General features: G+C 44.4%; 1 protein-coding gene across 1 annotated transcript; it reads left to right on the top strand.

Annotated features, from left to right (window-relative positions):
* The first annotated feature begins 267 nt into the window (after positions 1–267).
* On the top strand, positions 268–35,255 carry rasl11a (RAS-like, family 11, member A). The gene is made up of 4 exons (XM_070882720.1): positions 268–608; positions 2,800–2,856; positions 2,949–3,028; positions 29,816–35,255. Exons 1-4 carry the CDS (start codon positions 467–469, stop codon positions 30,281–30,283), a joined length of 747 nt encoding a protein of 248 aa, XP_070738821.1. The 5' UTR covers positions 268–466; the 3' UTR covers positions 30,284–35,255.
* Positions 35,256–60,948: the final 25,693 nt, after the last annotated feature.

Here is a 60,948-nt window from a genome sequence, read left to right as displayed (position 1 = left end):
CCCGCTGCCCTGACCTTTCCCCATAGCCTTGCACATGTTTTCCCTTCGAGTATTTATCAAATTCCTTTTTGAAAGTTACTATTGAATCTGCTTCCATCACCTTTCAGGCAGTGCATCCCAGCTCACAACAACTTGTGTCGGAGGAGTCCAAATGAATATGTGATTGGCAGTTGTGGAGTTTGTTTCAATTTCTCATTGGCCGCCGCAACCAGAATATTTGCTGCAAGTTTTGGGAGGGGGAGTTTCATTCTTGTTGGGAATTGGGAAAGTACCCCTTCGATCGTGGCTCTGGGCATGGGAGGAGCCCGTCAGGGTAACCAGGAGCGATCTGAGTCTGGATACAATCAGAAGGGGTCAAATCTACACAAAGCCGTAAAGCAAGGGCGTCGGGACAGCTCCCAAAGTTTCCGTTTTGCCAGCTTTCTTTTTTTCGCTCGCCTTTAAGGGATTGTGTGCAGTTTCATAAATGCGCCTCCTCCAGAACAGCATGTCAAACAATTCAAGTAACTTCCTACTGGTCCCCATCCCGGAGATCCCGGTGCTCGATTGCCTGCATAACAGAAACGTGAAGATCGTGGTGCTGGGGGCACGGAGCGTTGGAAAGACTGGTAAGAAAGAGAAGGGGGGAGATTGTTTTTTTTTAAACGGGATAGTTTATTTCAACGTCTGTTTGGCAGTGATGTGTTAACAGAACAAGCTACGGATCCTGAACCGCGACCAAGGAAGCATTTCTTGCAAACTTTCCTCAATCCCAGCACTGCTTGTAAAGCCGCTATCTCTTCTGTCCTGACACTAACAGTGAACCCGCCGGCAACTTTAGCCCCGAACCACAATGGTAAAATGATCGTCACCCCTCATCTTTGAACTGCCGATGTAGCGAACCCTAACAAATTAAGCTATTCCTCAAAGCCGAACCGCTGACTAAACTGGCGACTTCCCCAAAAGTAGAGGGGTGTTTCTCTAGACCTGCTGTTTCTCCAAATCGTAAAGTCAATCTGTGGGTTGCCTTCATCTCATTAAAACTTTGTTGGCACTAACTTTACGATGTAATTGATACCCACTTCGAGAATTGATACACAGGCCTGCATTTCAATTTTAAAATTGATTTTCTTAGCTGTAGCACAAATATGTTGTCCAGGGTGACAACAGAAGGAGCTCTGTGTGATCGCCATTGACTTTGTGACAGTGAAATTGATGGGGGCATAAACTTGAAGTTAGATGATTAGATAAGAACATACATTTCTGTTCAAATTCACTCTTTCCACCAGAAAGAGCAAAACAGTAACCTGGACATTATCACTATTTAGTTTGCCAAGGATATATATTTTTGATAAATATATACCGTGGTTTAGTAGTAGGGTTGTGATGTTTAGCTGCTAACCTGGCCCGTTCATTTAAGATCCCTTTTCAAGTACTCCCTGTGGGAATCCAGGTAATTGGAGCAGCTTGTAAATTCCAAAAGTAAATTGGTGGTCAGTAAATTGCTTGTGTATTTCAGACTTCAGACAGGAAGAACCCAGGGTGAAATGCCTGGCTTCATTTCTCATTTGTTGAAATGATTTTGCATCTGTAGCAGAGTATGACACCAGAAATGTGATAGTTACAGTGTGGCATATCCTTGCTAGGAGCAAGGCGTTTTGATCTTGTGGCAAGCTGAGTCAGAGGAGATGGTATTTTAGCCATCAAAGAGTTTGCACCATGATCAGCATTAGACCCCATTCCTATTATCCCCATCCCCACATTGATAGCTCCTTCCTCTATATGTGCTCGAAGCAAGACATATTGATCTCACAAGTCACCCACACGTTGTACTGTCCTCTCTGCTCCATCTCCTTTCTTATCACCTGTATTCATTTTTCTCTGCTTTCCATGCCTATTGTACTGTTTACTCTTACACCTATCCCTCCTGCATCATTGCAATCACACTCCTCACCTCACAGATTGTGCTGTGCCCTCTGCACACTTTCCCCACCTGAACATTGTAGCTTTTAAAAAATGGTATCTTCTTTCCCAGCACTGATTTGGATTACAGGTATTTAGTTTTTTTTAAAGAATTTAAAGAGTTAATACTGTTTTTAGTCACTTACCTTGCACACCCCATCAAAGCATATCATCCTTCTTAGCCCCGCCATCAGCAACGCAGAGTCTTTTTCTGGTACATGCTCATTTTCTATGAGCCATACAGTCTTATACTTTTTGTACACAGTTGCCTCCTCCCTCATGATCAAATACACAATCTCCCTGTGTCGGATATTGTTACACTTGCACCATCTGAAAGTTTCAGATTGAATTCACTAAAAGCCATTTCTCAGCACTGAGCTAGGAAACATGTTTTTCATTTGTAAAAGTACTTGCAGTTAATATTAGATATCTGTATGGTATATCTACTTTTAAATTTTTAATAATTGTTAGTTGTGGTTTCTCAGCTTCATGATCCGAGGTTCAAGTTTCAGGTCACAGCTCTGGGAGTGGATCCAGCCAAAGCTATATTGGAGAGAGAACATGGAGAGAGTGGCACTGTGGTGCATAGTTCTACTTCAGGGAGTACTGAAGCGTAAGTCTAACAAGATAACTGAGAGGTAAATAACTGATAATCCATGACATCCAAGCATGCCATCCAAAATCAGGAAATAACACATAAATAGGAAGAGCCAAGCCTTTTTATAGATATTATGTAGCTATAAATAGACATAGGGATAGATCTGAGGTATAAGCTTGTGAATGTTGAGCAGAAAAGACTACTCTTTTCATAAACTTGATTGAAAAGTTGCCTTTCACATTTTTCTAAATTTCTTGCAGCATTGATTGTACGGTTTCTCACAAAACGATTCATTGGGGATTATGAGCCAAACACAGGTATGTGTTACACCAGGTGCTTTCTAATTGTCGAATCAAAACGATGGTACCTGTTTTTTAGTACATACTTGAACATATTCTTTGAATTTCAGGAGCTCTATACTCAAGACAGATTAGCGTCGATGGAGATCAAATTTCACTGCAAGTGCAAGACACTCCCTATGCTCATCAGGTAAAATCCATAGCTCTATTTTCCCCTTCGTCGTCAATTTTGCACTTATCAAGGTACGGGTTATTCTTACTGGAAATGTAACACTTTCCATTTAGGCATACAGCTGCAGCATTACAGTCAAGTATAGCAAGATTAGGTGTAGAGTAAAACTCCCGCTACTTTGCCCCTACATTGTGCCTCAGGCCCAACCTCAAAAGAGGGCCCCCACAACACAGGCGTGATATTTTTTCATTTCACATATCAGCCAATCTGTGGCCTTCTCTAAGAAGAGCTCCATTTACTGATGAATTGAGGCAGTTTTATGGCCCATACCCACTGGGTTGAGATCACTCAAACAGTTTATATGGAACCCTCATAGCAAACATGGGAAACTTTTTTCCATCAACTAGATTTGAACCATTATCAGGAGAAAATTCATATCAGGCTTTATGTAAACAAAGGCACAAAGGATTAAGGTGTATTGAAATAATGATGAAAGAAAAGGCAGTGTGATATTCTTCCTGTGAGCTTTTGTGCTTTACATTCAGAAAACTGAATTATTTGATTTGTAATATATGTATTACACAGAAAACATAGAAAATAGGTGCAGGAGTAGGCCATTCGGCCCTTCTAGCCTGCACCGCCATTCAATGAGTTCATGGCTGAACATGCAACTTCAGTACCCCATTCCTGCTTTCTCACCACGAATGGCTTGTTTAACGATGGAGTGGGTTATTTTGGTGAAAGGGTGAAAATAGGCGCTAAATGGGTGCTGTGCTAATAAGACACACCTGTTTGAAAGTCTGGGGGGTAAAATTCATGTACGCCATGAGAATTGCTGGTGTCACCGACAACTCGAGTTAACGGCTGCTGAAAATGGCTATAATGCTACTGTTGAAAAATTCGAGCTGGAAGTTGGGGATATAGAAACATAGAAACATAGAAAATAGGTGCAGGAGCAGGCCATTCAGCCCTTCTAGCCTGCACCGCCATTCAATGAGTTCATGGCTGAACATGAAACTTCAGTACCCCCTTCCTGCTTTCTCGCCATAACCCTTGATCCCCCGAGTAGTAAGGACTTCATCTAACTCCCTTTTGAATATATTTAGTGAATTGGCCTCAACTACTTTCTGTGGTAGAGAATTCCACAGGTTCACCACTCTCTGGGTGAAGAAGTTTCTCCTCATCTCGGTCCTAAATGGCTTACCCCTTATCCTCAGACTGTGACCCCTGGTTCTGGACTTCCCCAACATTGGGAACATTCTTTCTGCATCTAACCTGTCTAAACCCGTCAGAATTTTAAACGTTTCTATGAGGTCCCCTCTCATTCTTCTGAACTCCAGTGAATACAAGCCCAATTGATCCAATCTTTCTTGATAGGTCAGTCCCGCCATCCCGGGAATCAGTCTGGTGAACCTTCGCTGCACTCCCTCAATAGCAAGAATGTCCTTCCTCAAGTTAGGAGACCAAAACTGTACACAATACTCCAGGTGTGGCCTCACCAAGGCCCTGTACAACTGTAGCAACACCTCCCTGTCCCTGTACTCAAATCCCCTCGCTATGAAGGCCAACATGCCATTTGCTTTCTTAACCGCCTGCTGTACCTGCATGCCAACCTTCAATGACTGATGTACCATGACACCCAGGTCTCGTTGCACCTTCCCTTTTCCTAATCTGTCACCATTCAGATAATAGTCTGTCTCTCTGTTTTTACCACCAAAGTGGATAACCTCACATTTATCCACATTATACTTATGGAATGCAACGCCCTCCTGGTGGAGTTAATGGAGGTTTCTGACCCAAAGTTCCATCCACAGTTGGGTTGCAGCTTCATACAGCCTGTGGGAGTGAGGCTGTGGAGTTTGCAAGGTGTTGTGAGCAATTAAAGGGGCTATGAATTAAAGGGGCCATGCATTCAAAACTAATAAAAATTAAACTCAAGTGAAAAAATGCATTTTTCAGCCCTTACTGTCTTTTAAACAAAATATTAACATTAAAAATAATTCCCAAATGGGCTTTTAAAGCTGAATTGTCTTCCACACCTAAAAAAATGGTAAAAGTATTTCAGCACTAACACAGATGACTCAGCAAGCCAGGGAAGGGGCGCCTAGGGTCTTACATGTAGCACTCCAGAATTGTGCAGGGGGTCAACACTGCGAGAGGTCCTCTACCCACAGTGGTCAGGAGGCCCTCTAGAAAGAACAATGTGTGACCAGATCACCGAGACCATCACTGCCAGCAGTGTCACCCCCACTACTTGGCTCCAGTGCCCAAAGAAGCTTCATGAACTCAGACCACTGGCCAAAGTCAGTGAATGCATCTTCAAAAGCCACTTCCTACCAACTACACCACTAGCCTCATACATTGCTCAATGCATGATCTCCCCCCACACCCCGCACCCACAATCACTCATCTACCAACAATCTGTACCAATCACGAGGCACATCTCTGATTCCTAGCCTGACCTCACGCCATTGGTTCAGGCCATTCTTGGCAGGGGCATTGACCAGCGGCGGGGCAGAACGGATACACGATGCTGGTATCCTCATACATTATCCTCCTTCTAGCATGCACCGTTTGCTTTCGCACCTTCCCCTCACCATAAGTCCACTCATTTGCCTTCTGCATTTCACTCACCCAAGAAATGCAGCCTGCCCAGCCAGTGGTTGGCCACAAAGAGGAAGAGGAGAATGAAGAGGAAGAAGATTGATTTGACACTCCCATCCACCAGCTTTCAAGGTTGACCAGCAAGGCCTTTTGCAGTGTCCTGCACTGAAAGTCAGTAGCCTTCCGCCAGCCATGCTGCAGTTACTGGTGCAGCACTACGTGACATAACTAGGAGAGGCAACGGCACACAAAAGACAGTCACTAATTGAATGCATAAGGGTGATAAGTTGATTTCTTAATGTCATATTGCATGGATAGATGCATAAAGTTAGATTGGAAAGTTTGCTTTGTGGTGGCTATTATTTCAGCACTGTGGTTCAGGTGGTCAGTAACAGAGGGAAGATAAAGTGTGGGACTAATGTTGAATGGGGAATTGGGGTTGTGGTCATTGGGATAGCAGGAAGATCATTCCATCCTGGATATCATGGCCAGAAAGGGACTGTTTGGGTTGCATCCTTCTTTCTGCTTCCTCCTCCTTGGCTTCGTCCTCTTCTGTGTCTTTCTCTTCCCTCTGCGAGCGGATGCTGTAAATCAGAAATGATAGCATAAAATGCTGGAAATACTCAGCAGGTCAGGCAGCATCTCAACCTGAAATGTGAACTCTGTTTCTCTCTCCACAGATGTTGCCTGGCCTGCTGATTATTTGCAGCATTGTCTGTCTTCTCAGAGGCCTTCCTTTACCATCCGAGGGCTTGCAAGCGTCCAGCAGCACTCCCTACACACTTAAAAAAGAATTAACATCTATTGCAGCAACCCATTACCTCAATAAAAAAATTTTTAAACCCAGTCCTTTTGCTTTTTTTAGTAAGTAAATATTTGTACTCAACTTGCTGAAGGATGTCATTATTTGGGGGGAAACTACTTTTCTTATTTCTGTAATCCATTATCAGTATTGAACATTCCAAAGTCAGAAATAGATGCCAAATTAAGTCCTCTTCAGTCTAGCAGGACAATATGCTTTACTCCAACCTCAAGCAAGCACCCTGCTAATAGATCAGTTGCCATAGGAGAGCAGCTGGCAGCTGTCTCCAGTTTTTCTTGTGGAGAAGTGCCTCATATTCCTTCATTTGTAGTATTATCTAAGTAGTACCATCAATCTGTGTGCAGTAGTAGTACTGGGTTGCTGCATGACCATTTTGGGGGCGGTGGGGAGGGGCAAAGGAGATCGATATATAGCAAATTAGGTGGAAGTTACAGTGCCTCCTTCCATTGCAATTCCCAATGATGGGGAGGAAATTGCGTCGTGCCCAGTTTGGGGGGGCGGTAACAGCCGCAAGGTGGGATTTCCTGCGCCAGGCGCGGAAATTCCGCCCCGCGAACTAAATTCGGATTTCAAAATATCGCGCTCCACTTGCTCTGTGGGGCGCGAGCGGGGTGGACGGGTACAGTGAGGGACACAGTGCTACGCGTTGGGACGTGTAGTGCTGCCGCGTAGAAAGGGCCCTCCCCTTCATTAAAGGGGAGGGCCAAGCTGCCGACTCTGCGGGGGAGAAACGGGTCCCAGCAAGCGGAGCGCCGGGCTGGAAGATCATGGGTGGAAGATCTTCGCGATTCAACATCCAGCAGGCTGCGACTGGTAAGTCAGACAATTTTTTTTTTCAAATCGCCATCTCCCCTTTAAATATCACCTGGTGCGTGCACCCTGAAGCTGTCGCTGGAATTGCGCCCCATACAGCTTGAAGATTATTCTGTAAATTCTGTTGCTTTTTCCTTGTAACATAAACCATTTCAATCTTGGTGGAGCTTTTTTTGATTATTAATCAGTTTTGTGCAAACATCGATGACATTACAGATGCTGACTGTGAGCATGTTCCCTGTTTTTCACATGTGATGATTGCCCAAGTATGCTGATGACTCATGATGATTTTACTGCAGGTTTTATTGAGTCTGTTTACCAGGAATTCCTGCTTTGAGGATTTGATAAATTTTGAGTGAACGTAAATTGTTAATGAGAATTAGCAAAACTGAGTCAAAACATGAAGGCAAAAATGCTGTAGAATAAACATAAATACTTAGCTGCAAATTCTTTTCACATTTCAATTAATATTCTCTTTCGAAAGAAAATAGATAGATAGGGAACAATAGGGTTGAGTTTAATCCTGTGGGAATAAAAATATAGTAAGAAAAAAGAGCTGGAGAGCAATGTCTTAGGAGGCTGAGACGAAACAAACAGATTGCGACCTAGCTATGCCATTTCCTCAATGGAAACCTGCAGCATGATCAAAGATCCGTAAGGCATTGCCTGTGGTGTCCATAAGAAGAATTATCCTCTGTGATTCTACCAGCAAATGATCAATTTCTAATATGTCTCTGAATATGTCCTTGTCCCCAAGAAAACCATGGCCGGAATTTCACCCTAAACAAATGGAAGGGTTTGGAGCATGGGGGCAGATAAGTTATTAAAATAGGGATTCCCGACCTATTCCCGCCTCCAACCCAAACACTTCTGCTTTTAACGAATTAACGGCGGGGACAGGATGGAGGGAAGGCGACCAACCTGCCCCCAGGGGGCGGAACGTCAATTTAGATATTATAATGAGGCTGGAAGCCTCTTTCTTTACCTCCATTTTGAATTTAACTGCATGTGGACGGGTTTCATAGAAACATAGAAAATAGGTGCGGGAGCAAGCCATTCAACCCTTCGAGCCTGCACCACCATTCAATATGACCATGGCTGATCATGCAACTTCAGTACCCCATTCCAGCTTTCTCTCCATACCCCTTGATCCCTTTGGCCGCAAGAGCCACATCTAACTCCCTTTTGAATATATCTAACGAACTGGCCTCAACAACTTTCTGTGATAGAGCATTGGTGATCATTTTCGAACAGTCTATCGACTCTGGATCAGTTCCTATGGACTGGAGGGTAGCTAATGTAACCCCACTTTTTAAAAAAGGAGGGAGAGAGAAAACAGGGAATTATAGACCGGTTAGCCTGACATCAGTAGTGGGGAAAATGTTGGAATCAATTATTAAAGATGAAATAGCAGCGCATTTGGAAAGCAGTGACAGGATCGGTCCAAGTCAGCATGGATTTATGAAAGGAAAATCATGCTTGACAAATCTTCTAGAATTTTTTGAGGTTGTAACAATGAGTGGAAAAAGGAGAACCAGTGGATGTGGTGTATTTGGACTTTCAAAAGGCTTTTGACAAGGTCCCACATAAGAGATTGGTGTGCAAAATGAAAGCACATGGTATTGGGGGTAATGTACTGACGTGGATAGAGAACTGGTTGGCAGACAGGAAGCAGAGAATCGGGATAAACGGGTCCTTTTTAGAATGGCAGGCAAAGACTAGTGGGGTGCCGCAGAGCTCAGTGCTGGGACCCCAGCTATTTACAATATACATTAATGATTTAGATGAAGGAATTGAGTGTAATATCTCCAGGTTTGCAGATGATACTAAGCTGGGTGGCAGTGTGAGCTGTGAGGAGGACGCTAAGAGGCTGCAGGGTGACTTGGACAGGTTAAGTGAGTGGGCAAATACATGACAGATGCAGTATAATGTGGATAAATGTGAGGTTATCCACTTTGGTGGCAAAAACACGAAGGCAGAATATTATCTGAATGGCGGCAGATTAGGAAAAGGGGAGGTGCAACGAAACCTGGGTGTCATGGTACATCAGTCATTGAAAGTTGGCATGCAGGTACAGCAGGCGGTGAAGAAGGCAAATGGTATGTTGGCCTTCATAGCTAGGGGATTTGAGTATAGGAGCAGGGAGATCTTATTACAGTTGTACAAGGCCTTGGTGAGGCCTCACCTGGAATATTGTGTTCAGTTTTGGTCTCCTAATCTGAGGAAGGACGTTTTTGCTATTAAAGGAGTGCAGCGAAGGTTCACCAGACTGATTCCCGTGATGGCAGGACTGACATATGAGGAGAGACTGAGCCTGTATTCACTGGAGTTTAGAAGGATGAGAGGGGATCTCATAGAAACATATAAAATTCTGATGGGACTGGATAGGTTAGATGCGGGAACAATGTTCCTGCTGTTGGGGAAGTCCAGAACCAGGGGACACAGTCTAAGGATAAAGAGTAAGCCATTTAGGACTGAGAAGAGGAGAAACTTCTTCACTCAGAGAGTTGTTAACCTGTGGAATTTCCTACCGCAGAGAGTTGTTGATGCCAGTTCATTGGATTTATTGAAGAGGGAGTTAGATATGGCCCTTCCGGCTAAAGGGATCAAGGGGTATGGAGAGAAAGCAGGAAAGGTGTACTGAGGTGAATGATCAGCCATGATCTTATTGAATGATGGTGCAGGCTCGAAGGGCCGAATGGCCTACTCCTGCACCTATTTTCTATGTTTCCATGTTCCTATGTTTTCCACAGTTTCACAATTCTCTGAGTGAAGAAGTTTCTCCTCGTCTCGGTCCTAAATGGCTTACCCCTTATCCTTAGACTGTGACCCCTGGTTCTGGACTTCCCCAACATCGAGAACATTCTTCCTGCATCTAACCTGTCCAATCCCGTTAGAATTTTATTTGTTTCTATGAGATTCCCCTCTCATTCTTCTAAATTCACAATTCGTGAAACTTGGCAGTTAAAGCGAGATGGAGACTGCTGCATCCAGGAGGTAAGTGGCTTTATATCTACCTCCCGGATCCAGGGTCCCTGCCTAACCCGCCCCCCATGATTGGAGACCCCCTCACGAGGCCTCCAATCGACTTGCCAGGCCTCCGCTCCCAACCATGAGGCCTCCTCCCGATCTCACCGATGATGCTGAGACCAGGCCAGCCAATAAACCTCTGGTAGCTGGCCCAATCTTCTCTCCACCCTTATCGATCCTCCGGCCAACCACAACCCCCCACCCCGCCACTCCCTGAGCCTTCAGCCAACCCCCACCCCCACACCACCTCCGCGCCCCCCCCCCTACTAATCCCTGACTCTCCAGTTGAACCCCCTTCTGCCAATCCCTGGCCTCCAACCCCCCTGATCCCCGACCCCCTTCCCCCCCCACCAATCCCCAATTACTGGCTGATTCCCCGATTGCTGGCCGACCCCAATCACCGACCGAATCCCCAGCGATCCAAGACTGAACCCCAGCACCCATCTTTCTCCCAGCTCAAACCCTCCCTCCATCTCTGCAGCTGCAGGCCTACCATCTGGCTGGCTGCGGGTGGGAAACCGAGGCTTCACACGCAAATTAGGCCCAGCCGTTAAAGTCGGCAGAGCTTGTGGGATACCCGGCCTCTAAACCCCTACCTCCAGAAAATTCTGACCCATTACTCACTCTCATCCTGGTTGATCCACCTGGTATAGCCCTCACCTATGCTCCCGTAAATCCAAGGGACGCAGACTTGAACGTTTATGAGGACAACTGGTTTAACCATTTATCACCAGATCTAAATAGACCACATAAAGCACTATCAGGTCCTGCTCTCTTCTGCCAAAATTACTCATTATTCCATTAATTCATTTTGGAATGCAAAGATATCACCCGGCTTCATTTTTCACAAGCCCCTCTCCTTGGCTTCCTCCACACTCCAATTTCACCTTCAACAACATGTGCGAGGAGCTCATGGACATCTTTGTCACCAAGATTGAGACCATCTGTTCAGCTGCTTCTGCCGCTTCCCTCCCTTCCCTTAGCCCACTGGACCAAACTTCCTCTAAGGTTGCCCCCTGCCCTAGCGTCTTTCTCTAATTTCTCTCCTATCACCCCTCATGCCTCTCCGAGCTCATCCTGTCCATGAGACCCACTTCCTGCTCCCACAACCCTATTCCCACCAAACTGCTGACCACCCAACATCCATTCCTGATTCCCATGTTATCTGATATTGGTAACCGTTCTCTGTCCTCGGGTATTATCCCACTCCCCTTCAAATTTGCCATCATTACCCCTCTCCTCAATAAAATCACCCTTGACTCCTCTCTCCTTGCAAACTACCATCCCATCTCCAATCTCCCTTTCCTCTCCAAAGTCCTTGAACGTGCTGTTGCCTCCCAAATCCAAGCCCATCTTTGTTTGAATCCCTTCAATCAGGTTTCTGCCCCTGCAACAGAACTGAAATGGCCCTCTTCAGAGGCACAAATGACATGCTCTGTGATTGTGACCATGGTAAACTATCCATCCTCATCCGTCTCGACTTGTCTGCAGCCTTTGACACAGTTGACCACCATCCTCCGCCACGCCTCTCTTCCGTCATCCAGCTAGGTGGGACTGAACTCGCCTGGTCCCATTCTTATCTATTCAGTTGTAAATTACCTGCAATGGCTTCTCTTCCCACTCCCACACCTCTGAAGCCCACCAAGTATCTGTCCTTGGCCCCCTTCTATCAACATGCTCCCCTCGGCTACATCATCCAAAAACACAGAGTCAGGTTCCACATGTATGCTGACGACACCCAACCCTCCCTTAGCACCACCTCTCTCGACCCCTCCACTGTCTCTAAATTGTTAGACTGTTTGTCCGACATCCAGTACTGGTTGATCAGAAATTTCCTCCAAATAATTATTGCAAAGACCGAAACCATTGTCCTCGGTCCCCACCACAAACTCCATTCCTTAGCTACTAACTCCATCCCTCTCCCCAGCAATTGAGACTGGACCAGACCATTCACAACCTTGGTGTCATATTTCATCCAGAGATAAACTTCCGACCACAAATCCATGCTATCACCAAGACTGCCTACTTCCATTTCCGTGACATCGCCCGCCTCTGCTCCTGCCTCAGCTCATCTGAGGCTGAAACACTCATCCTTGCTTTTGTTACCGCTGATCTTTCGCTGACTTATATTGGTTGCTGGTCCAGCAACACCGCAATTGTAAAATTTTCATCCTTGTTTTCTGTTAAGTCCTGACTCTAATGTACTGACTTACACGAGACACATGCTGAAGTCAAGGTCATTCAGGACCTGCACCTTTAATTCCAGCTCTCCAGTGCTGCACTTGCCTGAGACCTCCCTTTCTATACCTCAGTGGGACAGGTATGGAGTGTCTCCTGCAAGTGCACCCCTGGTGGTAAGGTATGCTTATTGTTACAGGTCATATCCAGTTACAGTCATGTATAGCATGGTAAGATACAGTTATGTACAATAATGTGAGATACATGACATCACCCTCCCCCAAGGTCTTATTACCTTTATAGATTCAGTCTCTCAGGTGGTCTGCGCTCTCGCGTGGAGTGTCTTAGTTGTTTGCCTTGGTGCCTGTTTTTCGTTCGGTGTGATTGCTGGTATCTCACCTGGGCTGTCTGTTTCATTCAGTGTGATTGCTGGTATCTCATCTGGGCTGTCTGTTGAGACTGCCGTTTCCTCAGGTTGTTCCACCTGTCTGTCCACCAAGTGTGGTGTGAGTTCCACATTGTAGTCTGCCTCTGGTTCTTCAGTGTTATCAGTGAATCTACTTTTTACTTGGTCTACATGCCTCCGCCAGGTTTGGCCATTGTCCATTTGTACAACCAGTAGCCTGTTTCCCTCTTTGTCTGTTACTGTCCCTGCAAGCCATTTGGGACCCCGGCCATAGTTTAGCACAAACACTTTGTCCCCTATCTCATTCCACCACCCCCTCGAATTTTGGTCATGGTACTCAGTTAGCTTTTGACGCTTAGCCTCAACAATTTCATGCATGTCTGGGAGGATTAACGAGAGCCTAGTCTTTAAGGTTCGTTTCATCAATAGTTGCGCGGGGGGAACCCCAGTCAACGAATGCAGATAAGATCTGTATGCCAGCAGCAGTTGCGACAGGCTGCTCTGCAGCGTGGGACCTTGGATTCTGAGGATGCCTTGTTTAAAGATCTGCACTGTTCGCTCCACCTGGCCATTGGAGGCTGGCTTGAAAGGTGCCGTCTTAACGTGATTTATACCGTGGTCAACTATGAAATCGTGAAATTCTGCGCTGGTGAAGCACGGACCATTATCATTGACCAATATGTCAGGAATGCCATGCATTGCAAATATGGTTCTAAGACTCTCCACAATGGTGGAGGTGGTGCTCGAGTTTTTTGAAAATGCATCAACGACTGCGAGGAACATTTTGCCCATGAATGGGCCCACATAGTCTACATGCACCTGCGACCACGGTTTGGTGGGCCAGGGGTTTAGGAGGGCCTCCCTTGGGGGCATTACTGAGTTGGGCACAAATGGTGCACCGACGGACGCAGAGCTCCAAGTCTGCGTCAATGTCAGGCCACCAGACATGAGATCTGCCTATGGCCTTCATAAGGACGACCCCCGGGTGCTCGCGATGGAGCTCCCGGACAAACGCCTCCCTGCCTCATAAGGGCATAACTACTCGGCTGCCCCACATCAGGCAGTCTGCCTGTAGTGATAGTTCATGCATGCGCCGATGGAAGGGTTTGACCTCCTCGGGTCAGGCATCGCGAGCCTCTGCCCAGTCACCGGTTAAAACACATCTTTTAACTAGAGATAATGTGGGGTCGCTGGTCGTCCAGGCTCTGATTTGGCGAGCCGTCATGGGCGAACCTGTGGATTCAAAGACATTGATTGCCATGACCATCTCACAGTCCTATTCGTCCGTGGTTGCCAGGGGTAGCCTGCTAAGCGCGTCGGCACAGTTGTCTGTGCCTGGTCTGTGCTTTATCGTGTAGTCATAAGCCGCCAGCAGGAGCGCCCACCGCTGAATGCGCGCCGAGGCGTTGGCGTTGATTGCCTTGCACGTGGATAGTAGGGACGTGAGGGGTTTGTGGTCGGTTTCTAATGCAAACTTGGCCCCGAAAAGGTATTCGTGCATCTTTTTGACACCGTAAACGCACGCGAACGCCTCCTTCTCAGCCATACCGTACCCGCGCTCCGCCCGCAAAAGTGAACTGGAGGCATAAGCAACGGGCTGCAATTTATCCACATCATTGACGTGCTGTAATACGCACCCGACCCCGTACGCTGACGCTTCACACGTAAGGACTAACTTTTTACCTGGGTCAAAAAAGGCTAAAACACTGTTGGAACATAGAAGATTGCGTGCCTTATTGAAGGCGCGTTCTTGGGCTTCCCCCAAAAACCAATCGCACCCCTTTCTGAGTAGCACGTGGAGAGGCTCCAGCAGCGTGCTCAAGTTCTGCATAAAGTTCCCAAAGTAATTGAGTAGCCCGAGAAAGGTGCGCAGTTCCGAGACATTCCGGGGCCTGGGTGCCAGGCGAATCGCTTCGGTTTTGGATTCGGTTGGGCGGATTCCATCAGCGGCAATCCTTCTGCCCAAAAATTCAACCTCAGGCGCGAGAAACAGACACTTGGATTTCTTAACTCTTAGGCCTACCTGATCCAATTGACTTAGTACTTCCTCAAGATTGCGGAGATGAGAGTCCGTGTCCCTGCCCGTGATTAGTATGTCATCTTGAAACACAACCGTCCCAGGGATGGACTTGAGCAGACTCTCCATGGTGCGCTGGAATATAACAGCTGCTGACCTGATGCCGAATGGACATCGATTGTACACAAAAAGGCCTCGATGTGTGTTGATGGTGGTGAGTAGCTTAGACTCTTCGGTCAGTTCTTGCGTCATATATGCAGATGTGAGGTCAAGTTTCGAAAAAAGTTTTCCTCTAGCCAACGTGGCAAATAGGTCCTCCGCTCTGGGCAGCGGGTATTGGTCCTGTAGGGAGACTCTGTTTATGGTAGACTTGTAATCCCCACAGATTCGCACGGATCCATCAGGCTTTATGACGGGGACGATGGGGCTTGCCCAGTCGCTGAATTCCACGGGAGAAATTATGCCTTCCCGCAGAAGCCAATCCAGTTCGTTTTCAATCTTTTCCCTTATCACATAAGGCACAGCTCTAGCCTTGTGATGGACCGGTCTGGCATTCTGTGTGATGTAGATTCTAACTTTAGCCCCTTTGAAGGTGCCCACACCTGGCTGAAAGAGATGTTCAAAACGGCTTAGAACTGTTGAGCAGGAGATCCGTTCCGCTGACGACATGGCGTGAACATCATCCCATTTCCAATTAAGTTCTGCTAGCCAGCTTCTCCCCAACAGGGCTGGGAGATCCCCGGGGACAATCCACAGGGAAAGTCGGTGCACCATCCCTTTGTGTGTGACTAAGAGCATGGCGCTGCCAAGGACTGGGACGATTTCTTTAGTATAGGTCCTTAGTTTGGTGTCGATCTTTGTGAGTTTTGGTCTGTTGCTTTTGTGCGGCCACAGCTGTTCAAATTGTTGAACACTCATGAGAGATTGACTGGCCTCTGTGTCCAGTTCCATGTTGGCGGGTATCCTGTTGAGTAGAACCCTCATCATAATTGGAGGCGTCTTGGTGTAAGAACAGTGGACATTGATCATGTTAACCTGCTGTATCTCGGCGTCCCGTGCACTGTTCCAACCGTCTTCTGGTCCGCTTTAAGACCCTTCCGATTCGTATACCAGCCGAGCTGCTGTTTTTCTGCACATGCGAGCCAGATGCCCTGTGAAGTTGCAGTTTCTGCAAACGGCATGCTGAAATCGACGCACCGTGCTTGAGTGCCTTCCCCCACATCTCCAACACAGACTGTTTCCATTGTTTCCGAAGGATGAGCTGCGTCTGGCTGATCTCCCTTGAGCTTCTCTCAATCTGTTGTTGATTGCTCGCATTGTGGGTTGATGAGGTCTGATCGGCCGTTCATGTGGCCCTTAATTTTGATGGCTTCTGGCGCCACTGTCTGCTGTTGAAGGCCTGCTCGCCTGCCTTTGTCTGTGTGTGGGGGTAGCGGTTTGTTTCACAATGTGAACCCCTTGTTCCGATGCCTCGTTGGTTGTCGTACCCGAAGTATAGATCAGCCTTGTTTCTTTTTCGCCTGCCAAGAGCGTCTGTGCGACCAGTGCTGCTGCCTCTAGAGTCAAGTTCTTAGTCTCTATAAGCTTTCGGAAAATGCCTGCGTGGCCTATTCCTTCAATAAAAAAGTCTCTCAGTACTTCTCTCCTTAGTTCATTGGGGAACACACATGAACTAGCCAGCCTCCGAAATTCCGCCACAAAGTCGGGTATGCTTTAGCCCACACAGCGTCTGTAGTTGTAGAACCTGTGTCTGGCCATGTATAGGCTGCTCGCTGGCTTCAGGTGGTCTCTCACCAGTGTGCTCAACTCCTCAAATGACTTGCTTGCTGATTTCTCGGGTGCCAGCAGGTCTTTCATTAAAGCGTATGTTTTCGAGCCACAGCTGGTCAAGAGATGGGCTCTCCTCTTGACTGCCTTATCGTCGCAGACAAGATAAGAGCCCATCTTTGGTCACAAAGCTTTGCTGGAGCCTTTCTATAAAGTCATCCCAATTGTCTCCAGCATTGTATTTCTCATCTGAGCTGTTGGTAGCCATTCTGTGGATTCTGTGATCCCGTAACTCGTCGCCACTGTTAAGTCCTGACTCTAATGTACTGACTTACACAAGACACATGCTGTAGTCAAGGTCACTCAGGACCTACACCTTTAATTCCAGCTCTCCAGTGCTGCACTTGCCCGAGACCTCCCTTTCTATACCTCAGTGGGACAGGTATGGAGTGTCTCCTGCAAGTGCACCCCTGGTGGTAAGGTATGCTTATTGTTACAGGTCATATCCAGTTACAGTCATGTATAGCATGGTAAGATACAGTTATATATAGTAATGTGATATACATGACATTTTCAAATCCCTCACTTTCGCCCCTCACTATCTCTGTAACTTTCTCTTGCCCTATACGCCTCCGAGATCCCTGCACTCCTCTAATTGTGCCCTCTTTTGCATCCCCTATTTTAATCGCTCCATCATTGTCATTGCCGGCCGTGCCTTCAGTTACCTAGGCCCTAAACTGTCTAATTCCCTTCCCAAACCTCTGTGACTCTTTAGCTCTCTCTCCTCCTTTAAGACGCTCCTTAAAACCTACCTTGTTGACCAAGCTTCAGGTCATCTGTCCTAATATCACCTTATGTGGCTCGGTGTCAAATTCTGTTTGATAATGCTCCTGTGAAGTGCCTTGGGACATTTTACTACATTAAGGGGCCGAAATTGCCCACAGGCCGAAACGAGTCGCTTGAAGTGTTATTCAGCACTTTGTGATTTCTTTTTGGGAGCAGGGCGGAAATGGCCTGATCATGGGGGCGGATGTGCGGTCTGGTCGGAGTAGCCGTCACTAGCGTGGCGGAAGTGGGGGCAGAACTGAGTGGCTGACGCTGCAAGTCATCAGCACCGCGTCTCTACCCTCCAGTTAAAGGGGAGGGCTGATGCGAACTCTGCAGCCACTTTAGTGGCAAACACTGGGCCACAAGGGAGGGTTTCGGCCGGGCCAGCAGCCTGGCACCCAAGAGAGGGTGCCAAGCTGCCTGTTGGCAGCCCAGCCGAACCCGCAGGTCTGATCTGGCAGTCGGCCAACAAAAAAAAAATAGAATCGTTGGCAGCGCCACTTCTCTTTTAAGGGCGGCCGTGCTGCCCAGCCACAGAAAGGGTACCAACACTAAAAGCTGTCGATGGCACTGACCGGCGGCAGTGCTGCTCCCTTGGGGCAATGTTTGAAAGGAGCTATTTCCCGCGGAGCAATTTCAGGAAGGGGTCACCGCTGGTCGGTAAGGGGTTGGCGCATGCATGACGCCGTGGGAAAACGGGCGGGGTGGTGCCCTACACTACTCCAAAGGCAATTTCTAAAATGACAGCCCCTCCACGGAGACTCCGTGGCCAGTCTGCACCCACGCGTGGCGGCCGCTTTCAGGTGGCAATGGGCCTTTTAGAAAGGGGCAATTTAGCCCCTAAATGCTATATAAATGCAAGTTGTTGTTGGACAGCTGTTGCATTCAATGGCTTGTTTTTTTGCACGCAGACATGAAGCACCAATATGAGATTAGAAGCATGTCTGTATTTAGCATTTCAAAGAGTTGTAATAATGGAAAATGCAATAGACTAGAAACTTACGATCAATATTAATTACTTCTTTCACATGAGTGGGTTTTTCTAATACTTCTTAAGCAATTCAAATAGTGGCAATATGCATCTGTGGAATTAATTAAACCACCTTTGACCTAATGATGAACTATTTACAGATAAAGTCATAAGCAAAGTAGTATCATCCTCAGAATATTGAAATCCTCTCCAGACAGGCAAATGTAGATTATATTACACATGGGCTTTCACATCAAAGCAAAGCAATACTTAACATGTACAGCAGCCGCTATGGCTTCCATTTTTAAAATCCCAGTGCCTCAGGCCTAGCTACAGAATTCATCTAAAGATATACAATATTAAAATTCTTATGACTTGAAACTGGACAGATCCTGTTTCTTCACATTATAGTGCACACTCTATGGTAGACAAGTTAGTAGTAAAATTGTGTGTTCATGACATGCTTGATTATACTGGAAAAGCTTAAGCAATGCTTCAACAGTCATTTCTGGCCCCGTCTGTCAAAGCTCACGCATGAAGAATGGCCACCTGGGTTAGTTACTAAAGGGCTGCCGGCTCCTGCAGACCATATGCCGGAAAGAATGAGTATTTTCAAGAAAAAAAGGGGGGGAAAAACTGTCCTAAAAGGTGGGCATCATCTCTCACTTTGTTATTCATTTTCACTTTTGTTTTAGTTTTAATTTTCAGTTACACATTCATAAGAACATAAGAAAGAGGAACAGGAGTAGGTCCTACAGCGCCTTGGCCCAGCTCTGCCATTGAATAAGATCATGGCTGATCATCGACCCGAAGTCCACTTTCCTGCCCGATCTCCATGTCCCTTGATTCCCCTAGACTCCAAAAATCTATCCTTCTTAGCCTTGAATTTATTCAGAGACTCTGCATCCACAGCCTCTGGGGCAGAGAATTCCAAAGATTCACAACCCTCTGAGTGAAGAAATTCCTTCTCATCTCTGTCTTAAATGGCCTATCCCTCATAAGAACATAAGAACATAAGAACATAAGAAATAGGAGCAGGAATAGGCCATAAGGCCCCTCGAGCCTGCTCCGCCATTCAATATGATCATGGCTGATCTGATCATGGACTTAGCTCCACTTCCTCGCCCGCTCCCCGTAACCCCTCATCCCCCCATCGCTCAAGAAACGGTCTATTTCGGTCTTAAATTTATTTAATGTCCCAGCTTCCACGGCTCTCTGAGACAGCGAATTCCACAGATTCACAACCCTCTGAGAGAAGAAATTTCTCCTCATCTCAGTTCTAAATGGGCGGCCCCTTATTCTAAGATCATGCCCTCTAGTTCTAGTCTCCCACACCAATGGAAACATCCTCTCTGCATCCACCTTGTCAAGCCCCCTCATAATCTTACATGTTTTGATAAGATCACCTCTCATTCTTTTGAATTCCAATGAGTAGAGGTCCAACCTACACAACCTTTCCTCATAAGTCAACCCCCTCATTCCCAGGATCAACCTAGTGAACCTTCTCTGAACTGCCTCCTTTCGTAAATATGGAAACCAAAACTGCATGCAGTATTCCAGGTGTGTCCTCACCAATACCCTGTACAGCTGTAACAAGACTTCCCTGCTTTTATTCTCCATCCTCTTTGCAATAAAGGCCAAGATTCCATTGGCCTTCCTGATCACTTGCTGTACCTGCATACTATCCTTTTGTGTTTCATGCACAAGTACCCCCAGGTCCTTCTGCATTGCAGCACTTTGCAAGCTTTCTCCATTTAAATAATAACTTGCTCTTTGATTTTTTTCTGCCAAAGTGCATGATCTCACACTTTCCAACATTATACTCCATCTTCCAAATTCTTGCACATTCACTTATCCTGCCTATGTCCTCCTGCAACCTCTTTATGTCCTCCTCACACATTGCCCTTCCTCCCATTTTTGTATCGTCAGGAAACATAGAAACATAGAAAATAGGTGCAGAAGTAGGCCATTCGGTCCTTCGAGCCTGCACCACCATTCAATAAGATCATGGCTGATCATTCCCTCAGTACCCCTTTCCTGATTTCTCTCCATACCCCTTGATCCCTTTAGCCGTAAGGGCCTTATCTAACTCCCTCTTGAATATATCCAATGAACTGGCATCAACAACTCTCTGCGGCAGGGAATTCCACAGGTCAACAACTCTCTGAGTGAAGAAGTTTCTCCTCATCTCAGTCCTAAATGGCCTACCCCTTATCCTAAGACTGTGTCCCCTGGTTCTGGACTTCCCCAACATCGGGAGCATCCTTCCCGCATCTAACCTGTCCAGTCCCGTCAGAATCTTATACGTTTCTATGAGATCCCCTTTCATCCTTCTAAACTCCAGTGAATACAGGTCCAGTTGATCCAGTCTCTCCTCATGTGTCAGTCCTGCCATCACAGGAATCAGTCTGGTGAACCTTCACTGCACTCCCTCAATAGCAAGTACGTCTTTCCTCAGATTAGGAGACCCAAACTGAACACAATATTCCAGGTGAGGTCTCACCAAGGCCCTGTACAACTGCAGTAAGACCTCCCTGCTCTTATACTCAAATCCCCTAGCTATGAAGGCCAACATACCATTTGCCTTCTTTACCGCCTGCTGTACCTGCGTGCCAACTTTCAATGACTGATGAACCATGACACCCAGGTCTCGTTGCACCTCCCCTTTTCCTAATCGGCCGCCATTCAGATAATATTCTGCCTTCGTGTTTTTGCCTCCAAAGTAGATAACCTCACATTTATCCACATTATGCTGCATCTGCCATGCATTTGCCCGCTCACCTAACCTGTCTAAATCACCCTGCAGCCTCTTAGCGTCCTCCTCACAGCTCACACCGCCACCCAGTTTAGAGTCATCTGCAAACTTGCAGATATTACACTCAATTCCTTCATCTAAATCATTAATGTATATTGTAAAGAGCTGGGGTCCCAGCACTGAGCCCTGCGGCACCCCACTAGTCACTGCCTGCCATTCTGAAAAGGACTCGTTTATCCCGACTCTCTGCTTCCTGTCTGCCAACCAGTTCTCTATCCACGTCAGTACATTACCCCCAATACTATGTGCTTTGATTTTGCACACCAATCTTTTATGTGGGACCTTGTCAAAAGCCTTTTGAAATTCCAAATACACACCACATCCACTGGTTCTCCCTTGTCTACTCTGCTAGTTACTTCCTCAAAAAATTCCAGAAGATTCGTCAAGCATGATTTCCCTTTCATAAATCCATGTTGACTTGGTCCGATCCTGCCACTGCTTTCCAAATGCGCTGCTATTTCATCCTTAATGATTGATTCCAACATTTTTCCCACCACTGATGTCAGGCTAACCGGTCTATAATTACACGCTTTCTCTCCCTCTTTTTTAAAAAGTGGTGTTACATTAGCTACCCTCCAGTCCATAGGAACTGATCCAGAGTCGATAGAGTGTTGGAAAATGGTCACCAATGCATCCACTATTTCTAGGGCCACATCCTTAAGTACTCTGGGATGCAGACTATCAGGCCCGGGGATTTATCGGCCTTCAATCCAATCAATTTCCCCAACACAATTTCCCGCCTAATAAGGATATCCTTCAGTTCCTCCTTGTCACTAGACCCTCAGTCCCCTAGTACATCCGGAAGGTTATTTGTTTCTTCCTTCGTGAAGACAGAGCCAAAGTATTTGTTCAATTGGTCGGCCATTTCTTTGTTCCCCATTATAAACTGACCTGAATCCGACTGCAAGGGACCTATGTTTGTCTTCACTAATCTTTTTCTCTTCACATATTTACAGAAGCTTTTACAGTCTGGCTACCTTACACTCAGTCCCCTCTTCCAAGTCGTTAACATAGAATGTAAATAGTTGAGGTCCCAGCACTGATTCCTGTGGCACTCCACTCATTATTGATTGCCAACCAGAAAATGAACCAGTTATCCCGACTCTCTGTTTTCTGTTTGTCAGCCAATCTTCTATCCATGCTAATATATTACCCCCAACCCCGTGAACTTTTATCTTGTGCAGTAACCTTTTGTGTGGCACCTTGTGAAATGCCTTCTGGAAGTCCAAATACACCACATCCACTGGTTCCCCTTTATCCAGCCTGTTCGTTACATCCTCAAAGAATTCCAGAACATTTGTCAAACATGACTTCCCCTTCATAAATCCATGCTGACTCTGACCAAATTTTGCTTTTCCAAATGTTCTGTTGCTGCTTCTTTAATAATGGACTCCAACATTTTCTCATCTTCAGATGTTAGGCTAACTGGTCTATCGTTCCCTTCTTTTTGTCTGCCTCCTTTTTTGAATAGGGGCGTTACATTTGCAGTTTTCCAATCTGCTGGGACCTCCCCAGAATCTAGGGAATTTTGGTAAATTACAACCAATGCATCCACAATCCCTGCCGTTACTTCTCTTAAGACCCGAGAATGCAACCCATCAGGTCCAGGGCTTTTATCTGCTTTTAGTTCCATTATCTTACTGAGCTCCGCCTCCTTAGTGATTGTGGTTGTGTTAAGTTCCTCCCCCCCCCCATAGTCCCTTGACTATCCACTGTTGGAATATTGTTAGTGTCCTCTACCGTAAAAACTGATACAAAATACTTGTTTAGAGTTTTTGCCATCTCCATGTATCCCATTACTAATTCCCCGGTCTCATCCCCTAAGCGACCGACATTTACTTTAGCCACTCTTTTTCTTTTTATATACCTATAGAAACTCTTACTATCTGTTTTTGTAATTTGTGCTAGTTTAACTTCATAGTCTATCTTTCCTTTCTTAATCATTTTTTAGTCATTCTTTGCTGGCTTTTAAAAGCTTCCCAATCTTCTGTCCTCCCACTAGTTTTGGCCACTTTCTATGCTCTTGTTTTTAATCGGATACCGTCCTTTATTTCTTTATTTAGCTACGGATGGCTTTCTTTTCTCTTGCACCTCTTATCCTGAGACTGTGCCTCCTAGTTCTACACACTCCAGTCAGGGGAAACAACCTCTCAGCATCTACCCTGGAAATCCCCTTCAGAATCTTGTATGTTTCATTGAGATTACCTCTCATTCTTCTAAACTCTAGATAGTATAGACCCATTCTACGCAGTCTCTCATGATAAGACAGCCCTCTCATCCCAGGAATCAATCTAATGAACCCCAGTTGTACTGCCTCCAAGGCAAGTATATCTTTCCTTAGATAAGGAGACCAAAACTGTGTGCAGTACTCCAGGTGTGGTCTCACCAAGGCCTTATACAATTGTAACAAGACATCCTTACTCTTATACTCCAACCTCCTTGAAATAAAGGACAACATGCCATTTGCCTTTCTTGTTGCTTGCTGTACCTGCATGCTAGCTTTCTGTGTTTCTTGCACAAGGACACCCAAATCTCTCTGAACACCAACATTTAAAAGTTTCTCACCATTTAAAAAATGTTCTGTTTTTCTTTTCTTCCTATCAAAGTGAATAACCTCACTTTTCCCTACATTATACTCCATCTGCCACCTTACTGCCCACTCACTTAGTCTATCTATATCCCTTTGCAGACTCTGTATTCTTCTCACAGCTTACTGTTCTATCTAGCTTTGTATCGTCAGCAAACTTGGATACATTACACTCGGTCCCTTCATCTAGGTCATTAATATAGATTGTAAATAGTTGAGGCCCCAGCACTGATACTTGCGGCACCCCACTAGTTGCAGCCTGCCAACCTGAAAAAGACCTGTTTATTCCTACTCTCTGTTTTCTGTCCGTTAACCAATACTCTATTCAGGCTAATAGATTACCTCTAATCCCATGAGCCCTTGTATAATAACCTTTTATGAGGCACCAAATCGAATGCCTTTTGGAAATCCAAATATACTACATCCACTGGTTCCCTTTTATCTATCCTACTAGTTACATCCGCAAAAAACTCTAATAAATTTGTCAAACACAATTTCCCTTTCATAATACCATGTTGACTGCCTAATCATGTTATAATTATCTAAGTACCCTGATACCACTTCCTTAATAATGGATTCCAGCATTTTCACAATGACTGATGTCAGGCTAACTGGTCTGTAGTTCTCTGTGTTCTCTCTCCCTCCTTTCTTGAATAGCAATGTTACATTTGCTACCTTCCAATCCACTTGGACCATTCTAAAATCTAGGGACTTTTAATAGAATCATAGAAATTTACAGCACGGAAGGAGGCCATTTCAGCCCATCATGTCTGTTCCAGCCAACCAAGAGCATCCAGCCTAATCCCACTTTCCAGCTCTTGGTCCATAGCCCTGTCGTGCACATCTAAGTATCTTTTAAATGTGGTGAAGGTCCCTGTCTCTACCAGCCATTTAGGCAGTGAGTTCCACACCCCCACCGCCTTCTGCATGAAGATATTTCCCCTGATATCTCCTCTAAACCTCCCCCCAATTACATTAAATCTATGCTGCCTGGTTGTTGACCCCTCTGCCAAGGGAAACAGGTCCTTCCTATCCACTCTATCCAGGCCCTTCATAATTTTATACACCTCAATCAGGTCTCCCCTTAGCCTCCTCTGTTCCAAAAAAACCAGACCCAACATCTCCAATCTTTCCTCATAGCTAAAACTTTTCAGTCCAGGCAACATTCTTGTAAATCTCCTCTGCACCCTTTCCAGTGCAATCACATGTTTCCAGTAATGTGGTGACCAGAACTGCACACAGTACTCCAGCTGTGGCCTAACCAGTGTTTTATACAGTTCAAGCATAACCTCCTTGGTCTTGTATTCCATGCCTCGACTAATAAAGGCAAGTATTCTATATACCTTCTTAACCATCTATAGATATGTGAAGAAAAAAAGATTAGTGAAGACAAACATAGGTCCATGCAGTCAGAATCAAGTGAATTTATAATGGGGAACAAAGAACTGGCAGACCAATTGAACAAATACTTTGGTTCTGACTTCACGAAGGAAGACACAAGTAACCTTCCAGAAATACTAGGGGACCCAGTGTCTAGCGAGAAGGAGGAACTGAAGGAAATCCTTATTAGTCAGGAAATTGTGTTAGGGAAATTGATGGGATTGAAGGCTGATAAATCCCCAAGGCCTGATAATCTGCATCCCAGAGTATTAAGGAAGTGGCCCTAGAAATAGTGGGGATGCATTGGTGATCATTTTCCAACAGTCTATCGACTTTGGATCAGTTCCTATGGACTGGAGGGTAGCTAATGTAACACCACTTTTTAAAAAAGGAAGGAGAGAGAAAACGGGGAATTATAGACTGGTTAGCCTGACATCAATAGTGGGGAAAATGTTGGAATCAATTATTACAGATGAAATAGCAGCGCATTTGGAAAGCAATGACAGGATCGGTCCAAGTCAGCATGGATTTATGAAAGGGAAATCATGCTTGACAAATCTTCTGGAATTTTTTGAGGATGTAACTAGTAGAGTGGACAAGGGAGAACCAGTGAATGTGATGTGTATTTGGACTTTCAAAAGGCTTTTGACAAGGTCAAACAACAAGAGATTGGTGTGCAAAATTAAAGCACATGGTATTGGGGGTAATGTATTGATGTGGATAGAGAACTGGTTGGCAGACAGGAAGCAGAGAGTCGGGATAAACAGGTCCTTTTCAGAATGGCAGGCAGTGACGAGTGGGGTGCCGCAGGGCTCAGTGCTGGGAGCCCAGCTATTTACAATATGCACCAATGATTTAGATGAAGGAATTGAGTGTAATAACTCCAAGTTTGCATTCTTTCATGCTCTCTCTTTGCTTTCCTGATATATATTTTTAATTGCACCCCTGCACTTCTTATACTCCTCTGGAGTTTCTGCAGTATTGAGTTCTCGGTATCTGTCTTTTTGCATCTTTTACTCTGAAGATAGATGCAAAATATTTGTTTAAGATATCTGCCATTTCCTTATTCCCTATAATAATTTCTCCTGCCTCAGTCTCTAAGGGACTAATGTTTACTTTCGCTACTCTCTTCCTTTTTACATACTTGTGGAAGCTCTTACAATCTGTTTTTATATTTCTTGTTAGTTTTCTCTCATTGTCTATTTTATCCCTTTTTATCAATTTTTTGGTCATTCTTTGCTGGTTTCTGAAACTCTCCCAATCCCCAGGCTTACTACTATTCTTCACAGCTTGTTCTTTCAAAATAATATTATCCTTAACTTCTTTAGTTAGCCACGGATGGATCACTTTTCATGTGGAGTTTTTGGATCTTAATCAAATGTATTTTTGTTGGGAATTATGAAATATTCCATTCATATTTTCTACTTTCAGCCAATTCTTATTAAATAAGGTACCTTTCCTTATGTTGTGAGGGGAGCAGTGGTGCACACAAGGGTACTCTCAACCAGAGTTATTTAGGCACCAGAGTGCAACTGGAGCTGCAATCGATCAATTGGAAATCTGTTGCAATTAATTCTATTAAATGAATAGCTGTAAATATAAGCAAGAGTCTATGAAACCAATATGTTTGCCTGCATGTCTATCTGATAGCGATCATGGCATCAAGTCTATCTTACTGATTATAGATTTGGATACTATCCTGATTGCAATCCCCAATAGGTCCTGATTTGAATATCAATATAGTCCATTCAGCATTTGATTCTTCTACATTGGATAAAATAAGTACCATATTGTAGCCTATAGGGAGAATTCAGAAGACTGGATCGTGCTTAAGACACAATCAATATATCTGTTGTCCAATAATTCTGGCTCTTTGGCAAATGAAAGTAATGGTACTTCACTCAAAAATATATTAATTTCCTTCAGACTTTGATATGTATTTTTTCTCTCTAAATGTCCATCACCTTCATGAAAAGGCGTAGAAATTCATTTGGGCTAGTTTTCAGATACGAAATGGTGCAGGGATTGTTCGAAGATGGAGGCCCGATGATAACGAGCTCTCCTGACTCACCAGCAGCAGCCCTCGGATAAGTCCCGGGGGCGGGGGGAATAATAGAATAGCGAGAAGGAGCCCGATTGTGCCGGCAGCAGCTTCACACAAATTGTAAACGAAAAGTTTCAACTTATCTTTTTGGTGGAAGCCACTTGCTGAGCTGCACCCACACCTGGAAAAGCCCAGGGCAGTCCAATTTCCCTAAAATAGACATTAAATCTTTCATTAGCATATGCAAGCTACCTGATGTTTGCTTTAAACGCCCGTCTGAAAAATGGCCTGACCCAATTTCAGGTTGAACATTTATCAGGCATTCTTGGGCGCAGTATATTGGTCCCCGAAATTGTTGCCACCATTTTATGCCTGCAGCAGGGTCCAATTTCAATTCCAAAGAGTTTGGTAAACATTTGTTTTGCTTGGGGAGTGAGAAGAATGGTTCTTCCTTTTCATCAGATATTGGCCTGGATTTATGGTTAGTGGCGAAGGAACGGCTCTTGATGTTCACTTCGCTGACAGCTGCCCACAGTATTTTTGCGGAGACTTACTGTCATCTGACATCTCATCCAGCACGGCGCCCTCTACAGGGCATCTGTAGCATGTGTGAGCTGGGCAAAAAAAAGCGAGGCTCTTCAACCAGTCAGATTGAAGAATCCTCACTGAGGCAAGCAGAGTTGTTGTATGACGGGAAAAACTTATAATGGGATATCTAGTTTGGCTATCCATTTGATGGCCTCCTGAGATGCTGAGTGCAGAAATGAGGTGCCTCCCACAACAGATCTTAGTGGGCAGGTTAATGTGATGTGTTCCATGGTCTGGGACTCAAGGCCACAGTCGCACTTTGGGTCGTCCCTCATCTTCCACTTGTGGAGCAGGTGGCCGCATCATCCGTGTCCTGTGTGGATTCGGTTGAGCGCTGTCCACAGTCTTCAAGGTAGGTCGAATCCAGGGACCTCTGCAGTTGGTCAGTGATGAGGTGTCAATTCTTTATGTTGCATGTGCCCCATGATTCCAACCACCTGGTTAGTGGGTTGATACCAGCTGCATGAATATTGGCTGCTGTTTCCAAGAATGGCGCTTTCGTGGTGGGTTTTGCAAATCTTCATAAATGGGAAGGTCGATGTTACTATTGACTTTTTCCAGCTTTAGGAGCACGGTAGCATTGCAGTGAATGGCAGGGGATGCAATGTGGGACAGCACCGGGAGCCACTCAGTTGTAGTGGACTTGAGCATCCCTGACACCATCCTCATGGTGTGTTTAGCTGCACATCCAGGATCTCTGTGTGGTGGCTGCAGGATCATGAGGCCGAGCAGTATTTTGCAGCAGATTAGACTAGGGCCACTGTTGCTGTGTGAAGTGTTCAGGCTGTGCTCCCCCATGACATTCCAATGAATTTGCGGATGAGGTTCACCCTGGTTTTTACTTTTACTTGCCGTGCAGAGTCTAAACCAGGAAGTATAAAAAAGAAAATATCAATTAGATTTAAATCATGTACAGAAAGCGGCGGCAAGAGAAGGAATGAAAGATGAGATTAAGAGAGAGAAAGAGAGATAAAAAGAGTCAGGCAGAAAAAGAAATACAAATTAAAAAAAAATCTCCAACACTAATTAAATTCTGATGGTATGAGACTCTACATTTGTAAAATTAAATTTTCAGTGCCAGAGAGGTTGTTTGACAGTAATTTTGACTTATGGTGATGACATAATTACTGGCAAACTCTGGCACTGAAAATTTTATTTTACAAATGTTTCCTTTAAGCTGCATAGCCGTGCAGCGCTCCAGGGATCCCGAGCATCTGGCTTTTTAATGCAAAAACTGCGCATGCACAGTGTTATGAATAGTCTGCGGCGGCAAAAAAAATTAGAGGGAGCATTGCTTAAGACGCTGTTAAAAATTCACTTACATCTGAATGTACCAGCCCTAATGTTTTCTGCCGTGATTAGTGGGTAACTAATAGGTATATACCACAACTTAACGCCTTTACATGGATTTCAATGCCGAGTCTATCAGCGAGGTACTGTTATAGCTCAGCCTGTGGAGGAGCAGGGTAACTCAGACCGGAACTTCTGGATTTCTGTGTTTAACTGTGCATGTGCGTACTCCAGAAGTTGCTGTCTGATTTACTCCATAATAATGGTGACCACTATTAGCAGAGAGCTAGGGCTTATGGAATCATAGCAGCGTAAGTTTGTGCTTTCAGAAAACAAGAGAGTTGATTAAAAAATTATAAAATAACTGTACAAAGAAAATAGCAAATCTAATTTTTTAACAATTTTTAGTTTTCTAAAATTAGTCGTTAGAATTTTACAGTGATGGTATAGGATACAAAATGTGCCAATACGAGAGGTACAAAAGAATTCAGTACCCAAATGGTTACATTTGGAGAAACAAAACAATTTAGAAGCTGTTATTAAAAGTAGCAATGAGTTCAAAGGTATGTTTTGATTTGATTTGACACACGAATTTCAATATGAATTTAGTTAAGCAAGAACAATAGGGGCTGCCTTTAAATAATATCCTTGTGTTCCTGTGACAGGGAGATGGAGACGATCCTCGCAGTCAAGATGTTATAACCCGTTCACTTCACTGGGCAGATGGTTTTGTTTTCGTATTTTCACTTACGGACTCAGAAAGCTGGAAAGCTCTCCGTCCACTGCATCAGCAAATCAGGAAATTCTATCCCAACACCAGGCTTCCATTTGTGCTGATAGGAAACAAGGCTGATTTACCCCATGCACGGCAAGTGGAAACCAATGAAGGGATCCAGTTGGCAAATGAGATAGGGGGAACTTATTTTGAAGTTTCTGCCAGGGAAAATTATAATGAGGTCTATGACGCTTTCCATCAAGTCTGCCAAGAAGCCAGTAAAGTGATTGGAAGCAGCAATGGAGAGAAGAGAAGAGGTCTGCTTTTAGCCAGGCCCAAATCACCAAACATGCAAGATCTTGGAAGACGATTAAAACAGGCTCTTTCATCTAAAGTAAAATCCACTACTTCTGTTTAAGATCAGTTTTTTGGGCAGATTCCAAGCTTCAAGTCCAACATTTCTTGCTTACCTTGGGGATAAATGAGAATTGAGTTCAGAGGACCGTAATGTAGTGAATACTCTGAGATGTTTTAAAGTCTAGCACCTGTAAATATAAACTAATTTGGGATTTTCAGCTTATCTCCCCACCTTACTCTTAATTAGATAATGTTAGCTGTAATTACTGTTAAGTAAATACTTCCCTGCCCCCCCCCAGATTATGAATAATAGTGTTTACATGTGTTGTGATGTTTACAGTACAAACTGCACGCAGTAATTTGCAGTAGGAGCATGTTTTGTGTCATTAATCTACCAAATTACATAAAGTTAAAATGATTCACAGCCTGAAACAATTTAAAATTGTGGAAAATGTTTACATTATTATTAAAAGTAAGCATGGTGGGGGAGGGGGCGAGGGCAGTGAGTTACCCGGATTGCTTAGATGGTAAATACACAGCTAAGTGTGAATTTGAACCTCAGACTAGAAACGTTTCTGGCTCAAAGAGCTAGCGCAGGCACGACGGGCCGAATGGCCTCCTTCAGGCTGTAAGTTTCGAAGATTGTATTTGTGCCTATTTAGCTGATCGCAGCTGGAGTGGCCACAGAGCTTCTATAATTGATCCCACAATCAGCAGATCAGATCAAAGCTCTGCAGTCCTGCAACATCCAGTCATGAATGGTATTGGGCAATTAAACAACTAATGGGAGGCGGAGGCCCCAAGAATATCCCCATTCTCAAAGCATACAATCAAAAGAGTGCACGTAAAAATAGGGTCCAGGTTAAAAAAAATAGCGATAAGACGAATAGGGCTATAGTGCAAAATAATGTTAAGATGTCTAATACTGTTAAAAAGACAAATCTAAAAGCATTGTATCTGAATGCATGAAGCATCTGTAATAAGGTAGAAGAATTAACAGCGCAAATAGATGTAAACGGATACGATATGGTTGCAATTACGAAGACATGGTTACAGGGTTGGGAACTGAATATCCCAGGAAATTCGATATTTAGTAAAGACAGGCAAAAAGGAAGAGGGGGTGGTGTGGCGTTGTTAGTAAAGGATGAAATTAGAGCAATAGTGAGAAAGGATATTGGTTCAGAAAATCAAGATGTAGAATCAGTCTGGGTGGAGCTAAGGAGCACCAAGGGGCAGAAAACATTGGTGGGAGTTATCTATAGGCCTCCAAACAGTAGTGGTAATGTAGGGGATGGCAGCAAACAGGAAATAAGAGATGCATGTAACAAGAGTACTACAGTAATTGTAGGTGACTTTAATCTACATATAGACTGGCCAAACCAAATTAGTAATAATATTGTGGAAGATGAATTCCTGGAGTGTGTACAAGATGCTTTTTTAGACTAATACGTTGAGGAGCCTACTAGGGAACAGGCTATCCTAGATTGGATATTGTGCAATGAGAAGGGGTTAATTAACAGTCTTGTTGTGTGGGGTTCTTTAGGGAAGAGTGACCATAACATGATTGAATTCTTTATTAAGATGGAAAGTGAAGTAGTCCAATCTGAAACTAGGGTCCTAAATCTAAACAAAAGAAACTACGAAGGTATGAGGAATGAATTGGCTATGATAGATTGGAAAGATTCATTAAAAGGCATGACGGCGGACAGGCAATGGCTAGCATTTAAGGAATGAATGCATGAATTGCAACAGTTAATATATTCCTTTCTGACACAAAAACACAAAAGGGGAAGTGCCCCAACCATGGCTAACAAAATAAATTAAGGATTGTATTAGATCCAAAGAGGAGTCATACAAAGTTGCCAGAAAAAGTAGCAAGCCTGAGGATTCGGAGCAGTTTAGAATTCAGCAAAAATGGACCAAGGGATTGATTTAAGTGGGGAAAAATAGAATGAGAGTAAACTTGCAAGGAACATATAAACTGACTGCAAAAGTTTCTACAAGTATGTAAAAAGAAAAAGATTAGTGAAGACAAATGTAGGTCCTTTACAGTCAGAAATGGGAGAATTTATAATGGGGAACAATGAAATGGCAGAACAATTAAATAAATACTTCGATTCTGTTTTCACGGAAGAGGACACAAATAACGTCTCAGAAACGCTAGGGAACCAAGGGTCTAGTGAGCAAGAGGAATTAAAGGAAATGATAATTAGTAAGAAAATAGTGTTGGAGAAACTAATGGGACTGAAAGCCAATAAATCCCCAAGGCCTGATAATCTGCATCCCAATGTACTAAAAGAGGTCGCCATGGAAATAGTAGATGCATTGGTTGTCATTTTCCAAAATTCTATAGATTATGTAACAGTTCCTGCAGATTGGAGGGTGGCAAATGTAACCCCACTATTTAAAAAAGGAGGGGGAGAGAAAACAGGAAACTACAGACCAGTTAGACGGACATCAGTAGTAGGGAAAATGCTAGAGTCTATTATGAAAGATGTGATGATGGGACACTTAGAAAATATCAACGAGATTAGACAAAATCAACATGGATTTATGAAAAGAAAATCAAGTTTGACAAACCTACTGGAGTTTTTTGAGGATGTAACTGATAGAATGGATAAGGGAGAACCAGTGGATGTAGAGTAAATGGATTTTCAGAAGGCTTTTGATAAAGTCCCACATAAGAGGTTAGTGTGAAAAATTAAAGCACATAGGATTGGAGATAATATACTGGCATGGATTGAAAATTGGTTAACTGACAGAAAACAGAGAGTAGGAATAAATGGGTCTTTTTCGAGGTAGCGGGCAGTGTGACTAGTGGGGTACCACAGGGATCAGTGCTTGGGCCCTAGCTATTCACAATATATATATAAATTATTTGGATGAGGGAACCAAATGTAATATTTCCAAGTTTGCTGACGACATAAAATTAGGTGGGATTGTGAGTTGTGAAGAGGATGCAAAGACACTGCAAGATGATTTAGATGGGTTGAGTGAGTGGGCAAACATATGGCAGATGCAGTATAATGTGGAAAAATGTGAAATTATCCACTTTGGTAGGAAAAACATAAGGACAAAGTATTATTTAAATGGTGATAACTTGGGAAATGTCAATGTGCAAAGGGACCTGGGTGTCCTTCTACACCAGTTATTGAAAGCAAACATGCAGGTGCAACAAGCAGTTAGGAAGGCAAATGGTATATAATCTATAGAATTTTGGAAAATGACAACCAAATCCTCTTCATTGCAAGAAGATTTGAATACAGGAACAAGGGTGTTGTACTACAATTATACAGGGCCTTGTTGAGACCACACCTGGAGTATTGTGCGCAGTTTTGTTCTCCTTACCCAAGAAAGGATATACTTGCCAAAGAGGGAGTGCAGCGATGGTTCATCAGACTGATTCCTGGGATTGCAGGACTGTCGTATGAGGAGAGATTGGGTCGACTAGGTTTGTATTCTCTAGCGTTTAGAAGAATAAGAGGTGATCTCATTGAAACAAATACAATTCTGACGGGGTTGAACAGACTGGATGCGGGGAGGATGTTTCCTCTGGCTGGGAAGTCTAGAACAATTGGTCACAGTGTCAGTATATGGTGTAGTAAATTTAGGACTGAGATGAGGAGAAATTTATTCACTCAGAGGGTGGTGAACCTGTGGAATTCTCTACCACAGAAGGCTGTGGAAGCCAAGTAATTGAATATATTTAAGAAGGAGATAGATAGATTTCTAGACACAAAGTCATCAAGGGACATGGGGAGAAAGTGGCAATATGGTGTTGAGATAGAGGATCAGCCATGATCATATTGAATGGCGGTGCAGGCTCGAAGGGCCAAATGGCCTACTATTACTCCTATTTTCTATGTTTCTATGTTTCAATGATGACGGAGCCCAGCACGTAAGTGCAAAAGACAAGGCTGATGCGTTTACAACCATCTTCAGCTCAAAGTGCCAAGTGGACTTTCCATATCGGCCTCCTCCTGAGGTCCCCACCTTCACAAAAGCCAGTCTTCACCCAATTCGATTTACTCCATGTGATATCAAGAAGCGGCTTAACGGACTGGATACAGCAAAGGCTATGGGCCCCAACAACATCCCGGCTGTTATGCTGAAGACTTGTGCTCTAGAACTAGCTGTGCCTCTAGCCAAGCTGTTCCAGTCCAGCTACAACACTGGCATCTATCCGACAATATGGAAAACTGCCCAGGTATGTCCTGTCCACAAAAAGCAGGAAAAATCCAATCCACCCCCATCAGTCCATCAGTCTACTCTCAATCATCAGCAAAGTGATGGAAGGTGTCGTCGACAGTGCTATCAAGCAACACTTACTCACCAATAACCTGCGCACCAATGCTCAGTTTGGGTTCTGCCAGGACCACTCGGCTCCAGATCTCATTACAACCGTGGTCCAAACTGAAAAGTATGCATGTGTGTATGTCTGGTCACGACAGGATTGTGCTTGGCTGTGATGCCCTTGTGACTGAATAGCTTGTTGTCACTCACTGTCCAGCCTCACTGATGAATAATATCCACTTGGAAGCAGAGAAAATTGCCCAACAGAAACTGTTTATTCATATTTCATTGCGAGCAACTAATAAGTACAATGTTATCAAGAAATGATTATTTATGGAAAAACAAAATGACTATTTGTAAAAACTACAATTTAAACTCTTTCAAATTCAATTTCTAGCAGATCTGAGCCAACTAATAAAATAAATAATTGCCTTCACCTCGGATCCAGGATCAAATTTACTCCAGGATTAGGAAATGGAAAATATCTCCTAGTGATGCCTGTTCATCATGCTACAAAACGTGCATAAAATTATTATAGTAGACTGGCTGTTATTGAATCATAAAGTTTAACTTTACATACTTGTTTTACATGCAAAAGATTGTTGACTATGCTATCCAGAAGCTTTGCTATTTTATTTGAACTTGCCCTGCAAGAATGCTGAGTCAACCATTTATTTGGTTTGTTTACATCAATATTAAATGTTGTCGCAAGGCATATTTCGCATATTGGTATGAATACTCGATATGAAAAAATGGACTTAAACCACTATAACTTATTCTGCTTCCTCTCTTATATGATACTTATTAATTCATCACCTCAAATTGTTCCCACCATTACCATTACCAGTGACAGACCTGCAACCACTGGCACTAATAGGATATGGTAGCTTAGTGGTTATGGTATTTGACTAGCAGCTCAAAACCCACCATGGCAAGTTAAGAACATAAGAACATAAGAAATAGGAGCAGGACTAGGCCATTTGCCCCCTTGAGCCTGCTCCGCCATTCAATAAGATCATGGCTGATCTGATCATGGACTCAGTTCCACTTTCCTGCCCGCTCCCATAACCCTTTACTCCCTTAACGCTCAAAAATCTGTCTATCTCCGCCTTAAATATATTCAATGACCCAGCCTCCACAGCTCTCTAGGGCAGAGAATTCCATAGATTTACAACCCTCTGAGAGAATAAATTTTTCCTCATCTCAGTTTTAAATGGGCGGTCCCTTATTCTGAGGCAATGTCCCTTAGTTTTAGTTTCACCTATGAGTGGAAATATCCTCTCTGCATCCACCTTGTCGAGCCCCCTCATTATATTATAAGTTTTAATAAGATCACCTGTCATTCTTCTGAACTCCAATGAGTATACGTCCAACCTACTCAACCTATCCTCATAAGTCAACCCCCTCATCTCCGGAATCAACCTAGTGAACCTTCTCTGGACTGCCTCCAATGCAAGTATATCCTTCCTTAAATACGGAGACCATTGTAGGTCTTCATCAGAGAAGTTGCAGGTCCTAGCTGTCTTGGTTTTCTGCCCAGTAGGCACAGATGGCACTAGGGCAATGGGGCAGAGAAGCTGCAATTTGCCTCTTATGGCCCTACTGTAATTCTGATCAGGCTGTCAGAAGCATGCCCTGCTGCATTTACATGAAGCATGGGGGTGTGTTCAAGTACTGCCCAAGATTCCCCTGTGTGTCCGCCCCTGAAACTCACCACCATTGTAAAGGTGGTGATGTTGAATCTGTATGGTGGCCCACAGGCAGGAAGAGATTGAGAAGGTGAACGATCACACAGGAATATGATTCTGCAATGCTGTTTGGGCTGGATGTCACTTCCATTACTTTGCAGCTGCATTTTCTGAGCATTTAAAGATACTTTGTGAAACTTGTTGAGAATTATAGCATAGGGAAATAATGGATTTCCCTCCGTGGATTCCATTGTTCTTGTGTTTTAAGGAGGAGGATGATGAGGACATGGAGGAGGAAAGGATGAAAACCAGTAAAGTGCAGTAACAAGCAGGCAGCAACACCCGACATGCAGGTGTCTGTGCCACAGGGTCTATAGATCACAAAGGACCTATCTGAATAGACAGTATCTGAGAAGGTTGCACAAATGTGGCCCTGGGGGAACCTGATTACACCAAACAACTACCTCCCAAAATATGAATTCTTAATTTTGGATTAAATCCTATAAAACATGATAATGCAGCATTGTCATTCTGCAGTTTTGATGTGATGCTTGCAGCCACTTTCCTTGTTTGACTTACGGAGCATTTTATCTCTCATACCAACAGGCAGCATAGACATAGGCAATATCTTTGGTCACCTATGTCACCTACAAAAAACTGAACAAAGTTCTATGGGAAGAAGGTGCTGAGAATGCAGTTAATGGTGCACATTAGCTACTTCTAGCACTATATTTAATAAGACAGTTGTAAGTGTTCATTATTAAATTGTTTTATTTGTTCCTTCCATCTTTCCGATGCAAACCTAAAGCTTTGTGATTGACAACATTCAGTTTTATTTCTGCACTGAAAATATTACAGCCAATCACTCCCAATTTTTCACCGAATTCTAGGGAAAAAAATGAGAGCATAATTATTGCAGACCATCTAAAGAATGTGAGTTAGATTTTAGGCCAATTCCATAGCTTACTGTTATGCTCTGTAGTGCTGAGACTAGCAAAATACAGCCATACCAATAAATGTAATTCCCCCAGTCCGTAGAGGTTCAGAAGTTTCATGCTGTACTCCTCTGGAGAGGATGGGAGCAGAGGTTTCCAACACTGTACTGCCACTCAATATACAAAAAAATAAAGTCCAACACAAGCAATCCCTTCGTCAGCTCCATGTAACTTTTAAGCTTCATTTCTACATCTTCTGAAGGCTTTTACACATGCTCAGTACAGTACTATGTGCACTCGTAGTCCTCTGTTACTTTGGATTAGTGGTCATTGTTAAAGTGAAGAATAAGTGTGGAGCATCACCACTGAGCCTGATCCTGCTCTCACATGATATTCTCACACAGGCATTTTCTAGTAGGATTCACTGCACAGCAGTTAAGAGTGAAAATTCCGGCTAATTTTTCCTTTCATTAATTGAGAAAGACTAATTGCAGTGCTGCAGTACTATCCTGGCTGATGTGTGCTTGCTCAGCACATACCAGGGATCCTAGTCAGTACCACTCAATACTTCATGATACCGTGTAACTACCACCTAATCTCTAAACAAATTAAATCAGGAACTGGAAAGCTTTGAAATGGTAAAATGATCCTAATCTGCATAAATCTCAACAAATAACCAATGTTATCAGTAAAAATCTCAGCAACATTGACATTTTTTACATTGATCACAATGTCATCAGAGTTTCTAAAGTGAGTTATACTCTTATAACACCCCCACTCCAACACAGACGTTCCTTGTTCTCTGTTTCACAAGGTCACAAGATAGATATGCATTTGGAAAATCACATCTCACTTAGTTGTTAGTTTCTGATAGATCAGGAATACTCAGCCATAATGCATGGCACGGGCAGATGCCAGAGTGAAACAGAAGCATCAGCTAGTAGCTGGGGCAAACCCTGCAATGAGGAATGTCTTCGTGAAGGACGGGAAATGGAATATTGTCTCTGTGAAGGCTAGAGAAAATTACTTGATGATGGAGGAAGAGTAACTTATGAGGTAGCTTTTGTGGAATTGATGATCTAATTAGTACCTCTAACGACATCCGTTCCCTGGACACGCTCTGTGAGTCATGGTGCCTCAAGCGATGCATCTGTTCCCTATGCTCCTCCTCCAGTTTGTCCATAATAACAGGAGAAGAACATAAGAATGCCCCAGTGGAAGCACAGAACTATGTGGAACCCAGAAAGTAATTGCCTTCAGACACTAACAGTACTGGTTGACAACGCTGACAAGAATAAACTGCCAAAAATGAGAGATTTAGGGAAAAAAAATGCTCAGAACAATTTCCAGCCTGCTGGAGTGAGGCTCCACAGCTTTAATGGTACTTTTGTTGACCTCCCAGGCTGAGAGTCATGTGTTGGCCATAGATCATGTCATTACCAGGACACCCACGCCTTTATTTTCAGTCTTAGTGACTGTGGGGCAAATAATGCTGTAAATCCAGTAAATTGGCAATCATCATTGGCAACAATGGAGGGCTGAGTGGTGAGGACAAGCTGTTAATGGCTTCAAGACTAATGGAAAACAATCGCATAACTTACTCCATTAATTCCTGGAACTTTTCGGTTTTAACAATGGCACATATTGTTAATATGTTATTACTATGGCACAGCAAATTCAGGCCCACTGAAACTGTTTGATAAAAAAATATATAGTACCTAAGGAAAAATAAACCATAGAGTGTTTTTTGAGGCAGTAATTTAAACTCTGATTTAGTTTGACAGTTCCAGCCTCCTCACACTTCTCTCTTGCATCTATGAACTTTTAGGAATTCTCCCAGCGATCCATTGACAATGCCCGATTGGTCCATTTGGCATCTTTCCCAGTTTCCATGCAGGACGGATTCTCACACGATTGAAACTCCCTCTGACCATGGATGTTTGCATCTGGGAAAATACTCAATGCAGATTTCCAATTCTCCTGTGTAATTCCTGCTAAAAATAAAATATTCGGTTGCAAAACCTATACAGAAACAGAGTTTAATACTAGTTGTAACAGCAGTGTAGAGATAGCCAAGCCCTCTTCCATTGCAACACCAGAATAAATATCAGTGCCAGTGAACAAGAAAAGAAAAAGTACAAATGCTGGGATTCCAAAAAAATAGAAAAAGATGGAAATTTGCAGCAGGTCGATTGGTATCTGTAAAGGGACGGTTGGGTTAATTTTAGGTGAGATCCTTCATTTTGATCACACACTTCGGCCGGAAACTTACCAGCCCTGCGAGTGTGGGATGAAGGCGGGCCTGCTGTCAAAATGGCTTTGATTGACAGCGGGGTGGGTTCCTGCTCTGAACCCACCACCTTGTCAGTTTCCAAAGTGCCTGCTCTGGCTGCAGTCCACAGACCCCACACCAAGCGGCGGGCCAGCCAATTAACATAATTAACAGGTACTTTAAAGGTATTTAAAAATAATTTTACCAGGTACTTACCATTTTTCCAAGTTTTTCAGCAACTTCCCATCGCTCGGGCTTCACATCAGGTAAGTGTGTCGGCTTCTCAATGACTCTCCATTGCATTGACTAGTTCACAGCTGCAGAAGTGGTATAAAAGCCACCATTTCACAGCTGTTCACTTTCCAATCTCAGAAGCTGAAACCGTCATGATTTGGAAGACACTTTTGAGCTGTTTGCAGTTTTGAAGTGTTTGCAGTGAACTCTCTATCCACTGTCACCTCCTTAGAGCAACCTCTCTTCCTTTCACACTCATCACCATTGCAGGGGGTACACTTATAACTCACCATTCACTGCAACTCACTAAGCCACTTCTAAGGGTGCACACAAATCTGTCCAAGAATGCAAAGTGTTGAAAATAAAGATTTCAATGTTTAACAACCCATTAGCAGAAACTCTACGTGAACATTGGCTTAAACTCAAGTGACTACCCTTGTGTGTTATTTGGTATGATTGGACCAGGTTGATTGTGATTGGTGGCTAGTGAGATGGGGATGTGATAATGTAGATAGAGAGAGAGGGATGGGTGGAGGTGCAAGGTAAGTTGATGTGAGTAAGGATGTGCAGGAGTAGGGAAGAGTGATGGAGATGTGATGAGTGGCACAGTAGGATGAGGTTGAGTGTGACTTTGCAGTAACGTTTCGTGATCTACCGAAATCATTGAAAGGTTTGCTCCACTGCTCCTCCTGATGACATTTCTGCTTGTGCCCTCCTGTGCAAGTACTGTGTACAAAATTGTATCGAAGACCGGCAGAGCTGCACATGGCAGGGCCTACTCGACTGCGTCTGCAAGACCGGGAGCCGCTCAAAGTTCGCCATTGAGGGCCTACTTGACTGCATATGCGAGAACAGGAGCTGCTCAAAGTTCGCCATCGAGGGCCTACTCAACTGCGTATGCGAGAACGGGAGCCGCTCAAAGCCCGCCATCGGGCGCAAATCCGAGCTCAAAGTGTTGGCGTTGCGGGGGCAATCACCGACCCCATCAGTGCCGCTTCAGGCAGTATGTATGTAGAGGGTGTGCGAAGACAGGGCATCTTCAGTGGACGTGTCCACAGCAAAACAAGCGAGCTGCGACATACCACGTGGATGATGATCAATTCAACGTGCAACTGGCGATGCAGCCGGAGACATTTCAGAGCTCCGAGGAGGAAGTGCATAGTGCACGTGTGTTCCTAACAAAGAACCAAACGATAATGATGAAGGAACAATTACTAACAAAGAGCCAACCGATAATGATGGAGGTAAAATTAAACGGCGTGCCGGTATCCATGGAATTAGACATGGGTGCGAGTCAATCAATGATGAGCCAGAGGACTTTCGAAAAGCTGTGGGAAAGCAAGGCAGAGAGACCCAAGGTGAGTCCGATAAATGCGAAGTTGTGTACCTACACCAAAGAGCTCATGCCAGTGATCGGTGGTGCAGCAGTAAAAGTGTCGTACGAGGGAGCGGTTCATGATCTACTGTTATGGATTATCCCGGGCAACGGCCCATTGTTATTCGGCAGAAGTTGGCTCGAGAAAATAAAATGGAAATGGTACGATATCAAAGCTTTGTCATCAGTGGATGATGATTTGTGTGCTCAAGCGCTGAGCAAATTTTCCTCACTGTTTGAACCGGGAATTGACAGCTTCAAGGGAGCCAAGGTGCAGATTTACCTAGGCCCAGATGCAAGGCCCATCCATCACAAAGCCAGGGCGGTCCCGCACATGATGAGAGGAAAAAGTCGAGCTTGAATTGGACAGGCTACAATGGTCCGCTACAATGAGTGATGGCACAGTCAGAATTTGTGGAGACTACAAGGTCACAATCAACCGAGTTTCGAAACAAGATCAGTACCCGCTACCGAAAGCTGATGACCTGTTTGCAACGCTAGCCAGGGGAAAATCGTTCACCAAATTGGAGCTAACGTCAGCCTGCATGACACAGGAACTGGTTGAATCATCAAAGAAACTTACGTGCATCAACACGCACAAAGGACTGTTTACTTACAACAGGTGCCCTTTTGGCATTCGTTCGACGGCAGCCATATTTCAGAGAAACGTGCAAAGCCTATTGAAATCCGTTTTCAGGACCACGGTATTCCAAGACAACATCCTAGTCACAGGTCGTGACACCGCCAAGCACCTGCACAATCTGGAAGAGGTTCTGCGTCATCTGGACAAAGTGGGACTCAGGCTGAAACGTTCGAAATGCGTTTTCATGGCACCAGAGGTCGAATTCCTTGGACGAAAGATTGCTGCAGACAGAATCATCCTCCAGACGTGAAAACAGAGGCCATCAAAAATACGCTCAGGCCCCAGAATGTGATGGAGCTGCGTTCGTTCCTGGGTCTTCGCAACTACTTCAGTAACTTCTTACCCAAATTGAGCACAATATTAGAGCCTTTGCACAAGTTGCTTAGGAAAGGAGATGACAGTGTGGGATGAACTTCAAGACAGAGCCTTTGAGAAGGCTAGAAATCTGTTGTGTTGCCACAAGCTACTGGTATTGTATGACCCATGATGCAAGCGTCTAGTTTTGACCTGTGATGTGTCATTCTATGGGGTCAGCTGCGTACTCCAGCAAGCCAATGAGTCAGGCAAACTACAACCAGTTGCATACCTGTCTCGAAGCCTGTCCAAGGCGGAAAGAGCCTACAGCTTGGTAGAGAAAGAGGCTTTAGCTTGTGTTTATGGGGTAAAAAAAATGCACCAGTACCTTTTTGGGGTTTGCTTCGAGCTGGAAACCAGCCACAAGCCAATTATATCGTTGTTCTCGGAACATAAAGGTATCAATACCAACGCTTCGTCCCGCATCCAGAGGTGGACGCTGAAATTATCTGCTTATGATTATGTCATTCGCCATAGACCAGGCACCGACAACTGCGCTGATGCATTGAGCCGGTTACCGTTGCCCACACCAGAAGTGGAAACGCCAATGCCCGCAGAGCTACTCATGGTCATGGATGCCTTTGAGCATGAAGGGTCGCCTGTCACTGCTCAACAAGTTAAGGACTGGACCAGCCAGGATCCAACCCTTTCGGTTGTAAAATATTGTGTTCTTAACGGGGACTGGTCGACCATCCCCAAGGAAATGGGTGATGAAACCAAACCATACAGCCGTCACAAAGATGAGCTTTCCATCCAGTCCGACTGTTTACTGTGGGGTAATCGTGCTGTCATGCCCAAGAAAGGCAGGGCGAGATTTGTACGGGAGTTACATAGTACACATCCTGATATCGTCATGGTGAAGGCCATCGCCAGGTCCCATGTTCGGTGGCCTGGCATTGACTCGGACTTAGAGTCATGCGTGCATCAGTGCAGCACTAGCATGCAGCTAAGCAATGCCCCAAAAGAAGCTCCGCTCAGTCTGTGGTCATGACCATCCAAACTGTGCTCTAGAATCCACATCAACTTTGCGGGCCCCTTCCTCGGTGAAATGTTTTTTGTGATGGTGGATGCATACTCCAAATGGATAGAATGTGTGATCATGTCATCCAGCACTTCCACTGCCACCATTGAGAACCTGAGAGCCATGTTTGCTACAAATGGTCTGCCAGACATCGTTGTCAGTGACAACGGACCGTGTTTCACGAGCCTGAAGTTTCAAGAGTTCATGACACGCAACACTATAAAACCGGCGTCCAATAGTCAAGCGGAGCGGGCAGCTCAAACCATCAAGCAGAGCCTGAAATGCGTAACTCACAGTTCCTTGCAGACATGCCTGTCACACATACTGCTCAGTTACAGGACAAGGCCACACATGCTCACCGGGGTCCCACCTGCGGAACTATTGATGAAGAGAGGCCTCAAAACCAGGCTCTCTCTAGTCCACCCTGACATTAACGATCATGTCGAAACCCGACGTCAACGCCAGCAATGGTATCACGACTGCGCCGTAGTGTCACGCGACATATCTGTAAATGACCCAGTGTATGTACTTAACCAAGGTCAAGGGCCCAAGTGACTCCCAGGCAATGTTACGGATAAGGAGGGTATCCGGGTGTATATAGTTAAGCTCAAGAATAGACAGATGTGCAGGAAGCACATTGATCAAATTAAGCTAAGACACACTGACGAACCGGAACAGTTGGAAGAAGACACCGCGAGCTTAGACAACCAACCAACTCACGTCCAGCTATCAGAAGAACCACTGTGGTCAACGCCCAACCCCAAGTTGTGAGAGACTTGGTAAGCACTGGGATTGTACTGAGATGGTCAACCAGGGAGTGAAGGGCTCCAGACCATCTGAACTTATAATATGGACTTGTACCAAGAACTGGGGGGGGAATGATGTAATGAATTAACATAAGGTTTGCCCACTAACAGGAGCACTACCGTCGGAGGTCCTAGGGTCATAGGTACACTCGTGCTGGGCCCGGTATATAACCTGAACTTCACCTTTGTATCTTCACTTCTGGAAGCCATTAAAGACTGACCAGGTTACACCAAGTCACTGGCTCACAGTACGGAGTTCATTGTATAATTTCATACACCACACTTCCTTAAATAGAGACCAAAACTGAATGCAGTACTCCAGGTGTGGCCTCATCAATACCCTGTAGAGTTGTAGCAGGACTTCTCTGCTTTTATACTCTCTCCCCCTTGCAATGAAGGCCAACATTCCATTTGCTTTCCTGATTACTTGCTGTACCTACATACTAACTTTTTGTGTTTCATGCACAAGGACCCCCAGGTCCCTCTGTACTGCATCACTTTGCAATTTTTCTCCATTTAAATTATAATTTGCTTTTCTATTATTTCTGCCAAAGTGGATAGCCTCACATTTCCCACATTATACTCCATCTGCCAAATTTTTGCCCACTCACTTAGCCTGTCTATATCCCTTTGCAGATTTTTTGTGCCCTCACAATTTGCTTTCCCATCAAACTACTGTAAACATTAATTGCAACTGTACCCCTGCAAGGAAGGGACAGCATCTTGTAGAAAGATAAGAAGGCATGAGGGGGGATTTTATTTTGTAAAATTAAACCAATAAATCTAGAAAATAAATTAGGAAAACAATGGAAAACATTTGTATTGATACCACTGCTGCAGAGCGAATGTCTCTGGCATTCTACGCAGCAGCGTTCCAATAGCACTTTTAGGGTAGACTGTTCCTCAGTTCCAAGATTATCCCAACCAGTTCAGCTGTTAAGTGTCAGCATAACTGCTTTGGTGGCACTCTCACTTCTGAGTCGGCCTGTGGGTTCAAGTCCCACTCCAGAACTTGAGTACATAAGATTAAGCTAACACTCCAGTGAAGTATTGAGGAAAATGCGGCATTGTTGAAGCTGTCCTTCTGATAAAATGCTAAACTGAGATTCTGTCTTCATGTTCCTGTGGTTCAGGAAGACATTAAAGATCCCAGGACACTATTTGAAGAAGAGTATGCAAGTGTCCTAATCAAAATTTCACCTTCCACCAAAAGCAGATTGGGGGTAACTTTAACTTTTGGCGATAGTGGGAAACAGGTCATTATAGGATATCAGATCGGCTACCCATTTTACATCTCTTTGGAAACTAAAATCAGGAGAGATGTATAACCAGCGGCCATCAGTCATCTGTTTTACACTATTGCCAAAAGTTAAATGACCCCCACTAACTGCTCATTCATCCATTTGTGGGTTGCCAGATTGTGCTGCATGCAAACTGATGTTACCTTTTTCTATGTGAAAACCAAAGTAATGTCATTGCAGGTAGACCCTTTGAGCTTATTTCTGAGAGACAAAATAATTCATCCCAGAAGGAGAAGGTTTCCTACAAAATAATTTCCTTTAATCTCTTATCTTAGCCAAGTACAGTAAAAGAATTTCATTTATCTTTTAGACAGACATCTAAAATATTTTTCCATAGTGCCTCCAATAGTTTATCAAACTTGCACAGTTCCAGTTTCAGCCTTTCAACTGAAGGCCTCTGATATTTCAGACTTTTCACAATTATGAAGAAGCAAATAGTTTTGAAATTAAAACCACCTGCAAAACTATTTGGACACTGAGTTCCTTCAGGGTCCAAAATCAACAGGTCACTTGATTCTACTGAATGCACACTACTGGAATTGGTAGGTCTTCTTCAATTTCAAAGAAATATAAATCAACCAATATACTGAATAAAATTAGGGCCTAAATATTTAAACTCTTAACCAGACACTGTACTTGCTATAACTACCAAGTAATCCAATTTTTGAGGAGCAACACTTGAATTTTTAACCTGCGTCTTGAGGCTCTCTGCCAATTGCAGAAAGTCCCCAATTTTAATTTTTTTAAATTCTTACTTCAATCAGTAACTGAAACTTTAAAATGATGATTGTCAAATTCTCGAAAACACTTTGAGAAAATATGAACCGTCATGGGTGAATTGGCCAATAAAGCACATCCCACGAGATAGTCAACCAGAAATACGGGTGTGGAATCATTCGTTGCCACACCATAGCGTGCCCAGTTCTAGAATTTTCATCCCAAAAAGTTTCAAGAAACTTTTCCTATTTGGTTGCTAGGAGCATGATGGGTCTTGAGGTGCTGGACCAAGGATAAATAATGTAGGATATAAGATTAGATAGATATATTGAGGAGTCTTGTTCAATTTATCTTTGACTGGGGCAGGGAAATCTTGCAGAACTTTTTCTCTGGAAAATTAAAGGATTGAGTAGAGTCCTTGAAAGTGTCAGTTGTACATCATTTGCGAGTACTTGAGTTTGATGACTTTTCTCCTTTCACATTATCTTATACTCTTAGGAATTTTTTGTTTGGGTCAGGCAATTGACTAACTTGTGGGGAAAAGCAAAACTAGAGGCCATCAATATAAGATAGGCACCAAGAAATCAAATTGAGAATTCAGAAGAAACTTCTTTACCCAGAGAGTGGTGAAAATATGGACCTCGCTGTCACAGGAAGTCGTTGAAGCAAAAATATAGATGTATTTAAGATGGGACTAGATAAGCATATGTGGGAGAAGGGAATAGAGGATTATGCTGATAGAGTTAGATGAGGGAAGATGGGAGAAGTCCATAAACGCCGGCATGGACTGGTTGGGCCAAATGGCCTGTTTCTGTGCTGAATATCCTATGTAATACTTAAAGCCAGAATTTTACTGGTGTTGAGAGGAAGGGATTCGAGGTTCAGCTATGAAATTTGAAATGATTGACAGTGGGTTGGGACCCCGCTGTCAACCCATCTCCATGCTAGTCTCCCAGGGGTTGGGTTTGTCAGCGCTAAACAGACCCGATACCAAGCTGCGGGGGAGGGAATTTAGATTATTAAGAGCTTGTTAACAGGCACTTTAAAACAATTTTAAGCTCACCTTTAGATTTTAAGAGTTCGCCAATAGCTTCTCTGCTGCTCCAGGGTCACGTCACGTAAATAGGTCAGGTGTTGTGTGAGCATGGGATGATTTCTTAAATTGACAGATGCAAAAGGTCTATAAAAGTTCCCATTTCATGAGTGTTCACTTTCCAAGGTTAGAATCTGCTGCTTACTGCATTTGGAAGACAGATTGAGCATTATGCAGCTTGCAAGTCTTTGCAAAAAAAACTCTCAATCCACTGTCACCCCAATGGAACAACCTCTCTCACCATTGACAGATCGCTTCTGTCATCTCAACCTCACCTGCCATCTATTCCATCAGCATCGGTGCCCTTGAAAAAAAATCTCACCTTGGTCCTCAGAATCCCACTACGATCAGCCACCACCCGACCACATTGCTGCCCAGAACACCAGGGACAGCCTCACCCTGGCCAGATTCACTTGAAGCTGTATGCTCTGGCTGCCACATGATGCACCAAGTTGGCATCAGCCCACATCAACACCATAAAGCATCCCTACATTGCGGGGGGGTACCCTTATGTCTCACCTTTCACTGCAACTCACTAAGCCACTTCCAAAGGTGCACACAAATCTGTCCAAGAACGCAAAGTGTTGAAAATAAAAGTTTCAAAGATTGACAACAAATTAACAGAATCTTTACAAGAACATTGGCGAATACACCCAAGTGCTTATCCTGGTGTGTTGATAGTTGGTATGATTGGACTAGGATGAGGGTGAGTGTGAGAGGTGGCTAGTGAGATGGGGAAGTTATAATGCAGATAGAGAGAGAGGAAGGATGGAGGTGCAAGGTAAGTTGTCGTGAACAAGGATGCGTAGGGAAGGGAGAGTGTTGGGGATATGATGAGTGGCACAGCAGGATGAGGCTGAGCATAGCTTGCAGTAATGTTTTGTGATCTACTGAGATCATTGAAACATGGAAAACATAGAAACATAGAAAATAGGTGCAGGAGTAGGGCATTCGGCCCTTCGAGCCTGCACCACCTTTCAATATGATCATGACTGATCATGCAACTTCAGTATCCCATTTCTGCTTTCTCTCCATACCTCTTGATCCCTTTAGCCATAAGGGCCACATCTAACTCCCTTTTGAATATATCTAACGAACTGGCCTCAACAACTTTCTGTGGTAGAGAATTCCACAGGTTCACAATTCTCTGAGTGAATAAGTTTCTCCTCATCTTGGTCCTAAATGGCTTACCCCTTATCCTTAGACTGTGACCTCTGGTTCTGGACTTGCCCAACATCGGGAACATTCTTCCTGCATCTAACCTGTCCAATCCTGTCAGAATCTTATATGTTTCTATGAGATCCCCTCTCATTCTTCTAAATTCCAGTGAATATAAGCCTAGTCGATCCAATCTTTCTTCATATGTCAGTCCTGCCATCCCGGGAATCAGTCTGGTGAACCATCGCTGCACTCCCTCAATAGCAAGAATGTCCTTCCTCAGACCAAAACTGTACACAATATTCAAGGTGTGGCCTCACCAAGGCCCTGTACAACTGCAGTAAGACCTCCCTGCTCCTATATTCAAATCCTCTCGCTATGAAGGCCAACATTCCATTTGCCTTCTTCACCGCCTGCTGTACCTACATGCCAACTTTCAATGACTGATGTACCATGACACCCAGGTCTCGTTGCACTTCCCCTTTTCCTAATCTGTCACCATTCAGATAATATTCTGACTTCCTGTTTTTGCCATCAAAGTGGATAGCCTCACATTTATCCACATTATACTGCATCTGCCATGCATTTGCCCACTCACCTAACCTGTCCAAATCACCCTGAAATCTCTTAGCATCCTCCTCACAGCTCGCACTGCCATCCAGCTTAGTGCCATCTGCAAACTTGGAGATATTACATTCAATTCCTTTGTTTAAATCTTTAATGTATATTGTAAATAGCTGGGGTCCCAGCACTGACCCTTGCGGTACCCCACTAGTCACTGCCTGCCATTCTGAAAAGGATCTGTTTATTCCTACTCTCTGCTTCCTATCTGCCAACCAGTTCTCTATCCACATCAAAACATTACCCCCAATACCATGTGCTTTAATTTTGCACACTAATCTCTTGTGTGGGACCTTGTCAAAAGCCTTTTGAAAGTCCAAATACACCACATCCACTGGTTCTCCCTTGTCCACTCTTCCAGTTACATCCTCAAAAAATTCTAGAAGGTTTGTCAAGCATGAGTTCCCTTTCATAAATCCATGCTGACTTGGACCGATCCTGTCACTGCTTTCCAAATGCACTGCTATTACATCTTTAACAATTGATTCCAACATTTCCTCACTACCGATGCCAGGCTAACCGATCTATAATTCCCTTTTTCTCTCTCTCTCCTTTTTAAAAAAGTGGGGTTACATTAGCTACTCTGCAGTTCATAGGAACTGATCCAGAGTCGATAGATTGTTGGAAAATGATTACCAATTCATCCACTATTTCTAGGGCTACTTCCTTAAGTAGTCTGGGATGCAGACTATCAGGCCCCGGGGATTTATTGGCATTCAATCCCATTAACTTACCTAACACAATTTCCTGCCTAATAAGGATTTCCTTCAGTTCCTCCTTCTCACTAGACCCTAGGTTGCCCAGTATTTCCGGAAGGTTATTTGTGTCTTCCTTTGTGAAGACAGAATCACTTGGTCTGCCATTTCTTTGTACCCCATTATAAATTCACCTGAATCTGACTGCAAGGGATCTATGTTTGTCTTCACTAATCTTTTTCTCTTCACATATCTATAGAAGCTTTTGCAGTCAGTTTTTATGTTCCCGGCAAGCTTCCTCTCGTACTCTATTTTCCCCCTCCTAATTAAACACTTGTGATTCTCTGCTGAATTCTAAATTTCTCACAGTCCTCAGGTTTGCTGCTTTTTCTGGCCAATTTATATGCCTCTTCCTTGGATTTAACACCATCCTTAATTTTCCTTATTAGCCACGGTTGAGCCACCTTCCCCGTTTTATTTTTACTCAGACAGGGGTGTACAATTGTTGAAGCTCATCCATGTGATCTTTAAATGTTTGCCATTGCCTATCCACCGTCAACCCTTTAAGTATCATTTGCCAGTCTATTCTAGCCAATTCACGTCTCATACCATCGAAGTTACCTTTCCTTAAGTTCAGGACCCTAGTCTCTGAATTAACAGTGTCAGTCTCCATCTCAATAAAGAATTCTACCATATTATGGTCACTCTTCTCCAAGGGGCCTCGCACAACAAGATTGCTAATTAGTCCTTTCTCATTACACATCACCCAGTTTAGGATGGCCAGGCCTCTAGTTGGTTCCTCGACATATTGGTCCAGAAAACCATTCCTAATACAATCCAGGAAATCCTCCTCCACCATTTTGCTACCAGTTTGGTTTCTTCACTCAGAGAGTGGTGAATCTTTGGAATTCGCTGCCCCAGAGAGCTGCGGATCCTCTTTCGTTGAGTATATTCAAGACAGAGATCAACAGATTTTTGGACACAAAGGGAATCAAGGGATATGGGCAAAGGGCGGGAAAGTAATGTTGAGGTAGAAGATAAGCCATGATATTGAATGGAGGAGCAGGCTTGAGAGACCTTATGACCTCCTTATGTTCCTATTTTTTATGTTCTTATGTTCATTCGTTGAGGAGTATTGTCACCAAACAAATTTAACTACTAGGTCCAAATTTGTGTTGGGCCCCCTCCTCTGGTGCAAGTGCAATGAAGAACTCCCATCCATTAAGGTGACTCGGGTGCATCCCAGGCCTAAGATTAAAACATTAAAAATTAATTTTTAAGACTATAAAAGTAAGAATATGAATTGATATAGTGCCTTTCAGGTCCTCAGTACTTCATAGCCAATGAAGTACTTTTGAAATGTAGTCACTGTTGTAATGTAGGTAAATGTGGCAGCTATATTGAGCACAGCAAAGTCCCACAAACAGCAATGAGATAAATAGAAAAACATAGAAAATAGGTGCAGGAGTAGGCCATTCGGCCCTTCTAGCCTGCACCGCCATTCAATGAGTTCATGGCTGAACATTCAACTTCAGTACCCCATTCCTGCTTTCTCGCCATACCCCTTGATCCCCCTAGTAGTAAGGACTTCATCTAACTCCTTTTTGAATATATTTAGTGAATTGGCCTCAACAACTTTCTGTGGTAGAGAATTCCACAGGTTCACCACTCTCTGGGTGAAGAGGTTCCTCCGCATCTCGGTCCTAAATGGCTTACCCCTTATCCTTAGACTGTGACCTCTGGTTCTGGACTTCCCCAACATTGGGAACATTCTTCTTGCATCTAACCTGTCTAACCCCGTCAGAATTTTAAATGTTTCTATGAGGTCCCCTCTCATTCTTCTGAACTCCAGTGAATACAAGCCCAGTTGATCCAGTCTTTCTTGATAGGTCAGTCCCGCCATCCCGGGAATCAGTCTGGTGAACCTTCGCTGCACTCCCTCAATAGCAAGAATGTCCTTCCTCAGGTTAGGAGACCAAAACTGTACACAATACTCCAGGTGTGGCCTCACCAATGCCCTGTACAACTGTAGCAACACCTCCCTGCTCCTGTACTCAAATCCCCTTGCTATGAAGGCCAACATGCCATTTGCTTTCTTAACCGCCTGCTGCACCTGCATGCCAACCTTCAATGACTGATGTACCATGACACCCAGGTCTCTTTGCACCTCCCCTTTTCCTAATCTGTCACCATTCAGATAATAGTCTGTCTCTCTGTTTTTACCACCAAAGTGGATAACCTCACATTTATCCACATTATACTTCATCTGCCATGCATTTGCCCACTCACCTAACCTATCCAAGTCGCTCTGCAGCCTCACAGCATCCTCCTCGCAGCTCACACTGCCACCCAACTTAGTGTCATCCGCAAATTTGGAGATACTACATTTAATCCCCTCATCTAAATCATTAATGTATAGTGTAAACAGCTGGGGCCCCAGCACAGAACCTTGCGGTACCCCACTAGTCACTGCCTGCCATTCTGAAAAGTACCCATTTACTCCTACTCTTTGCTTCCTGTCTGACAACCAGTTCTCAATCCATGTCAGTACACTACCCCCAATCCCATGTGCTCTAACTTTGCACATCAATCTCTTGTGTGGGACCTTGTCGAACGCCTTCTGAAAGTCCAAATATACCACATCAACTGGTTCTCCCTTATCCACTCTACTGGAAACATCCTCAAAAAATTCCAGAAGATTTGTCAAGCATGATTTCCCTTTCACAAATCCATGCTGACTTGGACCTATCATGTCACCTCTTTCCAAATGCACTGCTATGACATCCTTAATAATTGATTCCATCATTTTACCCACTACTGAGGTCAGGCTGACCGGTCTATAATTCCCTGTTTTCTCTCTCCCTCCTTTTTTAAAAAGTGGGGTTACATTGGCTACCCTCCACTCCATAGGAACTGATCCAGAGTCAATGGAATGTTGGAAAATGACTGTCAACGCATCCACTATTTCCAAGGCCACCTCCTTAAGTACTCTGGGATGCAGTCCATCAGGCCCTGGGGATTTATCGGCCTTCAATCCCATCAATTTCCCCAACACAATTTCCCGGCTAATAAGGATTTCCCTCAGTTCCTCCTCCTTACTAGATCCCTCGACCCCTTTTATAACCGGAAGGTTGTTCGTGTCCTCCTTCGTGAATACCGAACCAAAGTACTTGTTCAATTGGTCCGCCATTTCTTTGTTCCCCGTTATGACTTCCCCTGATTCTGACTGCAGGGGACCTACGTTTGTCTTTACTAACCTTTTTCTCTTTACATATCTATAGAAAGTTTTGCAATCCGTCTTAATGTTCCCTGCAAGCTTCTTCTCATACTCCATTTTCCCTGCCCTAATCAAACCCTTTGCCCTCCTCTGCTGAGTTCTAAATTTCTCCCAGTCCCCAGGTTCGCTGCTATTTCTGGCCAATTTGTATGCCACTTCCTTGGCTTTAATACTATCCCTGATTTCCCTTGATAGCCACGGTTGAGCCACCTTCCCTTTTTTATTTTTATGCCAGACAGGAATGTACAATTGTTGTAGTTCATCCATGCGGTCTCTAAATGTCTGCCATTGCCCATCCACAGTCAACCCCTTAAGTATCATTCGCCAATCCATCCCAGCCAATTCACGCCTCATACCTTCAAAGTTAGCCTTCTTTAAGTTCTGGACCATGGTCTCTGAATTAACTGTTTCATTCTCCATCCCAATGCAGAATTCCACCATATTATGGTCACTCTTCCCCAAGGGGCCTCGCACAACGAGATTGCTAATTAATCCTCTCTCATTACATAACACCCAGTCTAAGATGGCCTCCCCCCTAGTTGGTTCCTCGACATATTGGTCTAAAAAACCATCCCTTATGCACTCCAGAAAATCCTCCTCCACCGTATTGCTTCCAGTTTGGTTAGCCCAATCTATGTGCATATTAAAGTCACCCACTATAACTGCTGCACCTTTATTGCACGCACCCCTAATTTCCTGTTTGATGCCCTCCCCAACATCACTACTACTGTTTGGAGGTCTGTACACAACTCCCACTAACGTTTTTTGCCCTTTGGTGTTCTGCAGCTCTACCCATATAGATTCCACATCATCCAAGCTAATGTCCTTCCTAACTATTGCCTTAATCTCCTCCTTAACCAGCAATGCTACCCCACCTCCTTTTCCTTTTATTCTATCCTTCCTGAATGTCGAATACCCCTGGATGTTGAGTTCCCAGCCCTGATCATCCTGGAGCCACGTCTCCGTAATCCCAATCACATCATATTTGTTAACATCTATTTGCACAGTTAATTCATCCACCTTATTGCGGATACTCCTTGCATTAAGACACAAAGCCTTTAGGCTTGTTTTTTTAACACCCTCTGTCCTTTTAGAATTTTGCTGTACAATGGCCCTTTTTGTTCTTTGCCTTGGGTTTCTCTGCCCTCCACTTTTCCTCATCTCCTTTCTGTCTTTTGTTTTTGCCTCCTTTTTGTTTCCCTCTATCTCCCTGCATTGGTTCCCATCCCCCTGTCATATTAGTTTAACTCCTCCCCAACAGCACTAGCAAACACTCCCCCGAGGACATTGGTTCCGATTCTGCCCAGGTGCAGACTGTCCGGATTGTACTGGTCCCACCTCCCCCAGAACCGGTTCCAATGCCCCAGGAATTTGAATCCCTCCCTGCTGCACCATTGCTCAAGCCACGTATTCCTCTGAGCTATCCTGCGATTCCTACTCTGACTAGCACGTGGCACTGGTAGCAATCCCGAGATTACTACTTTTGAGGTCCTACTTTTTAATTTAGCTCCTAGCTCCATAATTCATTTCGTAGGAACTCATCCCTTTTTTTACCTATGTCATTGGTACCAACGTGCACCACGACAACTGGCTGTTCTCCCTCCCTTTTTAGAATGTCCTGCACCCGCTCCGAGACATCCTTGACCCTTGCACCAGGGAGGCAACATACCATCCTGGAGTCTCGGTTGCGGCCGCAGAAACGCCTATCTATTCCCCTTACAATAGAATCCCCTATCACTATCGCTCGCCCACTCTTTTTCCTACCCTCCTGTGCAACAGAGCCAGCCACGGTGCCATGAACTTGGCTGCTGCTGCCTGCTCCTGATGAGTCATCCCCCTCAACAGCACTCAAAGCAGTGTATCTGTTTTGCAGTGGGATGACCACAGGGGACCCCTGCACTACCTTCCTTGCACTACTCTTCCTGCTGGTCTTCCATTCCCTCGCTGGCTGTGGACCCTTCTCCTGCGGTAAGACCAACTCGCTACACGTGATACTCACGTCATTCTCAGCATCGTGGATGCTCCAGAGTGAATCCACCTTCAGCTCCAACTCCGCAACGCGGACCGTCAGTATCCGGAGGTGGACACACTTCCCGCACATGTAGTCGTCAGGGACACTGGTGTTGTCCCCGTGTTCCCACATGGTACAGGAGGAGCATATCACGTGACCGAGCTGTCCTGCCATGACTTAACCCTTAGATATACTTAAATTGCCGACAACAATGTTAAAAGTTACTGACTAATAAAGAAAAAGAAAAACTACTCACCAATCAGCAGCCAATCACTTACCACGTTGGCTGTGACGTCACCTTTTGATTTCTTTCTACTTCTTTTTTGACTTCTCTCAGCTGGAGCTGCACCGGTACGCCTCTCTCGACTCCCGCCTCTCTCGACGCTCCCCGGACTGCTGAGCCTTTTATAGGCCGCTGCCTCTCTCGACTCCCGCCTCTCTCGACGCTCCCCGGACTGCTGAGCCTTTTATAGGCCGCTGCCTCTCTCGACTCCCGCGTCTCTCCAGATAATCTCTTATTTAGGTGTTGGTTGAGAGATAGATTTTGGCCAGGACACTAGGAGAACTCTCTTGTTCTTATTGAAATAGTGCCATGGAATCGTTTAAGTCTACCTGATTGTCCCTGGAGTGCGACTTGAACCCACAATCTTCTGACATAGAGACGAGAGTGCTACCCACTGATTCATAGCTGACATCGAAGGTAGGTTCCAGGCACAATCCATATTCATGCTGAGTTAGCAGTTCTTGCCCTGAGGTAGTGGTAGAGAACTACTACTGGTTCAAGTCCCCTAGTGGCGTGGGACTGGGGTGGTGGGGGGGGTGGGGGTGCAGTGAGGTGTGGTGGAGCGGGGGTGGGGGGGCTGGAGGGTGGCAGCAGGAACAGGCAGGATTCCCTTTTCTTATCACTATCCAGGACACCCAGCTGGAAAAAGCATTTGGGGCTGAAATTCCATGGGAATCCAGCCAGTCTCCCACAGTAACTCTGATGGAAGAAGCTGGTGCAACAGCCATTTTCAATGTATCTCTGGGGGTTCCACTAATGTCTCGTTGGGGTTTACAGCAGCAGGTCAATGGATCCTTTGTGGAATTTCAGTCCCAATGTGTGATGTCAGGTGAGGACAGGATTGAGATCACCTCTAGTGGATGCCCTACTTCACCTCTGCTGTCAAATAGCCTCCTGCCTATGCTCATATGTGAAGAATAGTCACTTCGAAGAGGTACCAGAGGCCCTTGACTCTAGGACAATGCCACAGCACAAGAGATGGGGGCGTTTGAAAGGAAAAAAGATACGAAAATACATTCATTCTGTAGTGACTCATGTCTGAATTTATTTCATCATACTGTAACTGGCAAGAGAATAGAACTAATGAAGTTTTCTTTAAAACAGAATCCTGCGGTGCCCTGTTTACTAAGAGACAGTCTACAAGAATCTGTCAGGTCTCAGAGCTACAAATTTCCTTTCAGTGAGTCACAAGGTTCTTCATGTTAGTTCTTCCCTCTCTGGAAATAAAGTAATTTTGAAATTCAGACAAATATAGAAATATTGGCATTTGGAAGTGTAGTTTCCAGGAATTGCTGTAATTTTTTTTTCACCAACTGTCAATTGTGGGAGTTGTTCCTGCACTCCCCAAAATAATGGCATTCTTTGATAATTAACAGCTCTGGCCTTGAGCAATTCAGAATTCAGACTTACACTAGGTATTTGTTATCTGGCAACATGTTAGTAAGAGGTCAGAAAAAAGACAGACAGCATTCCTGGAGTTGCTTCTGATATTAATATATGCGTAATATTTTGACAAGACATGTGCATAATTTCAGCCATAACCTACATCAAGTAGTTGTAACAAATTGATTTTCTTTTTGGGGTACAGTTTTATGGATGCCAGGAGCTCTCTGGCACCTCGCACAAATAGCTGTTGTTCGTGTGTGAGCCTGGACAGCAAATGTCAAGGGCTATTGACCATAAAGGAGCATCGCAATTTGTCCTCAACCAAAGTGCAGATGCACACTTTCTAAAAGAGATGACTGGATATATACCAGAAGTGAAACCCTCATCAATTTTTTCCTCTTCTTACCTAGGGTGCCAAGACTAATTGTAACACCTAAACTGCCAACTCAGCTGAGATTAGCTAATTCATGGGAGACCATGGGTCAAATTTGGGGGCGGCGAAATTGCATTGCACCCCGATTGGAGGAAGTCCCACCCCTGCTGCTGAATTGGACTTACCACCCCTCAAAGGAAGCGGAACGCAATCTCTGACACTCCACTTCCTGTGGGGGCGGTTCCCGGGGCGCTAAAGGGGAGAAATGTTCAGTGCAACATGGATACTCCGTGTAATGCTGATGTATATCAATGCACCTTCTCTTTGATTAAAGGGGAGGGCCGCTGTGCACTCTGCATAGCCTCTGATGGCCTCCGCTGGGCCACCAGGGCAGCGTGGGACCAGGCCAGCAACCTGGCACCCAAGACGGAGTGCAGGGCTGCACGATGGCGACCCGGACCACGCTGGGCCGCCATCGTCAAGCTGACCCGAGAGTCAGCCGACAAATAAATATGGCGGCCAGGGGCACTGGCGCCCTGCCTTTTAATCAGCGCCCTGAGAGCGGATGTCCGCCAGCTTCGCAACCCGCGAACCTGGCGTTGACATCCGTTCACACCAGCCTCGTGGGGCAATTTCCCCCACGGGGCATTAAAGGGTCAGCATGGAGCAGTGAGGTGCAGTCACTGCACAAGCGATTATGTCATCACTATTTGTGTGGCGGCCTGGAGTGCTAACCACGGGGCACAGCATTGCCATGGCAGTGTCTCCGCAAACTCCTGGACAATTTCCTCGGAGTCAGTTTCATGTAGGAATCGCGGCAGCCAATTTTCACACAGCGAGCTCCCACAAACAGAAATGTGATAATGACCAGATAATCTGTTATGTTACATCGATTGAGGGATTAATATTGGTCAGGACACCAGGAATAACTCCCCTGCTCTTATTCAAAATCATGCCATGGGATCTTTTACGTCCACCTGAGAGAGCAGGCAGGATCTCAGATGAACGAAAAACGGCACCTCCGACAGTGCAGCACTTTAGGTGCTTTTCTTCAATTGTTTTATGTTGTTGATGCCAACCGAGATATGGAAGAACAATACCAAGCAAAGATTTTTTTTAAACGTCCATTTAGATGTCAAACCAATTGGTTCTGTCTTCACGAAGGAAGACACAAATAACCTTCCGGAAATACTAGGGGACCGAGGGTCTAGTGAGCAGGAGAAACTGAAGGATATCCTTATTAGGCAGGAAATTGTGTTAGGGAAATTGATGGGATTGAAGGCCGATAAATCCCCAGGGCCTGAAAGTCTGCATCCCAGAGTACTTAAGGAAGTGGCCCTAGAAATAGTGGATGCATTGGTAATCATTTTCCAACAGTCTATCGACTCTGGATCAGTTCCTATGGACTGGAGAGTAGCTAATATAACACCACTTTTTAAAAAGGGAGGGAGAGAGAAAACGGGTAATTATAGACCAGTTAGCCTGACATCAGTAGTGGGGAAAATGTTGGAATCAATTATTAAGGATGAAATAGCAGTGCATCTGGAAAGCAGTGACAGAATCGGTCGAAGTCAGCATGGATTTATGAAAGGGAAATCATGCTTGACAAATCTTCTGGAATTTTTTGAGGATGTAACTAGTAGAGTGGACAAGGAAGAACCAGTGGATGTGGTGTATTTGGACTTCCAAAAGGCTTTTGACAAGGTCCCACACAAATGATTGGTGTGCAAAATCAAAACACATGGTATTGGGGGTAATGTATTGACGTGGATAGAGAACTGGTTGGCAGGCAGGAAGCAGAGAGTCGGGATAAACGGGTCCTTTTCAGAATGGCAGACAGTGATGAGTGGAGTGCCGCAGGGCTCAGTGCTGGGACCCCAGCTCTTTACAATATACATCAATGATTTAGATGAAGGAATTGAGTGTAATATCTCCAAGTTTGCAGATGACACTAAGTTGGGTGGTGGTATGAGCTGTGAGGAGGGTGCTAAGAGGCTGCAGGGTGACTTGGACAGGTTAGGTGAGTGGGCAAATGCATGGCAGATGCAGTATAATGTGGATAAATGTGAGGTTATCTACTTTGGGGGCAAAAACACGAAGGCAGAATATTATCTGAAAGATGGCAGATTAGGAAAAGGGGAGGAGCAACAAGACCTTTCTCAATCATTGAAAGTTGGCATGCAGGTACAGCAGGTGGTGAAGAAGGCAAATGGTATGTTGGCCTTCTTAGGTAGGGGATTTGAGTATAGGAGCAGGGAGGTCTTACTGCAGTTGTACAGGGCCTTAGTGAGGCCTCACCTGGAATATTGTGTTCAGTTTTGGTCTCCTAATCTGAGGAAGGATGTTCTTGCTATTGAGGGAGTGCAGCGAAGGTTCACCAGACTGATTCCCGGGATGGGTGGACTGACATATAAGGAGAGACTGGATCAACTGAGCCTTTATACACTGGAGTTTAGAAGAATGAGAGGGAATCTCATCGAAACATATAAGATTCTGATGGGACTGGACAAGTTAGATGCTGGAAGAATGTTCCCGTTGTTGGGAAAGTACAGAACCAGGGGACACAGGATAAGGGGTAGGCCATTTAGGACGGAGATGAGAAGAAACTTCTTCATTCAGAGAGTTGTTAACCTGTGGAATTCCCTGCCGCAGAGAGTTGTTGATGTCAGTTCATTGGATATATTCAAGAGGGTGTTAGACATGGCCCTTACGGCTAAAGGGATCAAGGGGTATGGAGAGAAATCAGGAAAGGGGTACTGAGGGAATGATCAGCCATGATCTTATTGAATGGTGGTGCAGGCTCGAAGGACTGAATGGCCTACTCCTGCACCTATTTTCTATGTTTCTATTTTCTATGTAAACCCAAACTGTAAGTTCCGGTTTATCAGAACTGAATAGCTACCTTAATAATTATGGCATTAATCACCATAGAATTACAAGGTAACCAGCTGCACTTTCCTTCAATTTTTTTCCAATTTTCTTCCTGCTGTCTGGAAGCCACTTACTCCTACAAGGGCACACCTTTACCTCACCCAAATGGCCATCCTTCATGTGTGAGATTAGATAGTCAATGCTAGTAGGGTGTGGAAGGCATTGGAGCCAAGCTCTGTCCTATCCTCGTCCAGCATTCAGCACACAGCATGCATATGATTTCCAGTAGGGGTCTATGGATAGTGATCAGGCACCCCAACTAATTTCCCCCTCCATAGCCCACAAGAACCGGAGCCAGTTGTAGTGCCATGAATGCTATTAGTGCCCTGGCCTGGATTAACTAAATCAGCAGTGTCCAGGGATTGAACCTTGGAACCCCAGCCTGTGCATTCTAGCTGGACATCCCATATTGCTCGCATACTGACTTTTGCACTAAAATTATCAACAGAGGGAATTTGTACCTCCTAAGAACAGGAGCCCTGTCTGATTTCTTCCCCGCTAACCAGAGAAGTCGAGGTAAATTATAGCACCAATTGCTGCTCAGATGAAACTATTGCATTTCTAAAGAGGGGTTTGCAGGATGTAAAGGGTAGGATTGAAAGATAATTTGCCTAATCATAGCTAAACTTTCCACTGATGCAGTTGTATGGAAATGTGCATTCCAGATGGAAATCAACAAGTCGTTAAACATTTATTGTATAAATGTTAACAAAATCTGTACGCAGGCTTCACTCCAGCACTTAAGCAATTTAAACTGTGCAATAATTAACCTGCTTTCTACGTGTAATTCCACTGGGATTCAGTCCCAATAAATGTGTTTTTCCTGACACAAGGAATACTGTTGCCTCTGTTGTTTGCTTGAAGTGTAATGATTCAATGTGAAAATCCACACTAGCAGTAATTAACAAGTGTTCAAGTCCTATAGATCACCAAACACAGCTGGCACGAATAGCTCACAATGATCTTTACTTTACTTCAAGGATTGGAAAGTAAATATGATGAAGAAGAGCATTTTTTTGCGTGCAGAGTGAGTTCAGCAAAAAGTCTTATCCTGGAATTTATTTGGACAGGGTTGTGATGAATTGGGTCAACTGCTTTGATTTTATGTGGCTCTAATGTGTTGACTAATTGCTGTTCAGTTGCATCCATCTGGTAATGTTTTTATTTCTCAATTGACAAATATGTTTAATCTGGATCAGTAGAATGCCAAGTTCTGGCATGTTGCAATGAGGTTATGTTACTCTTGGCTGGGCCATAAT

Source organism: Pristiophorus japonicus, chromosome 6 (assembly GCF_044704955.1).
Source record: "Pristiophorus japonicus isolate sPriJap1 chromosome 6, sPriJap1.hap1, whole genome shotgun sequence".
Classification (NCBI taxonomy): Eukaryota; Metazoa; Chordata; class Chondrichthyes; family Pristiophoridae; genus Pristiophorus; species Pristiophorus japonicus.
The sequence above is the reverse complement of the archived record's forward strand: the minus strand, read 5'-3'. Positions and strand labels throughout refer to the sequence as shown.

Coding starts and splice junctions, on each gene's coding strand:
- rasl11a (XM_070882720.1), top strand. CDS start 467: ATGCGCCTCCTCCAGAACAGCATGTCAAACAATTCAAGTAACTTCCTA. Junction 2,857..2,948: donor GGATTATGAGCCAAACACAG/GTATGTGTTACA, acceptor TTTGAATTTCAG/GAGCTCTATACTCAAGACAG. Junction 3,029..29,815: donor ACACTCCCTATGCTCATCAG/GTAAAATCCATA, acceptor TTCCTGTGACAG/GGAGATGGAGACGATCCTCG.